Source organism: Varroa destructor, unplaced genomic scaffold, assembly GCF_002443255.2.
Source record: "Varroa destructor unplaced genomic scaffold, Vdes_3.0 BEIS01000001.1, whole genome shotgun sequence".
In the NCBI taxonomy this organism is placed as follows: Eukaryota; Metazoa; Arthropoda; class Arachnida; order Mesostigmata; family Varroidae; genus Varroa; species Varroa destructor.
The window spans coordinates 27,650,328-27,718,071 of record NW_019211454.1 but is presented as its reverse complement, the minus strand read 5'-3'; the positions used below and the strand labels follow the sequence as shown (position 1 = coordinate 27,718,071).

The 67,744-nt window shown below is 39.8% G+C and overlaps 4 protein-coding genes and 1 long non-coding RNA gene across 8 annotated transcripts; 1 reads left to right on the top strand and 4 right to left on the bottom strand.

Moving 5' to 3' along the window:
* Nucleotides 1-7,637: 7,637 nt before the first annotated feature.
* Nucleotides 7,638-14,555, bottom strand: Tip60 (Histone acetyltransferase Tip60). 2 transcript variants are annotated; one of them, XM_086991725.1, is made up of 7 exons: nucleotides 14,398-14,555; nucleotides 13,734-13,886; nucleotides 11,798-12,013; nucleotides 10,356-10,577; nucleotides 9,826-9,977; nucleotides 9,356-9,486; nucleotides 8,903-9,191 (listed from the first exon to the last, which is right to left on the bottom strand). In XM_086991725.1, the coding sequence occupies exons 2-7, from the start codon at nucleotides 13,821-13,823 to the stop codon at nucleotides 9,052-9,054; spliced, it is 951 nt and encodes a 316-aa protein (XP_086847851.1). In that variant the 5' UTR covers nucleotides 13,824-13,886; nucleotides 14,398-14,555; the 3' UTR covers nucleotides 8,903-9,051. The 2 variants fall into 2 exon arrangements, with proteins under 2 accessions (XP_022643603.1, XP_086847851.1); XM_022787868.2 differs by having other exon boundaries at nucleotides 7,638-9,486.
* Nucleotides 14,556-14,644: 89 nt separating this feature from the next.
* Nucleotides 14,645-18,103, top strand: LOC147758466 (uncharacterized). 2 transcript variants are annotated; one of them, XR_015329460.1, is made up of 2 exons: nucleotides 14,645-14,845; nucleotides 16,223-18,103. It is a non-coding gene; the product is annotated as an uncharacterized LOC147758466 (long non-coding RNA). The 2 variants fall into 2 exon arrangements; XR_015329459.1 differs by having other exon boundaries at nucleotides 14,784-15,010.
* Nucleotides 18,104-24,424: 6,321 nt separating this feature from the next.
* On the bottom strand, nucleotides 24,425-33,942 carry LOC111254496 (solute carrier family 4 member 11-like). 2 transcript variants are annotated; one of them, XM_022815401.2, is made up of 6 exons: nucleotides 32,560-33,941; nucleotides 28,173-28,524; nucleotides 26,464-26,611; nucleotides 26,148-26,308; nucleotides 25,627-25,827; nucleotides 24,425-25,283 (listed from the first exon to the last, which is right to left on the bottom strand). In XM_022815401.2, exons 1-6 carry the CDS (start codon nucleotides 33,792-33,794, stop codon nucleotides 25,050-25,052), a joined length of 2,331 nt encoding a protein of 776 aa, XP_022671136.1. In that variant the 5' UTR covers nucleotides 33,795-33,941; the 3' UTR covers nucleotides 24,425-25,049. The 2 variants fall into 2 exon arrangements, with proteins under 2 accessions (XP_022671136.1, XP_086844446.1); XM_086988320.1 differs by lacking the exon at nucleotides 26,464-26,611 and having other exon boundaries at nucleotides 26,148-26,363; nucleotides 32,560-33,942.
* Nucleotides 33,943-35,602: 1,660 nt separating this feature from the next.
* LOC111254508 (uncharacterized) lies at nucleotides 35,603-43,894 on the bottom strand. The gene is made up of 6 exons (XM_022815422.2): nucleotides 43,835-43,894; nucleotides 43,241-43,401; nucleotides 40,993-41,118; nucleotides 39,829-39,939; nucleotides 39,107-39,346; nucleotides 35,603-36,420 (listed from the first exon to the last, which is right to left on the bottom strand). Exons 2-6 carry the CDS (start codon nucleotides 43,397-43,399, stop codon nucleotides 36,187-36,189), a joined length of 870 nt encoding a protein of 289 aa, XP_022671157.2. The 5' UTR covers nucleotides 43,400-43,401; nucleotides 43,835-43,894; the 3' UTR covers nucleotides 35,603-36,186.
* Nucleotides 43,895-44,555: 661 nt separating this feature from the next.
* On the bottom strand, nucleotides 44,556-46,976 carry LOC147758465 (lipase member M-like). The gene is made up of 3 exons (XM_086977077.1): nucleotides 46,500-46,976; nucleotides 45,138-45,357; nucleotides 44,556-44,749 (listed from the first exon to the last, which is right to left on the bottom strand). The coding sequence occupies exons 1-3, from the start codon at nucleotides 46,734-46,736 to the stop codon at nucleotides 44,580-44,582; spliced, it is 627 nt and encodes a 208-aa protein (XP_086833203.1). The 5' UTR covers nucleotides 46,737-46,976; the 3' UTR covers nucleotides 44,556-44,579.
* Nucleotides 46,977-67,744: the final 20,768 nt, after the last annotated feature.

The following is a 67,744-nucleotide window of genomic DNA, read 5'->3' as shown; positions in this document are numbered from 1 at the left end:
AGACCACCGTTTAGTAAAATCGTTCTATACCGTCCTTAAGAATTTCTATGTGATAAAATTTGTACGTTTTCTCTAAGTACGACTGCCATGTGAATTTACGTACAAATACATAATGTCTCCCAGACACTGAGAACTATTAATCTAAAAAAGATCTAATCTACATCGTATCATAATTTAAAAAGACAAATCGAGTCATTGCACTTACACCTCGTCTTCACGATCACCCTGCCAAGGTGGCCAGCGGCCAGGTATACCCTACCAAGGTTCGGTACGATAATACTTCGTACTTAAAATAGCCTTGGAATCTGTTCAGACCTTCGATAACATACATATTTTTGCAAATATTTCTAAACAGGACGAATGTCCTACTTAAAGTAGGCTAAAATATTCTATACTCATAAGTAAATTAAAGAACACAAAAACTGGCTTACGAACTATAGTGTAGATGTGTGCGATCTTCTTTGGCAATATTAGTTTCATGGTCAAGTAAGTGTGAACGAGACGAGTTCAGAAGGGTTGCCTGGGCCTTTTTCATATTGTCTTCCTATTTTCGACATCGTAGGCTGACCTTAAAAACGGTACTTCGTGAGCGCTATGAAGACTATTTCCGTAATAAACTTTTCCTCTAAAACCGCTATTAAAAGCCACACTTTGTTAAAACAATGCAAGTAGATCGCATTTCGAAATGATGCGATACAAAATCACCCAAATCTATGGATACTCGAATGCGCTGTAGTATAGAGCACAGATTCCATTGAACTTTTACTTTCATGTTTTCCATTGCTGTTTCCTTTTTATATTTTCCTAATAGTGTATTATAACTAAAGCTTAGAATCTGATATGCCATATATCTTCGCCTGAATCTTCCAATCATTACTGAGATCGTATCGCTTCGGCTATAGTGTGTGATGATGTTCCTATAGTCGCATATACGACTGTATAATATTTATTGAGCATTGATTTCGTCAAATTACAATAGGGCTGGTTTCCTTGCATTGACTTTCTCATAACCAGTACCATACTCAAGAATATATTCCCGTACAATTGACAGAAGTCGATTATCGCAGAACCAGATGCAATTTTTATTTAAACTTGCTTTATCTAATAATGAGTACGATAAGTGGCTTTACTGTACTATATATATATATAGTTTAGTATATCGTAATGAACTTGAGGACATTAGCTTATTTCTTCGTAATAGTATGACATCAGGATGATTCTCATTCAGGCAAAATGTAGTCCATCGAAGGAGTAAAAAAGCCACGTCCGATTTATGAATCGTATAATACCAACGCCATTGTTTCAATAGAGGGCTAGTTGTCTGCTTCTACATGAAACCAGCTTTAGAACACACGCAAGGAACGTCATCGGCAATACAGGGCATATGACACTGTATCGTCCAGCAGAGTACAACTTCGTCGGGCTAAATTACTAACCGTAGACGGCAAATTTAGAAATTAAGATATCGTAGGATAAGCGTTTCAAATCTCTTCATATCGAAAAAGCTCAGTTTATGTTATTTGAACACTTTGACCCAACTCGCCTACCTTTAAAGCTTATAGTAGGTGCCTGAAACAAAATGTTCAAACTATTTAAAATAAGCTTTTCTAATGCCAATAATAAATACATCCATACTATTTTGCTTTTGTTAAAAACATCTTCAATTACATTTTTTTTAAGATTTGTCTTTTATGAAACGTGTACCGATGTGAGGCCTTCGATGTTAAAAGGGTCTGCGCATGAGAGCTAATGATCTGGCTGGCCAAATTGGCTAATTTCTAGGGTGTGCGTTGGGAGAGCTTACTCGGAAATAATGCTGCCATCAAAGCCGTTTCCCAGACTTCACCTGCACTCATTTGATCGTTTACGTTTTGATTTGTATGTGCCCCCGAGGTAGATGTGTATTATTATATGACAAACTGGTTTCCGCCTAGCGTGGTCATACGTTAAATATCTCGATGTGCAACCACACTTCCAGTATTACATCGTTCTTATATATAAAGAAATGATTAGTATATGTTAATCTGTGTCAATATCTGCTTTGTGGTTTCTACTTCTAGGAAACCTTAATTTTAAAGGTTTCCTATTGTGCAATACCTCAAAATATGATCTTTTAGGCTAAACACACCGTTAACGATAATACATTACTCAAGTACTTAACCCTCGAGCCTTGCGTCTGTAGGGTGATAATTTTTGTTCTCGTTTCATAAGTGCTCTCGAGCAAAACAAAACGACATAAAGCTATAGAAACGCTTTTTTGTCCGAAAGTGTTTCTAGAAAAGTATTAGATAAATAAGTAAATGAAGCCATACTTGTTATCCTGTAACAAAACAGAGAACTGATAGTGATTTTTCATATTTATTGTTGAATATTATTCCGCTAAAAGGCCCGCGGAAACCGTATGTGCCGTAATAATTATTCAATTAGTGACTATGTATATATAAATATAGGCATATTTCTGTCGAATATAAGGACCTTTGCATGCATGCAGATTCAATAACGATTCACTGGAATAAAATTGCCATGAAAAAAAACAGAGGGAATTACACACAACTAGACGTACAATATCAAGCAAATACTCATACAGTTTTTTTTTATACATTATAAAGAGTGTTCACAGCTGGAATCGGACTCTAAACAAAAAGTTAATAACAATGGTCAGATCTCGAAAAGTTTCTGATTTAGAGTTATGATTAGTATTCACAGTGTATAATACAAAATCATGTTGACAGTACGAAAATATTGCATACTTCAATGCAGACCCTATTATACGAGAAAGTCATCTATAAACACGAAAAGAAAACGCCAAATCGACCCCGTCATCTATTTAGTTCGATGATGGATGACTAGTGGAAAAAAACCAAATAGGATAAATTAGCATGTTATCGTCGTTGTGTTGTCCATGTGTGTCAAGCTCGACCACAGATAACCCACCATGAACCAGAAGATGCTTCCCCTTGTGACAATCACTGCGATCAATTTCACGCTGTTACTGCCCTGCTGTGACCTCGATTGCGGAACTTTCTTTCTAGGATTCATGCTGTTATATCCACAGTTTTATTTTATATTATATTATCGTCTGCTGTTCAACTTGTGTACGCGCCTGACAAAAGTGTGACTAAACGATTTTATATCCCTGTTTACAGTACATCGCGCCTGTGTTGCTTGCGGCCCCTAACCATATTACAGTAGAACGGATTACAGCCGTGGGAACTAACAAAGGCTAGAACGTGTTACAATTAAATTACACAAATCCATGCTAGCAAACAGCTGCCATTTTTATAATTCCGCTATCGACTATTGGTAAAAAAACTTTGTTGCCTAAACACCAAAAGAGTGTCCTTATGTTCGGTTTTGGAGAGAATTAATTTAATACTTTGACGGGGAACCTATAATTATATAAAAATATCACAAAATATTGAGTTAATGAAAAAGTGTTGACCCTTTTTAAGCCAAATTTAAAGCAATTTTTATATGATAAAATAATAAAACTAAACGAAATGCGCGCCATTTTAATCGATCACAGTCTGCGATTTTTTTGTAGCCCCATAGCCCCATCCCTGTAGAACTTCTATGACTTTAAAGTGAGAAATTGTGACAAACGATTTTTCATTCCTTCATTGAAATTAAATGAGTGTCACTGAGAGAGCTCTGCAATAGCCGAAATACTCTACTAGGGCAAAATCCGCGCTACGCAACAGAAGCCTTTAGTATTTTCCATCCAAGTTCTCTTAACTTTGCCGGCTAGCTGAGGGGTATGTGTGTGGCCTGGCAGTGTCATGCCGATAGGTGAGGCCTTTTTTGTTCACTAGTACGGATGAGTTTTTTCAATGGCTTGTTCTACTCTTGAGAGCTGTTTGTTGATAGTAGAAGTCAATCGTTTTTTCGGCTAGCAGCGAGTCATAGTGCACAATGTCAGTCTGAGCTTTGCCACACATTGTGGGGTGCCCCATTTTTTTTGCACATTACCGTCGCATATGGTCCACTTTTTCCCAAGTGTGATCAGTACTTTAAAAATGATTCAATTTCTTTGCGTTCCGGTAGAGTTCCGTAAAGTGAAATACAATCCAGTAAATTCTCTTGCGTAAAAAGAAATATATGATACATTCATCATCTTTCTCCGTAACTTATCGATCACTACGACGAACATCTTTCGTCTTGAAATCTCTAGAAGGAAAACGACAGAACCTACTTTGAGCTCTTTTTCTCCAATAATGCGTATCGACCATGAACGACACAACCTTTTTTTATGGGCCTGAACAGCATTTGTGCCATTTTCGTCGTGAAATTGTAAAATACACCAATTTTTTACTGTAATTTCACTCATTTTCGAAAAGCTCTATTTTACTCTGAATAAAGGCATTCCAAGAATTTTAGCGATACATCTATTACTGTCAAATCAAGTAAAATTAACGTCGGTCACGACCCAGATTATTAGAGATATATGACTTTAAAGCTACATAACAAGAATAAAAGCCAATAATTTTCCGTTGAGCCAATATTACCCTGAATCGAAAGGAAAATATCTTCTTTGTGCCACAACCATACTTCACGGCCTACGTACTTCAGACGCATACGATTATGCAAACCAGCACTGAAAGCCCCTGTTATCAACAACAAAAAGCGTTTATCCTTTGCTAAATATCTTTGCAATAAAACCAACCCATATGACAGAATATTTCGTTAAAAACAGTTACGTAGAAAATAATAATATGACGTATATATATTTATAAAAAAAGTATGTCTGTGTCTGTGCAAGTAATATCCTATCTAGTCAAGATTATTCTTGTTGGAAGTTTCGTCTTTTGTATGTATTGGCTTCTCATGTAAGTACTTATTAGCCAACCTTTAAACTCACATTAATAGTTTGTGGTAGTTTCACAAAATACAAATCTGTCTATGTTTTATAAGGCAACATTCAGCAAAAATGTTTCTGATGAAATAATGTATTCAGCAAACATGCGATATAGCTCAGTTACGACAGAAACCGGGTCGTAAGGTATCGTATGTGACAGATGCCTCATAAGTAACTGATTTGAGAAAGTACGATTGGTTTTATAAATATGCCTTCAAATGTTTTGAGTCTGAGATACTTAGCTTCTCTTCCTTGAATTTGACATAATATACTTCTTGTGTCATGCTTAGAAGGACTCAGTATCTACAGCCAAAGTCGCCACCACTGATGTTACGATGTTTACAGCAAGGAAGATGGAATCTGACTATGGGCAATTTCTACATTTAAGCAAGCGCAGGAGGACACTAGAGACTAGCACGCTACCACTCGCGATATTATCAAGACGAATTATATAGCACACAGACATCGTTCCCATCGCAATAGAAGATACAACAACGCCTATTTTACGAGCTTCAATTCGTGTTAAACTAACTGGATAACCTAAACAAATGCGGTACGCGGATAGACCTATTCTTTAGCCAACAAGGTGGCAGCGTAAACAGAACTTAGCTATAGACTAAGGAGAGAGGCGAAGCATGGGAAACCCAACGACTACACTTTTCTTCAACAATTGCTTTTACTAGCATGCTAAACTGCCCTATGTCGTCTTTTTTTTTTTTTATTTGTTTTAGGCAACACAGCATACGCGAAAAAGTGACGGAAGGGACTGAAGCAACGATAGCAAGCTTCTTATTGAGAGCGTTGCGGCCAGACAGTACATCGGCAGCCGGAAGAATATTGGCTCAACAAATTTTTTTATTTAAGGAGTGGAAAGCTGCCGAAAAGCATCCCTGTCTGTAGTCGTTGGCTTACAACAAATCTTTTGAACCCGAGGCTAACATGGACATTATTCTAGAGCCACATTCAAAATCTAAGCTTGCGAATAAAGCTCCGAAGCAGTTGAAATGCTCCTTTGGGCTGACTTGAATCCAGTCCGCGTTCTGTTGCACTAAATGACAAAGCTGCGAGGAAAGTTGTTGCAACGGTTCTTCGGCGCGTCTGAAGAACGTTAGGAGCAAGAACGATATTCGGAATACGCCAAAGCGATGAAAAAGTACATGATGAGAAGTTTATACATGAACCGGAGAACCCGCACTGCAGTGAAATGCGCCAATGAAACACCAGAAGTGTACAGATAAAAGAACTAGCTCAACCCACGCAATTAAATGAGACACATGTAGGTGAGATGTACTAACAACAAGGGACACGCGCCAGATTCTAACAGCATGCAAAACAGGGGCGGTATTGAATAAGTATCGAGATACCTTAAATCACATCAAGAACTATTTTTTATAATTAGTAATACCTAGCCATGGCCCGATCAGAGCGAGGCTCTATCACTTGTACCAAACCACCCTTAACATCTTTGGTGATTTTAAATGTTTAGTATCTGGTATGACGACACCGATCATCTGTGTCGTTAAAGCCCATAGGTAAACGATTTAGAAACGCGTAGTAAACTAGAGCGAGACAGATACAAGCTTGTGAGCACATTGACGCTCAAAACAGCAATGTAAAGCATAAAACCGCTTAAAAATGAAACAATACCATAACTGTTTGTTATTCTAATGGATCGTGTTAAATACCGCGAAAGGAATAACAAGCGTTAATTTTAGAGATGATAGTAATAAATGAAAGCTTGAATGAACTAAAGTTACTGGTTTGTGCAAACACAAACGAAGGTGAACTGAATAAATCGCAAAAATAGAAAATATTTATTTAAAAGTCCTGTGACAATCTGATATGGTGTATGTAGGGAAGAGGTTTGCATTTAAAAGCTTTTTTATATGAATCATGCTGAATATTGAAACCATCACTGAGCACCTTACTTAAGACGGCAAAGTTAAGTTAGGGCAAATAGATGTCTATCTGTTTGACGCCGAACGTATTAACTATATATATATATATATATATATATATATATATATATATATATATATATATGTGCTGATCTGGACGGCCCAACTCCACTTAAGCCGAAAAAAAAATTTTCTTTTTAGTAGTTGTTTATAACAGCCAAGCGCATCCCTCATCCTCAAAAGCATGGATGCATTATGGGAAGCATGCCGCCGATATAACCTCGATAGTCGAAATCAATGTTGCTGCGCAAATCACTTTCTTTTCATCTTTCTTTATGTTTTAAATTGTTTTCATATTTTTAACTAGTAATACCTTTATTGTACTGTATTGTAGTAATATTGTAAATAATATCTTTTGGGAATCTGTACACTTCCTAACTTAATATGGTCGGTTTAATGAAAATAAGCAGAAAAATAACTTCTCAGCTCATTTTATTTACATTAAATGTTTCGACCTTGACAAATGTAGTGGTAATAATGATCGCTCGGGAATTTCATTGGTATATAGAAGCAAAGGATTTAAAACTATTACTTATGTTCAACGCGCCCTTCTCTTTACATACTGACAAAATAGCTCAAAACAAACATCATTCTTGTGCCCAATTTCGAAAAATGAATTAAAATTATAAACCATTCGAATATGCATTGTGGACTAACATCGTAATTCACACTGTTTAAAAGCATACAGTATCATTCGGTTTTTATTTTAGAATTCACTGACAGTGCACAAAAGAATCTCTATTTTACTAAAGTTGACTTACGTTACTTGAGTCAGAATTTATCAGTAGCACTACTGAGCTCAAAAAAATCAGGACAAATACGAATCATCTGCGCATGAAAATTCACAATTTATTTACACTCAGGCTTACCATGCTTTTTTATACTTATTTGTACAAAGCTTAAAACCTATAACAAGCCACGACAGAACGTTTTGGGGAGGGCTATTGAAAAGCTGCTTGGTGGCTACCTGCATCTTTATCGAGAAGAAATATTACGCGTCTACCCGCGTCAACTACCAGATGACACCACTGCCCACTGGATGAACCAAAACTTCCTGACAGGATGAAAATACGCGATAATTATTAATATATTTTCCATTATAAAGTGTTAATCTAACCGTTTTTCATCTATACAGAAACCTTTGGTTCGCCTCGCACGTTTTTATATATATATATATATGAGCAGTACGGAGACCGTTGACAGCATACATAGTACGAGCTGTTTCTACTGCGTCACTTCGTCAAGCGCCCCTTTCCCAATTACGCTCTATCATTATCGTACTGTATATATGAATATATACTTCCCCTTCCTCTTTCGTTACTTGCTTCTTTCTACATGTATTTATTTATGATTACATACAAGCAGTATAGCCGGTCTCCAATCAGTGAAAACTGGACTTCCAAACTGATGATTAATTAATTCATACAGTGTGGTCGTGTAAAAACTGATTTTAAACATGAACTTTATCTTCTTACTTTATTTGGACTCTGTATGCATTTGCTTTGTGTTTGTGCATGTTGGTGTGTACATCTTTTTCCCCAAGAACCCTCTAAACGATACGGTGGGCGGAAAATAACAATTATACGAATCCATCGATAATTCATCTGTGACTTCGATAGTACTAATAATAACAATAGCATGCATACCGACTGCTCAGTACGATGCATGCAATGGCTGGGGCTGTCGGCAGAAACAGCGTGATGTAAGGTGCCCACGCCTACTCTGTCCGTTCGCCACGATCAGAGCTAAAAGAACGCTAACTTATAATAAGAATAATAATAATAATAATGGCATTAATAACAATAATCTTAATAGTAAAGCAGACGAAAGAATAATACAAAGCGCTGCCACGCATTGAAGCGCTGCTACCGACCACGTTTTGTCCAATCCTTCGGCACCCAATGTAAACACTTGTGGTCGATTCGAACTTTCCGTTTACTTGCAGCCCGCTCGTACGTGTCGAGTACATCTCGGCCTAGCGTGATGATATACTGGCCTTTATAGTAGTTGATAAGATTAAGATAAGTCAACGTGGAAATGACGTCCTCCTTTTTAATTGATGTCATTTCACAGATTTCGTTGATAGTGATCGATGGACGATCGTCACAGTTTTCGTTACTTTTCATATTTATAAGAATCTCAAGTATTGCCTCAGCCCAATAACTTCTGTATGACAGTAGTCCGAGATCAGAAAGTGGTTTTTCGGGTGAGCCCGTCTTACCCTCGAATTTACTGAGTTCATAGGAGAACTCGATCAACAACTTGCCATAGCCCCTTCTCTGGTAGGAGGGCAGCGTTAGTATACAAGCGACGTTGTAGTCTTCCGCTGACTCCTTCTCCTTCGAGAAGTAGCCGACAATATGGAATCCTTTTGCGTCCTGTTCAGTCATTACATAAAACAAAAATGGCTCCGTGTCGTAATAGAGCGTCTTATGATCGAGAAAGCACTTAGCAAGTAGACAGAGATTCTGAGCGTATGTCTTATTCTTGCGGCCGTCAATCTCGAAAAAAGATAATGACCCTTTGCGGTAAATTTCATTACCAGGTGGATGGCGCAATGTGCACTTCTGCAAATGTCGTTGAAGGCACTTCCGTGATTTGAGAAACTTCAGACAAAATTCACATAGGTAGATGCAGCCATTCACCAGCTCTTGTGGATAAGGGCTGAAATACCTGGAAACAACAAGAAATCAATAAAAGAGCAATTTGCGATTAATTCAGTCGACAAAATGACTAATAGACCGCTGCCTTTATGCTCAGACTTTGCATGTCCCGTTAGTCTAACGATTCATTTATAGTAAGCCTAACATAACAATATTTTAGGTTTTACTATAGCGATTGAGTAAATTCCGAAAATCGAGCGTGTTATCCAAAAAGTCATAATAGCATGTAGCTTTTGTTTGTCTTAATGAAGAAAAACGTTGACACAAAAACCGAAATCCTCGAATCCTAAGATTTTAAACCCTAGTGTCATGGTCTCTGCGATGCTTAAATCAATTGTGTGAATCTTACCAAGGTCGTATTCGATATTTTCCGAGCTCGATCATATCGATATTCTTCATTCTTGTGATAATATCACTATCGTTGTGAGCTACCAACGATCCGGATCCGGACGGTCGAGCCGGTGCTGTGCCTGCCGTTTGTTGTTTGGAAGCAGGACCATCCTACACAAAAAAGAGGGAAACAAATATCATAAATTACACAAATAAATAATAATAATTATAGATTATCCGCACAGATATCGAAGTTAGCATTGGCCCCACGGAAGGCAGCAACTGAAGACACAGTCTAGAGAGTAATCACCATCTAAACAAAATTATCAATCGACTACTATCAATCAACTATTGTCATGATCGAGTTTTGAGGACAATAATAAAGCTTAAATTAATTTAAAGAATCAAAAGTTAAGCCGAATTATAATAATTTATTAATCTCGTTTGCATCAGCACATTAATGTCGCCATGCTGGCACACAAGTAAATAACTGTTCAAATAAAAAGCGTTAATTGTTTTAGACTACCGGCGTACAAGTTTACTACAGACCTGTGAATCTTCGTCCATTTTAATGGGTCTTTTACGGTTACTGCCTTTTTGCGCAATAAGACCATTTTCCTTGGTCGTCGGTGTACTCGCTGCATTGCCTGGCGTGCCTCCCGGCCAGCTTTCTGGAGTTGCTGGCGCACTGAGCGCTGAGAGGTCGGGACTTGAAGGTCGAGAGATGGCCGCAGTGCCCAATGTATTACCTCCGGATGATAACAAGGAACCCTAAAATAAAGAATAATAAAAAAAACGACAGTAACAACTTAGGTTCGAAGGAATTCGTAGCGGTTTAAGTTAAGGTGTGAAAAAGACTTTGTAAGCACTCTAAAAACGTATGAGATTGTTGACTAAGTAGTACTTTACGCTGACTGCTATTGTAGTGCTTTATGTTTATTAATATCAAGCCTTATAAACTGATCGATGCATGTGATATGAAACCCAGAGAGTTAGCAATTTTATATGAGGTATGAATATAATAAATCAATTAAACTAAATTTCCATAGACACTGACATACAGTCCGTATTTTATGTAAGGATTTTCAACATCACAGTGAAACCGCTCACTTAAATCTAAATACAAGGAACTCACGATCATTTTTTTTTGGTTAAATGATTTGATTGGTCGAAAATTATCACACTTATTATTAACCATAATAAGCGAGAGATATTGTTCGTAGCGGATCTTATATATTCTAATGTGCGTAACGTTGGTATATATATAGGGTTGTCAAAAAATGATTAATTGTTTTTCTAGCTATGTAACTTTTATGCCATATGCCTCAAGTAAGATGAGTCGGCATTGGTGTTATTTGGAAGCTAAGATTTGGCGTTAGCAGATTTGTTGCTAAAATTGTTGGAATATTTTTATTCGTATTTAGGACAGAGCGCCTTGAAAACGAGTGGACGTTCCGCAAAAACTTGCCATATTTCATAATTTAAAGCACAAATGCTGCTTAGATCCGAAATGCATTATCAGAAGCGATGACCCAAAGATGAATCTGTCACTTTCGTTTTGAAAATATTGATGTGAAACATGCTCTCATAGTAATCCATCGATTACGGAAAATCTATGTTGAATCTATTGCGAGAGACAACAAGACAAACAGGTAAGTAGTCATAATGTCGACAAGGAACTAAGCAGTTTTAAACCATTTGAAAGCCTAAGGTTTGGGTGTCACATGGATTTATGCAAAAAAAAATCTGCTCAATTATATCACCCTCTACGAAACTCTATAGAAACCAACTAAAGCTAATTACGGTTAATAAACAGTGGACCACACCCGACAAATAACGTGCAAATAAAAAAATGTCTGGCAAAGTCTAGATTGACTCCAAGGAACGTGACGTTACGTATTAAGGTCTAAGGCAAAATAAAACGCTTTACATAAGTTCTTTAAGTACACCTTCACTCGTCACTTCGTTGATATACACGCATATAGACTTACCGAAGAATCATGGTGGTGGTGATGATGCGATTTACTAGCGTTATTATTACTGCTGGCTCCCCCGCCACTTGCACTTTTCGCCTTCGGTAAGGAGATGCGTGAGAAATCTATCCGATCCGTGGTTACCCATTCATCAAGCCGTTTGTTATACCCTACAAAGTGAACATAATATAAAGTTGAGCCTCCGTTTGATTCATCCCGTCGGGTCGATAGCACCTGGAAATGATAACAGCATTAAACGGTGTTTGCTGGTTAGATACAACGTACGGAATAATAATTTTTGTTAAGACAAATAGATTTAATTCACCAGATAGCGATCCCTAGGCCAAGCACAGCGATCCTTCTAAACTAAAAAACAGACCAAATGGAAAACAATTAAGTGAGTGTCTGCTGAGGACTATGATTGCTGTCGAAAAAATCTAGAATGGAAATTTATGGCTATAAAATTAATTCTTGTAAAATATTTTATTATGAATATTTAGTTAATTTCAATAATTAGTCATAATATGCGAAGGTTATTGTCTATATTATGACTGATAGTCGAAGGATTACTCTAAAAAGTCCTCTTTTTTTGTATTTACTTCTCTTTATACAGCCGTTCAGAGTTACCTTAGCGTATTTTGGCACCGGGTTAATAACATGCTTAGTAATGAACAAGCGAAGTTCAGAGCATAGTGCTATAAACAGCTTTGAAATTGTGGTGGAAGCCTATATTCGCACTGCTTAATTTTGAAGAGATAACCTAAGAACGAAACTACAACGCAAAAGATTGTATATAGATGCGACACTTTGAAATATTTACGCCGTCACCGACACATTCATTAACATTGCAGAGCAGAGTGGAAACCTTGAGAAAATAATTAAAGCAATTGTAAATGCCGATAAGAAATTCTTAAATGAAACTAACCCTTAAAATGGCTTTACAATCAAAATTCGTCATGGAAAAAAAAGAACAGCGTATAGCAAAGCAACAAAGCATCTCTTTAAGAAGGAAATGCAGACGTATAACAAATATCAGTGGTATAGTAAAAATAATATGCGAATACATATTTTTATTATATAGCAGTATTATTAATTTAGGATTATCAATAAAGCAGTATTCATTACTCAATTTTGGTGTTGGACCGTTTGTTTAAATAGCAATTCTAATTCCCGTTCTAATTTGTTGCCGTTTTTCAGTAAATTTTAAAAAAGGTATTCATAAAGCTAAAGTAACCATATAGTAGTGGACAGTACAGATCATCTTGCTGTTTTTTTTTTATTCAACTGCTATCGCTATCCTTGCAGAAACATATTGACAGGTTTTCTGAAGCCGAAACCTAATAAGTTCGATCTCAACAATTTGGAATTCCCACGAGATGGTGCCACTTGTCATATCTCATTCGAAACCTTGACTGTATTGAAGAAGTTTGATACTCATACAATTGTATACATGCTGTGAATCCTTGGGAAGTTGTACAACTTTAAGCCGCTAAACTTTCTACAAAGTTTCTTGAAAAAAAAACTGCTGCAAACTTGGGAGCTACATTAGTAGGTCCGATCTGGAATCTTAGCAGTTTTGCCTGTTTTGTGTAAAATGGTTATTGAAAGCTTTGTGGTTTGCAAGTTGATGCATGAACCCTGAAACGGCTGCTTAAGTAAAATAATACTTAACACTTACATATAGTTATACACCTTTGTTTTTATTATGATGTAAATATTGTGTATATTTGACACACATTCGGCGCCATTTAATACAGTACAAAATTGATATACCAAGATTAAATAACGCTAAATAATATGCGGATCGATTCCTAGTGAGATTGTCGTTTAGGTTGCTTTGCTGAAAGTTTGGGAAGTAACAGGAAGAGGTGCGCCTCTTTCATTGTTCGCTAGTAAAGATTCAATAACATTAAAGATAAATACAAATTTTGAAATTCACGAAAGGTTCACATACCTCTGCAATAGGCCACTCTGCGCCGACCATATTTACTGGCACACGACATCCTTCCGTTAGATCTGTCGCCGCTGGTGAGCTTGTCGGCATTTTAATTAGCTAGTTGTTTTCAATTTCAATAATCTACGTACACAGTTATAATATCACAATAGGCTGAAATAAAAAATGTACACATTTCCGCACCATATCATCTCATTAATAATTGAAATTAAAGTATGGTAAACAATCTGACAGTAAACTAGGAAACAACAATATCGAACAAGCAATAGTTTAATTTGCATCTTTTTAACAATACTGTCCAGAAATTTGCTATATATTGAAGCTTGTAAAGTTCTTGTACTAACGTAAGTAGATTTTGTCGATTTGGATAGGTAATACTTAAATACAACTTTATAAAATTTAGAACACCACAACTGCGATTGCTTTACATATTTTGCACTAAAAATGACAACTAAAAAACAAGAAACGGAAAACCAAATTTATTAAGTACGTTAAGGGATGTAAGCAATTCTTAGCGGTAATACTTCTTACATAATTGGATTTTTATATATTTTTAACAAAGAAAATTGTGCAGTTTTGCAACTAGTAGCTGACCACTTTTTCTATAATGGCGGTATGGTAAACTATCTATGAAACCCGTTTCAACCCTATTAGATATTTATACCTGGAGTTAGGAGGGAGCATAGGAAGTCTCCTTATTAGCATAGAATCGTGAAAGAACTTTTAAATAATTACTAAAAATTCACAATTTTTTCTCGACGGCGCTCCGAATTCGGCTTGCAAAGTTTGTAAACACATACCTAGTCAAGTTCCGCTATATTTAGCGGACACCGGTTTCGTGCGTGTTTCTATTTAATGCCTTCTGTATGGTGTGTACGATGATGAATTTCTTTATAGTGAGTTTTGATATAACATTTGATTTGTCTTAAATGTATGATTCATCGCGTTTTAAGTGCGGCGTTTTTTTCGAATAGAGTTGAAGCGCGTCAATATTGCTTTAAAAAACTTCAATCGACGTGGTTCGATTTGTGATACTATGGTACGGGCGCGAAAACTTTTGGAGAAGCACGTTATTTACGGCTCCACTAGTGTACATGCGGCAGGTGAAAATGGTATATAGCTATCTCAAAATGTTGAAGCTAGTGATAATGACAACTACTTTTGACACGAAAGTTGAGTCTAAATCGCTTGCCGCTTATTTATAGTGGAGCGAAGATGATAAACTGGTAGATAAATTAAATTTGTTGTTGCAAACTTCACTCCCTCTACAGTCTCAAGTATGTTTGTTTATACTCGCATACTAAAAGTGGTTGGCATTACAATTGTCAGGTAGCTACGTCCCAATACTTTTTGGACAATACACTACTGTGCTATTGGTTATTGTTTCGTAGTAATTATTTATCGTTTTGAGCAATCTTATCGCTTTGTCTTTCATAGACGTTTAGCCAATTTCATGTTTGAATCCATAACTTTCTAGTATATTTATTTGCGTTACTGGGTACGTCATGTGCATTTCTATTTAAGATAATCTGCATAAACGAAACAATTGGTACATACCACGAAAAGTTCATTCTTACTATCTGCATGATTAGATACCTAATAAAAAGACGTTGACTGAAAGTACACAATTTTTACCTGTTTTTGAACTGTTAATGACTGAATGACTGCTTATGGACGTATTAACATTTTTCATCGTACGGACTGTTTTTGCGTTTGCGAGTCAAGTGCAAATCAGAAGCGGTTCAGTGAATTTATGGAAACCGGGATAATTTTAAAATCCAATAATGTCTGAATAAAAGTTGTAACGTTTTGCTACAAAGTTTTGCATGCCATAATAGCTTCAGCGAATATATAAGTACATTGTTACTTAAATATACGTCTTTACCTCAACTAATTACAAAACTACACATCTTTCGTTAGCGGTTTCACTTCACAGTTTTCCAATTCATGTTGAGAATAGTGCCGTACTTGAAAATAGGTGGAGTCGACCACAGGGATATTCAGCTGTATGTAACTGGTTATAGAATTTGAAATAATAAACATATTTTCAAATGATTATAAAACCTAAAAAGTAAAAAAATAAAAAATGAATAAAAACAAATAAAACCTTGACTTGAGATCTTATAAAGTTCGATGGGATCCGATCCGAAAGCTTTGCGTTACTACAAGCTACGAAAAGAAATTAGATCGCCCACATTGTTCAATGCTTAATATGGCTTTTGTTGAAAACGTATGATAGAAGTATAGATCAAAATCAATAAATATGTGTCTGCTTCTATGTGTTAAAGCGGAGACCATTTTCGATGGCTTCCGAAAGTATTTTATAGAAAAATTAGCTTGGTCAAAGAATAATGGCGTTTTTTCAGATGTTTGCTTTCTTATTTGCATTAACAATGCGTGTTCGTTCATAACATTTGAAAATATTTTCTTTCTTTTTGAGCCCGCTGCATTTTCATCCTGAGTGTAAATTCTAGAGTTTGATATTTCAGGTTCAGGAAGTGCATTCTCAACGTTTATGCTACTGACAAAGTCAAAAGTTACTGATGCAGCTTCGTGTGCCGTGTGCGCTGCGGATCTTACGCCTGAAAAACCGCTCAAAGCTACTTTGTTCATTTCGAAAATGATATCTTGGTTAGGGAATGCATCTCATCCCGGTTAGTCGTCTGCTATCGAAAAAGGTCATCCAAAGGTGCCATTGAAAGAAAACAATGGGCAAGCAATTCGCGAAGTTACCGAGCTGATGAACTATATGGCTATTAGCATCCTTCTTCATTCAACAGGGTTTACTGCAGAATTGACAGTTTGGGTAGCCTAAAAATGAAGTAAAGAGCTATCGAAGATGCGGCTTCTCATTGTCCCCTACTGGAAAGGTTTTCTAGACCAAGAAATGCTTAAGAAAAAAGATAGTTGACAAGAGCCTGTGTATGGCCCATATGAAGAGACTGAATAAGGAAACATTAAGAACTCGATGGATAAGGCAAAGTCATACTTCTTCGCTACGATGCCAGATCATGAATGGCAAAGGCCATTATACCCGCTTCATTCTAAGAACTTGATACACCCATGATATTCCGGAGACTTCAGGTTTCCGCTGACGGTTCCCGTCTCGGTCTCTGACAAATGATATTCGTAGCGGTTACACTTGATAGCTGAGAGGATTCCAAACACTCTTTGGATGAGTTACTAAACATCAAACTCGAAAGCTCCTAGCGACACGGAATAATTAAATCAGTTGAGAGCCGGCAGAAGATCGTAGGGAAAGAGAGGCAGCTTATACATAATACATAGATTTGTGTGATAGAATTCGAGTGAACGCGTCTCGCTTGATAACAGAAAAGAACGTTGTGACTTTTTGACCAACGTGCAGTGATATAATGGTAGTACGCACCCACAGAATAAGCTATAATAAATTCTATTTTATGTTGTGCGAACGGTGTGAATGTTTGCTATCTAAATAGAAAACTGAAAGCGACTTCTATTTGGGACCTACTCATCACTCAACAACGTCGAAATATCATTAGTGTTTGTTTGTGTATATATTTTATAACTACCCGATCGTTGATTACAAATGAGTCGCGTAGTTGATAGACGCTGTTCAGTAAGACAAAGTGTGGTTCTCTAAAAGAGAAACACTATAATGGCCTTACGCACTATAGTCATCTGGGCTAAAAGAGAATTCGGCATATTTATATAACGCAATTAAAACTTTATGTTATGATGCAAATAATTATTTCTGATTAAACATAGCTGCACTGTTGTTTTGAATATGCACAAACTATATAGTGAATATATAAAGAATAACTGGATATTAACCAAGTAACCAAGTAAATTTTAAGCACTTGATGCTATTTGAAAATGTCAATAAGCGCACATGCCTCCTATTAGTGAGATGCTTATGTAAATTTTTGGTAATGATGACTTGCAGCTTTCATGGAGTTCGTTATAAAACATTATAAAATAGAACTCTATATTTGGTTGTATGTACATTTAATAGTGAATAGTACTTTTGGTTTTCTTTTGCGGCCTATGAGAAAAGGTTCTGATTTCTGTCTCATTCAAAGATTATTCAATGCGAGGTTGCTTGCGCTCCATAAAAAAATCAATATGACAGATCGTATGGCCTAGAAATTAATACAGTGCCTTTTCGGTTTTTATAAAGCGAATTTTTGGCCTGGGTCTGTTGTATTTAAGTGGTAGGCTGTCACTGAATGCTGTGCGAGAACAATTGTCCTTGATAGCACAATATATTATGTTACACCGGTTCCTTGCTGTAAGATGCGAGTCTATTAACTGTGCATAACAAATGTTATCATGTTTATGAAAATAAATAGAATAAAACTGCCAGGCTCACTGGTTTTGTAAACTCTTAACTGATTATTAATAACTATAAGCAATTTTGGAGCTTTGGAGAAGACGAATGCTTATATTAGACTGGTTATCATATTTAATCCGCAACACCCTTCTGTATTCCTAAGGCTTCAACTGATCTGCTGCAGAACATTATGTGTTTGTCGTGGCGCTGAGGAGTTCACTCGTGAACTCGAATGAAACAACCAGTGTGCTACAAGCAACGACGCTTTGCAGCGATGCTACGAGAGATCGTATCCGTAGTGGTAGACATGCCTATTTCTGTCGGCTCACTAAACGTTCATTTATCCGCTATGTTTTTACTCCAAACAGACTACTGAAGGTTTTCCCTTAGTCGATTTCCGGCAACGAGCGCAGCTCTTAAAGCTTTTAGAACACCGTTACGAGAACCAGAGTGCATGCGTTTTGCCGCGTAGCCACATGAGTCGAAACAGACTATTGCATTAATGTAAGTGAATACCTCAAGTGCTGCTCAGGTGAATGGAGCACGATTTGATGTTTGTTGATGTTTTAGTTGTTGGTAATAAACATAAATAGGTGTGTTTCTTAATATTCATTTCATTTGATGTGCCTTACGAAATGCCCTACATTGCCTTACTTCGTTGCGAACACCGTGAACGCAAAAAAATTAACTAAGGCTTCAGGTCATTTTTACAATTGCTGTTTTTTTTTTTGTCAGAGCTTTAATATAAACTTTCTGGAGTTACAAATTCGCTACATCAGTCTACAAGGGTGCCGTCGATTATTGCTTCGTTATTGCACTTAGTTGCGGCTGTTATATTGTGCTTTCGAGTAGCCTTCAGAGATAATTTAACTTCTTTCTCCACGTAGCTGAACTCTTTTGCAAAAATGATCTAGTTAAAAAATATTGCGAAAATTATATTTAAGTAAATGTCGGCGATGGGAAAGACGCCAAAGAGAACAAAAGTGACAGAAAGTAAAGTGAAAACAAGCGTAACGTCCTTCGCCCCTCCAATTGGACCATTCCCATTCTCAGCAACAGCGTTGGGACGAGTCACGCCTCCGACGTGCGTGATGTAGCAGTCCAGAGCTAAGGAAAAAGAAAAGGTTGCTTGAAGAGACGGAAAAAGAACGAACGAAAAAGAGGCGTCGCAATCGCAGCACTCGTTCTAGTAGCGGCGAAGGCAACTAGCGGCTTGTTCAGCCGTCTGTTCTATTACTCGCCAGTCCGCCACTTTTTTGCTCGCCCAAATGTTCCTGGAATGCCGAAAAATTCCAGTTGCTGGCGGGCCGACGGGCAGGCCGGCAGCGACGACCGACACCCAAGCTCGTAACGAAGGCTGGCAGGAGAAAGCAGATGAAGATAAAATAAAACTGGCGAAGGTGGTAGCAGGCATGGGACACCTCTCCACGATCGCCTTTCTTATCGTTACTCTTTACCACTCATGTGGTAAGGACATCGGCGAAGGCCGTATAAGGTTAGAAGGTTGGAGTAAGGCAATCGTGGACTCTCCGGTAATAATAACCGGGTGAGCAGGATGGAGTAGGGGCAGTTCCTCCAAAAGCTTGAACTGAGCGATTGAACAGGACTTACCCCGATATCAGGAAAGGCAGCAAAGAAACCAGCCGGATCTAGGAGCCCAAAAAGGTGATAAAAGGGAACAAGGGGAGGGCGCAGGCAAAGGTTGAAGGGGTCCTGGGTGGAGCTAGAACGGCCGTGTAGCGAGTTTGCGATAGCTTTCAGAGTTGAGTGAAGGGAGAAAAACGCTAAACGAGAGAAAGACGGATGTGCCCAATATCTCTCCCTTGTCCCCCGCTTACACGCCTTCTTCCTGTTTCGCCGGATCCTGCTTTAGGTAGGATACCAGCAGATCTCACTCCTTAGTCTGCTTTTTTCTATACTCTGACCGGCTTCGTTCGGCCTTTTGCCACTCTAACCTCCAAAGTGGCCGTCCATTCGAGTCCTAGCAATAGCCTTTGCGACACCGAGCAGATTACAAGGTGGCAAAACTCGGCGGCTGCTCTTTCAGTTGCTCTACCGTAGCTTTCTACCCTGACTGGCTGGCCCGGAAGTGAGTCTCCTGAAGGGGCACAAGGACCGACACAGCGACAGCTGCCCGGTCCTGCTGGGTGTCAAGCCGGCTCGTTTTCGTCGGCGTTTCTTCTTTTTTTCACATGTTCCACACGAAGATCCACCTACTGTGCGTATACGTGGTGTATTGCAAAGTGATGCCCAGATTGCTGGGACGCTGAAATTGTTGTCGACGTGTCGTGTGTCGCCGATGCTGCTGGATCTATGTCGTCCGAAACGAAAACGACGACAACGACAAAAACAACAGTAACGGCGCCAGCTTTAACAGCAACTATAGCAGCAGTAAGAACACCAGCCAGTGCGTCAACGCTGCCACTATCTGAAAGTTGCGACGGTTCGGAAGTCTCTACGAGCAGACGTTCTCGGCAGAGCAGACGTAGAGGGGGGCAATTTCAGCTGAAGCGTTTTGTTTGGATGGTGGATGGGAAGCTGGGGTCAGGTTTTCGGTGGAGTAAAAGTGTAGAAGTTCAAGGTGCCGAGAAAGGATGGGCGGATGTTAATTGCGAGACAAACGAGAACGGCAAAGCAAGTTGAACGGGAGAACAGCGACGTGGTGGAACGGCACAAGATTGAAAGTGAGAAATTCCGTGGAACACGGCGCAGCGCGGCCCTGAAAATAGCGAGCAAAACTATTGTGTGATGCAGAGGTTCTGCTGGAGAGCGGAAAAAGTTTAGAGTAAGTGGCCTGAAAAAAAATTGTGTTACATCAGGAACGCTGTTTAATGAAATAACATAGATAAATGAAAGCATTTCACCACTTTCATAGAACCAGGTATTGGCTCCGATAGTGAGGCATCGGAAAGATTGATTTAGAACTTTGTTCGGTAATTTTTTTCAATACTCTCTGGGTAATTTTAATAATTCTAGGGTTATGAAATAAGCGATTTCCGCTTGCGAGTTTAAGCTTTGTTGTTAGAATTTACAAAATAGATAACGGCACTTTTTATGTAGATTTGCAGATCTGAGAAAAACGCCTACACATAGTCAGTCAGTTTATTTTTTTCATCATTATTTTCTCAACTAGAACTATTTTAAGTTACTTGTACATTTAGTACATAACAAATGAAATATTAAAATACGAGACGCATGAAGGTTGTATATGTGGTTAGATAATTCGATTAAGTTCAGTTTCTAGACTAATAGCACATATGTATTTAACGGTCGCCATGTTCTGAGACCGCAGTCTTGTTTAGCTGTAATGTCCAAATTTGACTCATTTCAAATTCGATATGAATTCGGTGTGAACTTGATTTTGTTGAAGTTTCTTTGTATCTCTATAATCTCGAAGTGATTAATATCATGAAGGTTTCCGAAGAAAACCCGTCTGATGGCCGATCAGATGTCAGACAATGAAATGTCTTTTTTTCACAATAGAACAAAGCTCCATATCAGTATACAGGTATGCAGATACGTGTACAAAATGGTTATTGCAACGATATGCGGTAGTTCGAATAAAACCATTTCGATTTATCCGACTGCCCACTTTGTCCTTTTTAGCTATATCAGTTTCCAAGGGTCCTTTTTCGGCCAACAGCGGGCGTCCTGTCTTTTTATTTTCATCCTGTCTTTCCCTACCTACATTTGGAAGATGAGTCGCGAACTAGATCCCCTTCCGGTTCTACCAGAATACCTTCTTCCAGTCCCATTTTCCCTGCCGCTTGGCCATCATTTCCTTTCCGAAACGATTTGCTATTCGCTTTTCGTTCTCGGCACTTTTTCTTTACCAGTCGCCGTCGTCGTTTGCTAGTAGTCTCGTTCGATAGACATCTAGAGTCTGAACCCGGAGACTCGGAACTTGGGTTCTGAGCCAGCTAGCACTTCGCTAAGCGACTTACCAGCTACCCACAGTTGCTTTGAGATTTTCTCTCTATCACTGCCATTCCCTCTGTAATTTTTTTATCGGTGTGCAAATCAATCCCATCGCCAGAATAAGTGACAGCGTGCTCTCAAGCGATTTCCTCCGATTGTCTCCTGCTTCTCCGTCCGAATTGTTTTGATTGTTCTAAATAGGGCCGGCAGCGAGTGAGACAGTGCTAGCCCAATTTGTGATCCGTGAAAGAAAATAGGTCAAATAATAGCTTTTTCCCCAATTTTATTTTAGGTATAGTGTCTCTATAAAATGCGAAAAAAAATCTCTTTATTCTTTTACATCCATGTCGTTTTCAGCTCTGACGATGAGTAGCGATAGCGACGTTAAAAAAGCTAGAACGTACGGCGAGTACAAATAAATTTATAGCTGGTAATCAGAAAAATTATCTATAATAAATTAGGTTGTGTATGTATGTACGACCAAGAAATAGGATCGGTACGTGTTGTGCATGGGCGCCTATGTGGGCGGACTATCAATTATTTCTCGGTAGACATATAAAATTCAGTATGATCGACAACAACAATTGATTATATCGTTATTCGAAAAGTATCCTTCTGGATGAGGTTCGTGCTCGCCAGCTGGGCCTTCATAGTAACATTGGATAAAACCTAAGACAGTTTTCCTAGTATTAGGTACTACCTGTTTATTGGCACATCTGCTTAAGGAAAGTTTGTAATTTGGATCAAACAGGCTTACATATAGTTATGAGTTCGAAACAACGAACAATATTTCACTATAAAAAAATCTATTTTTTATAAACTGAAATATCGCTTAGTGCGAGCTATATGAATACGTGCACTTAAACCTAATTTGCAATTTAAAATATTGAGGAGATCAATCAGAGGAATACATTTGTGCGCTCAAGTGGTCATTTCAAGCGGTTTTCTATGAACAGAAATGGAAAAGTAAATAAATGTACATATTCTTAGCAGATCATGTGGAATTTTCAGGGGAAGTTCTTTCTAGTCGAAGCGAATAGCTTTTTTAGTGAATAGGGCTCGCTTGATTAAAGGAGAGCATAAAAAAAAAAAGGAATTAAGTTATCTCATACATAAAGATTACCACCAGTTTGACTATGCTGTAGGATGACGAACATCATGAAATTTACGAACAGTTGATACTTCCAGGGTATACTCAATTCTTTTATCTTGTCGAGATATATCAAAAGGTGCGTACCCTGATCTACTGCGTGTGACGCGGCCACGGAACGTGTGGGCATCTTACGCTGATAGAAGCTGAAGGAGATAGCGAAAAATAGAAAACTATCAAAATATTCTCTCGCCTCGCATCATTTAATTTGAAAACCATTATATCCATAAATTCTCTCACTGGCTTCTCAGTGACGAGATGGGTCCTTTTACGCCTATTTCGGTTAGTCACACGATAGGGAACTCATGCTCTCCAAAAATAGGCTCCTTGACGCCGTTGTTTCAATTTCCGTAAACATGATCAGGGAAAAGCCCTGCCAGGAGCGTCAAGGGGCTACGAAACGTGAAAAAAACATTCTTTCACCCGATAGTGGTCCTTGCTTGCGCTTATCGACCTCACATCGGATACGTCGACGCGTGCACGTAACGTCAAAGCGATGCTAAAGCTTTTTTCTTGAATTTCGTTTTCTTTCGCGCAACTCAAACGTTTTCATCTTTTATATCTGCCTTTTGTATTGATGCCTATCATTCTCTTCCGTGTAAGTTTCCCTCACTGCCAATCTTTTAAGTGATAGCTCGCCTCCTTAAACGAACGAATAGCAGACGAGTCGCCACCTTTCGAGCAGCGTGCCTCATGAAGAACTGCTTTCCTTGGCTTTAGAACCCTATGGTGACGTCCATTTTCTCTGATCTTCGTCCCTTTTCCTTAAACTAGTAATACCTTGGATCAGAAGCACTGGTCAACGGGGGACGGTGGGTGGCAGCAAAACATAGATGATGGAAATCATTTATCATCGATGTATTTCTGTAGGTTGAAGAATAAGTGGAACAGGAAGAGGGCCGAAGGTCGGAAACTTGGCTGTCTTTGTTACAGGAATATACTTCAATGTTCAGAATACAAAGGATAAGAACGAGATTACGGGTTCCTCATGGAAAATTTTGGGCATACATAAGAAGTGCAAGTGAGTGGAAGAATAGAGGATTTTTGAATACAGTATACTAACATAGCTTTTATCAGCCATTGTCGCGATTTCAGTCTTTCCCGCAAGTTCATTAGATTGAGTGTATGCCTGGATTAGTTAATCATACGTTACAATGAGCCGTAGATATATGGCGTATACTTTCCTTGCCACGTTAAAACTATTTGTGGCAAGTTAAGCCAACGATTTTGCCGATAAACGTGCGGTTGTTAAGCAAATGGGAAACACACTCTGATTTTACAATTAAGCACACGTTTAAATACAAACAAATGTATCATCATCCAGTTGTGTAGAGACCGTCTTTAAAATTCGTTTTATTCTATAACTTCCATTTACGAGCTACGCATGCAGAGAATTTAAGATTATGTTACTAATCGATCGCTTATACATATTTTATATAATATATGTATATATACGTTTATCATACACAGCACTTGCTGCTTCAGGAAAACAGAATACTTAGGTGAAGAAGCATAGTTCTGAAGCACAAGAGCCATGTTTTAATAGATAGTCAACATTATGTTTCGAATCTCACAGCCGGTATCGCCGTTACGCATCCTATCAGGCGTCCAACAGAAACCTGACCAAAACAACGTTGGTAAGTAATTGAACCTACTGATTTCTGTCTGTAGACTCGTGGTGTGATATGTGACGTTTATATCATATATTTATATCAATGTGTGTCCGTTCTTTTTGTTAAGGTTCTTTCAATACACACCGAAAAATGTCACATATAGATAAGGATTTGTATTATTGTAGCCCTTAAAATATATAAAATTATAATATTATTGGTAACTCTAATAGATTCGTGAATGTGTAGGATAACGCAAACTGGAAGCTTCGTATACAGAAGAGCTAAACGTGTAAACCAGAAACACCGCTAGAAAATTTGCTAAGTTAGTCTTCTTTGCTGTCTAAATATTTCAGGTAGCGTCGGTCCACTATGAGCGGTATGAGGAGCTGGCGAACTGCCAACATTGCCACGATGATTGCTGGGAATGCCATCGTTAGATACGGCCAGGGAGAAAAGCCGATGACACAAAAAATAAAAAGTTGTACTAACTGACAGCACGTAAATACGTGAAGTGACCTTTGAGTACAACGGCGCACGTAATGACAAGGCGGATACGACTGAAATGTTGAAACACGAGCCGAAAAATGAGTATGTTAGAATGCTGCACATACACATAGATATCATATACCAAGTATAATAATAAGGTGATTATTACACTATTACTGAACCAAGTATTATACCATCCCCTTTTCACAACTGAGTTGACGACACGTACTGCACGTAATAATTATCCAACTGGCATGCTGCGATTCGGTCAACTAATGTAATTATCTTAATAAAACACAAATCATAAATAATCACAACAGTGGCATAGCCAAATCAACACAGTTAAAAATAGACGTCTATACCTATCTGTAATAGGAAAATAACAGTTAGAGCAGCGATTGGGTAAGATCCTACCCTTTGTTCGGTTACGAAAAGAAGGAGTCGTTTGAAAAACTGGTTTGACCGAAGTGAAGAGATAGCCATGAAGAGAAAAAGTCCATCGAGAACCGCCGTTGGAATATATCCCAATGGATGCGGCAAGAGCAGGATCGAGAAGCCCAGTAGGATGTGGGCCACCAATGAAGTTACCCGGGTCTCGCGAGACTTCATCACGATCTGCGTCGTAGGTGAGCATTTGAAACATAACAACTATGATTACGTACTATCTCTTTCAGCCAACTGACACAAGTGAACTGCATGAGTTACCCGCATGAATTCTGTTCGTCTATATCGAGAAGAATTTTTTTCCTCACCCTTTTGAAGCTGACAGCAAAAAATTTTTGCTCTATTTTCGCTATTTATTATAAAATGATTAGTAGTCTAAAGCTAAAAATCAAACAAGCAATGGTAAATTAACCGATTAGATCATCTTAATGATTATATTGATATGATGATTATTCTTTGTACTGCACGTGCAAATCTAGACTGTTACGCACGTGCTGCACATAGCCTTCGACGACGCGTTCCTCCGAATCAGATAATGCTCGAGCATGGAGCGGCGAATGCGGCAGTACCCCGTGCATCCATGGAAGGCCAACAATTGAGAGAAACGCGTTTAAGACTGCAACTACCAGTATGTCCCAGTCGTATGCTGTACCTGTATAGCCATCAGTAACACACAGCGTCGCTTTGGATAGCATTCGCTTTTTGCACTAAAATAGGCCCAGTTATTATATATTTTTTTATGCTATGCAATAGTAATAGACAAACTACAGCCTATTATTGCTAGTCTAACATGTGGTAGCTGTGAACCTTTCTTTAGCTTGTGAACTGCTGTCTCGACCATTGCTGCGGAGATGTTTTGGTCCATAACGAACAGGAGGGAAAGTGCAAAACCAAGCCCGATTGAGATAAGCAGTGGTAAAGTATCTATCGATTCAATGCGGGCAACTGTGAAAATCTGGAATAATCGTAAAGCCGTTAGAAAATGATTTAATTGTATCACTAACTTTGAAAAATTTGAATTCACTATAATCGAAAGCAACGTGGCAGGCAAAATGTGAAGCTTTTGATTGAAGGGGAGAGGTAAAATACATGGAATAGGCACATACGTATGCTCGGCAAATGTCACGATCCAAGTTAATATATCTTTTAATAGCTAATAACATATTTTTGTGTACGTTGAGCTTTTATAAATTTGTTTATATGTGTCGTAGGGTAATATCGAACAAGAGACTGAATTTTGCAATCTATCAAAGTGAAGAAACGAGCAAATTCTACATACACCCACTTCATATTTAATACATATATAAGTCAATAAAGTATATAAGTCAATCGTAATTGGTATTAATTGTCCGTGTCAACCAGACAGCTAATAACAAATACGACTGGCTAGCTTAAATTTGGGACTTCCTTTAACTTATTCTGTCTTGAAGGTGTTCATAGTGACATAAATTAGTCTGAACTAGCACAATTTTGTTAATTCAACCCTGAGCGTTTTTCGCGCATTTTTTGAGCTGTCCTTCAATACCGGAAGTAGATAAAGAGAAAACAAAAAGAACACTAAAAGTACGTCAACCAAAGCACAGTAGATGTTGCTTTAAATGAATAGAATAAATAAATAAATAAGATGTAAATACTAAATAAGCTTTAAATAACGATGACTAAATTAGACTTGTGATTCACACGAATGACGCGTGCCATGTTCCAATAGGGAAGTGAAGTTCCAGATGAGAAGCATCGATGTATTTTTCCATAGAATTTAGATCTTTATTCCCGGCTCGATAATTGTGCTCGTTATATCCTTTAGGCATACTTAGGCGTAATTATATCCTTTATATATCTCTGGTAAGTGATGCGCTACCCTCAAAGAGCTATGTTTCTTATTACCTCGGATGATAAATATATCCTTAAATATTAGGTGGTTCTTTTCTGTGGAGCTTTTGTTTCGAATGCTTACGTTGTCATTACTGGCCATCTACTCGTTCGCGGAGACTGTCAACGTACCGACAAAGCGCTTAGATGTATACTAATGAGGATTAGAATTACCATCTGAAACGTCGCGTGTAGCAGTGTAGCGCGACATTTTGCCAGCAGTATTGGTGTGTTCCATTTCGAACTCCATCTCCTCTGTGAGTGCCGTGCAGTAATAGTACTACGGTACTTCACTGATTTATTCATCTGAGCTACCAGCTTGCCAGTAACCGCTCATATAACCTTAGATTTGTGACTATTAATAAAACGAACCTTATCATTGAAACGAAATACTTTGGAGATGCAGGTTACTCAATGTTTTCACTCCAGGTGTTGAATCTATATTAGGTTGAGATTTTTTTGGCAACCTACGGAAACGTGCAGATCTGATAGCTCTCGGTATATAGCGCATCCTAAGAACGGAGGATGATTTCATAGTGAAAATTAGGCCGAAACTACTCGCTCGCTACCCAACGTTTTGTGCCTCGTTTGGAGTGTTTGCATCTAGTATTACCGTTAGGGATACTTCGAAACAGGGTTGAACTTACCCAACCATCGTTGTCGTCTCTAAAGTCGTTAGTGGGTAGTTCCGGAAAGATGAAAACCCCAACTAGTGAAACAGCAATCACAGCTAACGGAAGTGCATAATCCGAGAGCAGTTCACGTAGTTTCGGCGAGAGGTACGGCGTTCGGGTGAGATTGGACAAGGTGAGACCTAACCAGAGCGTTGCCAGCATGAGGATAATAAACAGAAGTGATACTTCGCGACGGCACGGACCTACGCTATCAGCGAAACCACCCACTCCGGCTTGTTCAACCAGAACGCCCAATGATGATCTTCCAAGTCCGCTTACCTCATACGCGGATGAAGAGCGATTGAGTTGGCACGGACTGTAGTATCTAGATACGCGACCCACCACCGTCAGTTGGTTGAACGTCAGGCCATGGGGGTGACGATGATGATGATGGTAGTTGTAGGGTTGCATGGACAAGAGAGTGACAAAGAAAAGGCACAAGAGAGGAAAGGCTTCTTATTGTTAGTATCGACACTAACACAGAGTCACTGGGGCCTACAGGATAGAGCCCCTACGCAGCAATCTCTAATAGAAGAGCTTGATCGCCTGACCCACCCGACTCGTCAGCCAGTAAATAGCGCGTTGCCTCATTGCCTAGTCACAGGATTGCCGCCTCATAGCCCACTGCAGATACTGTCTATAACGAAAGAGGGCTGATGACGAAAGATTAATATAATCTTCTAAAAATAAGGTGATTGCAAGGCCTGAAATACAAAAGCCCCAGACAATGGTAAAGCGGCATCAGAGCTACGGAGGCGCCGTGCATCGCGGATTAGTTTCTAACTCTATCTGCCCTTGATATAGTAAAAATGAGAAACTAATTTTCACGTTTCACGCTCATATGATCCTACTTTTGTGTAGCGGGTTGCAGAACCCACTGAGTGACATCGATACCAAAACTGAGATTACGGATCCAACATGTAGCTGAAATTATCCTCTAACACGATGCAAAGTCTTTCTAAGGAAAAAATCCCATCGATTTTAGTTTTGTAGACACCGTTTGATACCGGCCGCGGCATTATCGCTTGAACTTGTTCTTCAAGCCAACAAACTGACTTCAGTTTTTACTTCTCCCATTACAGCTGTCAAATTTCCCTCAAATCCCTCCACAGCATGAACGTCGTGATATATACTGCCCATAGCAAAGCAATTCCGCGGTATAGCAGAACACGTGTTATAAAACCAGTCTAATGCGAATAAGTAAATAAATAACGTGCATCTTGTAGCATACTATGGTGACGATAAGCTTTGTGGGAAAGTGTGCCTGTTTACTCATTCGTAAAGGCAAAGAGCTGGTGGTAGATTAGGGCCATGTACAGTTCAAAAAATAGGATGAAAACAGCTCAATCAAAATGAAACATGGAAAAGAGAAGACCAAAAGTGGGAAAGTCAACTAGCAGTCATAGTAGAGGAGCAGTCATCTTTTTATTACATATTGCTGATACTCGAGCCTTTGAACATTCTTCAGTCTACATAAGTCAATAGAAGTGCCCATGACCGCATTAGCCGATGCGTGTCGTATTTGCAAATGATATTCATATTAGAAACACTCAGTAATTATTGATTATATGAAACATATTTACTCCCCTTTTGTAATCTAGGCACTTGTCCATACCAGGACATGTGCCAAACTGCCGCCAACATGGTCGAATATGGGGTCGTTTATCATAGAATGCTGCGGAGAAAGAAAACGTCGGTTTCTACGGCATATTTTTCAAAATCGAACGTGAGTGGGAAATTCCTGCCATATGCTCGTTATTGAATCCGCAGAGGCCACGCGTAACTCCCAAGTGCGGTAAATCACGATAAGTACCACCCCTCGTAAAAAGCAACGAAATAACTCACGTATACGCGCCAATTGTTCTAAAAGTTTTGGACGTCTCGAAGGACCAAAAATGACAAGTGAAAAGAAGGTTTAATTGGAAAGGATCTTGCTCAAAGGGGATGGACGTGGCGACTGACGATCCAACTCAATGCGTGCCAAGCATAATTCAGTTCATTACTCTTTCGGATATTCCCGGTTTTAGTCATAGAAAATCAATAAAAGACAGGCAGGTAGCCACAGCTAAGCATAGCGCAAGTTTGAGAGGTGTAGAACGATCATCGAGTACCCGGATGTCCACTAACGGTTTTTCCAAAAGCATGCCAATATGTTTTACAACATCGATTTTGATGCTTCGGCAAAAAACGCTTGCCTTCAGTTTTTTAGGCTCAAGAAGAAAATTAGATACGTAATTTGCGAGACGCTCGTGTTACGACTGAGATCATAACTGTATGATTATAAGAACTGTGATACCGCTTTTTAGGAAAGATTCAGAGAGGCTTGAGGGGCGTGAAAGTCGCCATTTTCGATTGTCAAACGGGCATATTTTTGCTGAAGCTGCCTATTTAGTAGAGCCGGCAGCTGTACTGTTACAACATGGGAACTATTGAAGAAAACTTAAAAGCATCTCTGGCCAAAAACAATGTACTTTTCTGCATATGGAACGAGTATGAGTTTCTAAAAAATTCAAATATTGTTGCACCAGCTGTGTCACAGATCTTATAAAGGTTACTGTTGTATGCCTTGCATGTGACGGATATCCTGGTCAAAATGAGAACTCAACAATATCTTTCATGGTCTTATTTTAGTTAAAGAATCACCCGTCTGAGTAAACACAGAAAGTGCAGCTGGTCTTCCCGACTGTTGGCCATTCTTTCTTAATGATAAATCAAGTGATCGGATACACTTAGAGGACCGTTAAAAGCTACACGATTATCATCGTTAACGAAGAATACCATAATACTTTTGAAAACCATTTGATAACGGTGAAATTTGGTGACACTATAGATGATCTTAGAGAGACGGCGATGCAGCGTTTTTTAAGCTATTTTATTTTATTATTTAACCTATTTTAAGCTAATAGAATAAAAAAAAGTAATCTTTGTAGGCAGCGGCGCCAGCTTTGTGGGTTAGGAAGGTGACAGTTATACTGTAGGGTCTGATGCCTTCAAGTCGTCTTTGAAGCGGGTAAGAGGTCTTTTCCTTCTCCACCTTTAGAAAACTTCTGATCTTTCGCCAACAAATCAACGAGAATGAGACGATGTTAAGCTCTTTTCGAGGTAAGGTACGAGTCGATAAAGACCCTTAGCTACGATGGCAGGCCTTTGCACGAATTGGCAACGAACAGCGTTCAAAATGGCAGTAGCTCTGATAACACATGCATGTAGGCCAATTACGCGTAGTTTACCAGTATCCTGAAATCTGTAATAGGGGCCATTATATACGCATTTTTGCGTCTCAAAGTTGTCCAACTGAAAAAAGCATACTTTTTACAAGACGCACCACGAAATCCGGATTTCTTAAGTGTGGAACATAACTGATGATGGCCTTTTATATTAGAGTGTAATGGAGCAATTGCTATATATCAGGCAAATAAACTTGTTCTCTCAAAATCTTCTAAATATAAATATAAAATATATAAAAATAAATAATGAGTTTTGCTATATATATATATATATATATATATATATGTGCGCACTCATATATAAACACACGAAATTACATTTCGAAATGGAAAATCATTGAAATAAATCGAAGTTATTATCTATCGTTTTTAAAAGTAACAGCCCCAATGCATTTTATGATAGCAGATGCAGAGTACAGTCAATTAGCGCGCAACTGGTTACAAATAGGAAAATTTGATTAATATTTAAGGACGTTATAGCAAGCACACTTCGCTAACATTTGTTTTCTGTTTTACAATCTTCGAATCAAGTTAACGACGTCCTTATTAAGTCACAGGATCTAATGGAACACCCTACGCGATAGTAAATAATTAATATCGAGAGCTGTGGCGGGAGCCTACCCATCTTAAAGTCCATCAGTGTTAACCCTTGTCGACTTTGATGTATTTCAATAAAGTATAAAGATCTAATACTAAATGTTGCATGATAGCATATACCACAGTCCAACACGAAGACGTAGCAATGGTTGCTCTTTTCGGTCCGCCTGTGACCTATTCTCTTGCCGAGTTGTGACTCGTGATAAACGACGGATCTTCTACAATAATCGCAGACAGTCTTATTAATGGAAGGATGAAATTCTATTGACGAAACATCGCCCTAAAACAAATGTACAGCCGCAATGGCTTATAATTCTTGTTTTCCGGACTAGTGCAGGTGTTCCTGGTCAGAATTACGTGCTGCGACCTTGGGGATGAGAGAGATTGTTGCCAGCAATGACGCAGGACTTCCATCGAGACAAGTTGACCCTCTGTGAGCTCTATGAAACACAGCAGTCCACGGCACGTGAGCGCTATTTCAGAAAAAAAATCACACAGAATATGTAATACAAGGAAGTTTCGGACACGAAACAAACCTTTGAAAGTTGTGGTAAACGTCTTTTCCCGCATCTACAAACAACGCAATGGTGATAAACAACGAAAATATCTCTTCAGTCGAACGTGTATACCACTGCGTTATCCGGGAGACGTCGAAAACCGCATAGAGTGCAAGGAAGGCGCAACAGAAGAATCCCACACAGGCGTACATCACTCCGAAATCAGTTTTCCATTCTTGGCTTATACTGTGCACGATTTTTACGAACAGTGAAAGCGGCGCCGTAGTCATCAAAATGACAAGCGGTTGGCCACTGATCAAAGAAAAATATAAACCTCCGATCACCTGACTGATAAGCGTTTTCCGGACGTTCAGTCGACCATCGGTATTGGTGTTATTCAGTGTTCCGAACGCGATCACCGGCAGTAGAATGCTGAAGTAGAGAAACAGCGTAGTGGATATCGTCTTATAGATCGAGCGTTGGTCTCTAACGCTATCAGTGAAATCTGACAGATAGTGGGGAAGTCGCCGTCGAAGATCCTGAATAATTCCTCGAAATGGGTAAAATTTAGACTTCGCTGGTGGTTCGAAATCGCCATCTGTTGTCGAGGTTTGAAAGAGGACAAAATTATCTAAATCAGTTAGAATTCTTTTAAAGTCGGCCTCTGTTTTAGCTTCGTCGATGAGTCGATGACGTATTGATGGGTTAGACAGTAGCGTCGCGAATGTTCGTAATACCTCAAGTGGAGTCTTCGTAGCCTTGGTATTAAGTGGTGTTACTGCCGCAACGATGAAATAAACCCGCTCTGCGGTTGAACCAAAATTGACTGGAGTAGCTAAGCGACACACGCCAATGTGGCGGCTGTTGATCGGTACAACGCAAGGGACGCACAAAAAGCTGCTGTTAAACACCATAAAGTGGTTGTCGCGTTGATCGCATGACACTGACACAAGTGAATCGGAAATAACATTACCGCTATTAGCGAAACAGACACCCTGTAACGCAAAATTAACCAGCTTCGAATTCCCGCTTAACATTTTGTTAAGTAGTAATTCCATGATAATGACTAAACTGTTCTCATGGATGTCCATGATAACCGAGATTTCGGACGCGAGGTCCCGGGCAGCGCGCACTTCCGAATCGAAGTCCCGTAAAGGCACCTTTCTAAGAGACTTGTGTACAAGAAGCTGAGTCTTACCAACCAAGGTTTGAATACCTGCTGTTCTATCTGGATCATTACTTTCATCGGTACTACAATTTTGGTCGGGAAACATAATAACTGTTATAGCTGTGGTACAGCAGGTCACGATTGGCCAAGAAAAATGTTCAGCCGGCTACCAAAATGTTGCCCCTGCTACTCGCTAGAGGTCGATGCGTAGGAGCTTTTATGTTTCGAGTTTTACGTCCGGCGTCGCCATTAGCCATTCCATCAGACATGTAAGAACTGGCAGGAAGTAAATTTAATCTCTGTCGTTATTCTTTTATGACACGGTTGCTCACTTAGATTACGACTTTAATCTTGGTAGGCCATATCATGGCATGATACATCAGTCATGATGTTTCCATGCAGTTTGCTGTAGCATTACTCCTCGATTGGATTGTCTATTATAGACACTACTATACGTGATATAAATACCCGATTAGCTGCGTTCAGATCTGATGTAGAGTATGTTGCAAGAACGATACAACCTAAAACTGTGTAAATGTGTTGTGTTCACATAATTAACTATAAATCTTAAGTTCAAGTTTTGCTCTAATATACACATAACTAAAAAAAATCGGTGGTCTTCCGAGTCAGTCAAAGCTGAAATTTCGAACGATGGAAGTATCAACCCGTGGAAGCCGTTGCACGTAAGAGCCATTTCAATGTATATGGAAGCTTTAATAAAACATAGACAAAAAAATAAGAGAAATTAAATTCTATCAAGTTGGATGGTTCTGATTATAATGTTTAAATATGGCTCAAGATGGATACAGGCACCGTACATTTAGATAATAGAAGTAATTTCAACAACCATAATTTTGAAAGAAATATGCCTTTCAACACATATAGTCGTAAAAATTGCTATTAATATAATACCATGGTTGATAAATATCGTCCCCCCATAATTGATTACGATTGATATCACTGACCTATCAGCTAATGGTGACCACCTCTCGTCACGGTACCGGTCGTTACTAGCAATAGTTTACCATTTACTCGGTCACACGCTACTACGGCTAAAACTGTTACCTTACGAAAAAAAACCGACACATAATATAGTATATCGAAGGTTAGAAAGCTGGTTTCTAGCAACAGCGTAGCTTCTTATGTTCCACGAAATGCTTCGCCATTAATGCTTCGTGCTGCTTAATAATGATCTCTAACTTCCTAACTTCATATTGACACAATTGAAAGTTGTACTTTATGTTGAAATCATTGTTAATGATTTTCAGTTTAAAAAAAAAAACGCTTGCGATGACTGTTTTGACTACGTTTCGTTTACGACTCTCGTCGGTCTATTAGGTAGCAGTGATCGTAGATGGTTGCTAGGACTCTAGTCGTAAGAAAATCCTAGTCCAGGAGGGATATGCTGCTAAGGTACAAAGTTTATGAAGAGAGAATTCAAAGGTCTAGATTACACCCTCCGGTCTTCTTCATTCTTGACATTATACAAGACGCCTTGTTTAGCTCTTTTTCAAGCCGATAGGATACCCATTCTTGGTATTACTCAGAGAGTGGTCTTAATCGCTGAGTATGATACTGTATGTGATATGCAACTTTTACCTTTGAGATATATAATTTCTCAGTCTCAATCAAAACGCAATTGTATTTTATTTCTTTAGGAATCCTTTAAGGGCTTTCTGTACTATGACATAGAATTGAAGATAACAAGGATCCATTGTAGTTTCCGAAGGATAGGGATTCTATTGAGCTGTAAAGGAGCTACTGTTGAACTTTTTCTATTGGGCAATGATTCATGCGTTGTATCTTCGCGCTGACTCTGCAGAGATGGCTTGCGCCAACCATGAAGGATTTACTGCTGATTCCGTTTTCGACTTTACAAACTATAATTATAATAATAAAAAGAATAGGCCCATATAAGGAATATTAATTCTTTTAATACGCGTACAAAATGAACGCATACTGGCATATTAGATATCTAAACTGGCGAATGTTTACATAGGAGCAAGTAGTATAGGTCTTTTACTTGTGAACGATCATGACCGTGAATAGATATGTGTGCGTAAGGCAGCTGCATAGGCTGTACATGTACCCCATTAAATTTTTCAATTATCTGAGAAAGAATATAAGAAAATCTGAACGAATAGTACATCTTCGTTATTTAATAAAGAATACTAGTGGATAACATAGTCTACTGGCACTGGTAACTACTAGCTTGAATTAGTAATGACTGAAGTAAGGCGCTGATCTTAGTGGAAGCAGGAGTCTCTTGGACTGATGAATTCTAGTTAAAGGAAATGATTTAAATTTAATTTTAACTACGGCTTTAGTTGCATACCAGAAACGGGTTCATCGAGGGCAATGTTTCACATTAGTGTGATGAGGCGAAAAACGTCTGAAGATATCTGCCAAAAAAAAATGAAATAACTACAAACAGTAAATTTCTAATGAGTGGCCTTGTGCTCTAACTAATTTATGCTGCCATTCGTTACGTGAGTGTTTTAGAATGGTCGAAACGTACAATACTCTGCCCCACGACTACAGTCATCGAAAAAATCTGCTACGTCAATAAACACGGATGCATTGTACGGCGAGCTACTAAATGAATAATGGCCCCACGCTGGATCGGTGATGCGGTACTCGGCTACGATGCTTCTGAGCTCTCGTTTGAGCAGCGTCTGTTCTGCAGGCGGGGCATATCGATCACCTTCACTCCAGTAGAGTTTGATCGGCACCTGTTTCGATGTAACAATGCAACATTAACATTACACATTATTATCGAACACGCAGCTAACAAAATAAGTCTTGTGTGTTATAAGAAATATCTCAAAAGGGCGACAACACGTATTTGTTATACTCTCACGTATGTGTCTACCTGTACGATCACATCAAACGGGATCTGGTTGTTGAAAATGTCACGGGCGACAAGGGAGGCTTGCTCGATTGTCAGAAGTCGAAAACGCAGGCCAATTCCATGTTCGTCTGTGTGCATCTTTGATTAGGTGAGTCAGTCGCTGATATAGATTGCCACAGGTATATTAAGGCAAGGTACCTTCAGCCATTTAATTAGATACAAGTAAAGTAGTTTATCGTCTGCAACATGGGCGCGTATGTGCGGGCAGTACATATAACTACTATTCCTTATATAACTCATTGAAATATTCTGTTGTCTTTGACAAGTTAATAACATGTAATCTTAGCTCTGTCAACCGAACAGCAGTAGAAAGTATATTTTTATATATTAAATATAATTCGAGCTTTCTTCACTTAATTACATATATCTCCTAAAACAAGCGACCCCTAATTTTTTTCAAGCGCAGGTTGCGTACAATATTTGCACAGGTAACGTATCAGAGTACTCCGCGTGACTAGGTAGAGCGGTATCTGCCCATAATTGCACACGATAAAACAAAAAGCCACGTCGAGTTACAGCATAAGAGGTCGTAATAAGCGGAACCACGACCCGTGGGCGGTTTGGCAACTATACGATGTCGTAGACAGCTACGGTAAGTCGACAACAACAAGGCGTCATACGAATAAAAAAATATTACACACAGTTGTAGTCGTTACGTTTTATGTAGCGAAACGACAAAGCTACTGTTATACAATGGGTGCAGTGCTTCTCGAGGAAACACGCATATATGAGGTTCGTATAGTCTGGTTTATATAGGCCCCACTAGTCTGTGTCGATATGATGCATAAGTATTTCTGAATAAATGGTACTCCAATAGCTATTCCACTCTCCCTATCTTTCTCACTTTCCTTTACATCAACCGCAGCGGCGGGGGTAACGGCGGTCGTTCCCCACCGCCATCAGTCTCTTCGAGGTTAGATGTGATTTATGGAGGTTCTTACGTGCGTCACCGTGCGTCATATTAGGTCGGGCAGGTCGGGCAAACGTGGTCCATACGAGGAAGCCCACCCGCTCACCCATAATACATCTCGCTAGTACATCTCCCATAAACCGCCACACCACGACGCAGGGACGTAAAGAAACCGAGCCATATCCTGTTGTGTTGTGTAGGCATAATGGCCGTATTAGTCAGAAACGGTGTTCATTCTGAAAAGCTACAGAATGTATACCTTCTTGAACCATGTATGGATGCGACTTCTATTTTTCAATTTGCATTTAACGTTTGGACGTTCTATTCGGGAAAACAGCAAAAAACGTCCAATTACCGACGAACTCATTCGCGGTCATCCCAGTTGACCAGTAAATACAAAATAGTCATTATCAAATTTAACTCGTTAGCTGTTAAGTGGCCCGGAAGGGGTTACTAAGTTATAATCAACAGCCAGCGCATTTTCGATGCTGCTATATGTGTTTAATCAATAATTATATGCACAATTGATTTGAAGCTGAGTTCGTTTTTTAAAGACGCGCTCTCGAACTAGCTAGCAACGTCACAGCTGAATTCATCATAATTTCAACCGTTTATCGTGAAGTCACTGCGTATCGCGACTCAGTCTTCGGAGCTTAGTCAATCATTGGACAGCTCATTCTTGTCTAAGCAAGAGCTTTTGAATGAGGTCACTGCATTGCCGTCCGTTAGCGCTTACGATAGGTGCTAGGCCAGTACGACTTAGAGCGTCGCAAAAAATTCTGTGGATGGACTTCTCCGGCTGAAGACGTCCACCAGCCACATATTTTAAATTTAGCGCCTAAATGCTATGCGTGGCAAAGCTATCCATTTACGCATTTATACATAATTACTCCAATTGGTTTAGCACGCAGCGACCCTAACTAAAGGGTCGAACCAGCCGGTGTAACTACATGATAACATAGCCAGTTGGGAATTTTGTATTCGTCTATCATATTTGATACGCGTGTCTATAAGTTTCTGAAACAAAGTATCAAACTACCTATCCACTCATAACTCTGCCCTTCTCTAATGCTTTAACATTGTTTACTCAAGCGGAAAACTGTTTGAACGCCGCCGACATTTCACGGGAAACCTACCGAGGCAAGTTTGCGTATAATCCCAAGACTTTTCTTTGCTAAGCGGATGAATCGATAAGTACGGCACATAGCTGCATTCCCAGATAGATTAAATTGCACTTACGTGAAGTTCCACTTGATATGCGTAGTTTATATTTAGTTGATATAATACTACTTTTTTCATTTCGCTAGCCCTGATCCATAATGCTGCTATATATTATAGCCATTTGTAAGAACTTGATATGCACTTGAAAAAATCTTATGTAATGAAAAGCTTTATAGAAAACATATGACACAACTGGGAGTAACCTTTGCATAGGCTTGCAGGTAGGAACACTTTCATTTGTGGGAGTGTTGATACAGGAATGAAACAACTTCGGTAATTAACACTAAAAGTACGAATAATAGTGATAAAAAAAAAAAAAAATTGGAGGTATACAAATAGTAGAATAGAAATGAAAATGCCTGTTAGGTTATCTTACATGGATATTTTGTGGATCCAGGATTGGAGGTTCTGTTTGGCCATTGTACATCTCGGGGTTGAGTTTTTTCGCGTCGCCAAATACCCCCCACAAGAAGCGTCCACTTCCTCGACCGCGAGGTTTAACAACACTGCTAATCGTATCAGGCACCGTCGTTGGTGGCCTATGGACTACGCTGTTGTAACGAGCGCGTGTCCATCTACCGGTAACTGTCGCTCGATCAAAGTCATACTCTCGAACCTGTTTACATTGTAGGATGGATTAGCAAATTCATATCGTTACTTCTCTAGAGCAACTTATATCTTGTCCCAGCCGTCAAGTCGCGCACACATCTTATTTGCTGGAGTTGTTTATCTGTATCAGTTGGATCAATTATATCGCTGTCTATATAGTTGTCAGGTGATATTGGAATGCTTGAAGGATAGCTTACTCAGTTTCGTAAATTAGCCCTCATCATATTTATATATATATATATATATATAAAATAGCATCAGATTCGCGGGGATTTTCGAAATTCTTCGCCTTTGTTTGTGGGACATTTTTCGACAGAAATGGGTGTGTTACGATCGAAACTTTGTACAGCTATGAAGAACAAAGTACAGATTTCTACTTCATACCATCAAACTAGCATAAGCATTTTTGCCCCCTTCGCTTACAATTGTTCAGACTAAATTCATTTTTACAATGTCCAGAATGGGCAAGGCAGCTGAAAAAGCGCATACCTCATTCCAATGCGTTGTACACTGGTCTTCCTGCATAATCTGTGAATAGTAGAGAAGATTCATTTTCGACGTACCAGATGGAAAGTGATTCATGTACACAGGGAAGCGTGTCTGTAATCCAATTAGCGCAAAAGCAAATAAATCGTACGCTATTCTATCTAATTTTTTGAAGGAATGTGCTAAGGCAGGACATTTCATGATGAGGCTGCATGCACAGAGGTGCTACACTGAAATAGAAAGTGTCCTGATTATGAAGACACGATCTGGCTACGAAGAAGATTTCACTTGGCTTGGCTCATAAAGCAGTTGACAGTATTGAAAGAGAACAACGCGTTTCCCTTTCTTCTTGCTACTGGCCTAGATAATAGTGGAACCTGTCATTGTTTTGATTGACGATTTGACAAAAACGCTGGCAGTGTCCTCGGAAGACGTTTTATACAGCCCGACTATGATTTAACAGTAGTTGTAGTGCGCTAATTTTCGAGTGATTTGAATAAAATCAGAATGCAGACTTAGCAGACTTTGCGTCTAGTTGATTGGCCCAATTATGCACATCGGCGCAATAAAATATTATATCTTGATGGGGGCGCGAAAGAAGCGAACGTCAGACCAGTTTTGTGCTACAAAATGCGCCCGAGTGTGCCTTTTAACAACAACTCGACCAATGCTGGGCTACCCACCTGGAAGCCCCAAGGAGAAATCACCTATTCATTGGATCTACTACTAAAATTGAGACTAACCTAAATGATTGACGCATAGTTTCTTTCTGTTTGCAGGTTAACTAAGGAATACTCAAAATATTACTAACGAATGACTTAAGTCCCAAATGATTACGGTGAACGTATCCGCAACGCTCATATTGAGTGTACATGACCATCAGGAAAGACACCCTTAGCGCATGCAAACAGTTCGTTAAAATGTGTATTTTTCTTTAATGTGTAAAGGAAAAACTGTAAAGATTTCTTTATTGCATTTCCTTAACCTTTATTCAAGGGCCGTTATTAAAGTATATGCCGGAAACTCAAACGCTGTCATAAGTGCATTACCCACAAGTTAGGAAGAACCGTTCTACCGGTACTTTCTAACGAAATAATGGTTTTATGTGTACACTGTATTGTATAACGTTGTGGTCCTTGTGTCGAATGATCTCCTTTGTTAACTTACCGTATTGAGATATTTGATATCGGTGTACAGGAAGGTCCTTGTGTACCATAGGCACAGCTTGTCTGCTATGTCACAGGCCCGATCGAGCATAGATATCTTCGGCATGACTTCGATTATTGACAGGCGCTGCGTAAATGCATGCAATATACTACTGGTATTACTACTTGTATGAATTAAATATTCTGTTTAACTATGTTAATTACTTTGCTATTACTAGTAGCCTTTACAAATATTATTATTGCCTCCTAACAGTTATCTTGATACCTTATCTTAACATCTATTGGCCGCGTCCCAATGAAGTGGCGAGAAGCCCTCGGCGACAGCCAAAGAAAAAGGCCATCCCAAAGGACCATCCGATTGGCAAGGCATCCCAAAGAAGAGTTGTTGTTATAAGTTACTATCCCAACTGCTCTTTCATCGGTTATCGCAGTACTTCGAGCTCGTCGGTATGATCCCTGAGGAACGGTACGCTTTTAGTTGTAACACCCCACATATACAGCATGTGCCATTCCTTTGAAAAACCTCGGGCAAGCCCTACCCAGCCGCTGTCAATGCCTATTTGTGGTCTTCGTGGGCCTTTAGCCAGCATTTGACATCGCTTTAACAAATACTGCCCTCCACAGTATAGCTTGTCCTGCAGTGCTTGACAGTGTTGTGCAGCTGCTGAGGGCAATACTGCAAGAAAACGAAATTATTGAAAATGAAAATGTCATCCAGTTGAATTCTGCCAAGCAAACCGCAAGGTGACAATCTTCGTCCGCTTTTGTTCTTCGTAACGATCAGTGATTTATCGGGAGAAATTGAAAAGCACTATTCGCAAGTAAAGCTTCTTTCAGATAGATGAAGCTGACACCATCTGTAGCAAGCATTAGCTACCCTCGAGAAACTTGTTGAAGAACCAGGTCTAAGAGTCAAATTGCACAACATGGAAGCAATGAAGGCCTGTCGCGGAGGCACATTTGCTGAAAGGGACATGCTTTGGCATAGCGGGTAGGTGGTTTACGATATCAATTCCTTTACATACTTAGGAATAATGTTGAAACACCGTAGGCGGTCATTCGGAAAACGAGCATTCATTTAAAACAGCGCTGACCCCTTTCGGCGTCAAAGTACTCTGTACATCGCGCCGAATATTATCAAGGTGGAAACACCTCGAGGCCAATCGCGTAAAACCAGCTTTTCTAAAACACATCCCTGGATTCCGCACTTCAGCAAAGAATAGGCTTATCTATCTGCTCGCTGACGCGCCACCATTGGTTAAACAGCTCAGGAGACGGTTCCAAATATTTAAGAGTACGAGTAAAATGCACCCAAACTTCTACCGAAAGGGGTTTGTGACGAATTTTTCCTAAAACGACGACAGGACACGCCGGCAGGTTGTAGCTAGCCACGGGGTCCACGAGTCTCATAGTTGTCATCTGTCTGACTTGTGGCTACCACGACCTGAAAAAGGCTTGCCGATGCCGGCGATACGAGGGTTCATTCTGCCGATACCAGTGACATACGAATCTGTCCAAAAATGAGCTGACACGTAAATTCCGCATTATCGAACAGATAGCAATCATGAAATGTTTACGGAACAATGCCTACATCTTTTAGGCTATCGCTCCTTTGATTTGCCGCGTAGATAAGTCAAATCATTCTACTATCATGGTTATGTTATATCATATTTATCTAGCAACATACTAATTAACTTTGATTAAACATTAACAAATGAGGTCGTTCAAATTGAAGAACTCTGATATGCTTGGTTTCGAATTTTTCCATTTTGAATTTCCAAGAAATCGCGAGTAATACCCCAGGAAGAACGCAACGTTTGGAGGTCACCTTTCGAATTATTCCAGATAAATCAGTGTATTCTTATCTTTATCGTGGTTTCTACCGCCAGCCAAAAGCCTTTGATCATCCATGTATTGCCCCCTTTTCCAAGCAGGCAGGCAAATAACTGTTAGAACGTGTAATAAGTGAAATTTTCGAATTGCAATGTTATACGTACGCCCAAAACGGGCTATATATATGCTATACGAATAAAGCTACTGGTTTTGCTTCAGCCAGTTAGTGTCGTTTCGGAGATCGAACACGGCTCGATAAAAAAATCTGCCTTTGTATTACGCTGCGCTGGAAATTTTTCATTTTCATTGATGAGTAGTCACTGGATCTTATGCGCTTACTCGTGCGACTATATTATATGGTGTCCTTTCGAATATTCTCTATATTTATCTAGAATAGAATTCGTTTACGTACGTACCCCCAAATAGTTTTCCAGCGTTGAGGCAGAATTTAGCCACCAAATGTTTATGTGACACGAGCGTCTGAACGTTCCAAGCCCGGCCATTGCGCGAAGCTTTCTGTTATATTCAGGTCTTTTAGCGAGCAGAGCATACAACGAAGCGCCGCCTTGTGACATGCCTGAAATAACAAATATCATATATATATATATATATATATATTTATGGTCTTCCAGAATATATGGGTGCATGATACGCTTGGTGCATTATTTTTTCTTTGGTAACAATTTTTTGGTAACGATGCAAACGAATGTTGCCTCGACAGTGCTAAAAATAATATAAATACCAATATTATGTGAGTTATAATAGTAACTTAATAATAATCTAGTAGATCTTAAGAGTTAATGTTAGCTTGTGCTTCTAATCAACTGTTTTCTAACAAGCTGTTATCATGAATTTTTCCGAAAATTAAATCCTGCTTGTTGGGACAGCTAAGCCCCAAAGCCACTGGCCCCAACAGATATGTTTGTACGGTATCAAGCTAGAAAATCGGCTTTAATGCCCGCAACTACAGCTGCAAATAGAGGAAAATTGTGAAGTTTAAGTTTTCTTACCAGCGTAGTACACCTGTTCACGTCCAGTGACTTTTAGGGCATAATCAATTTGCGCAGATAAATCCTGTAATAGAATGATATTTTTCCTGACAATGTTATACTAAATAACATTAATAGAAAGTATAGTATCGTTTTCGCATAACAGGCAGTGCAAAAAGCTATAGCCTAATTGCAGACCTCTGTTGCCTCGACCACTCGTCCGCCCTCAGCGTACACCCATATGAAGTCCTCCATTCATACAGGAACATAGGAGCGCTTACGGTACAGGGGTCATTTTTGTGTAACATAAAGCATATCGAGGGTGCCGAACTTCAATTTAGCTGGTCGCTCTTCTACAATACAATAGACATCTCTCGAACAATTGCATTGAAAGCCTTTATTTACAGGAACCACCGGAAACGGTGTCAACCAGGTATACTTATGATGTTCAATTACTGCTATTTCTGTATAAAGTTTTGACAATATCCTACCTATTTAGGGTCCACTTATATTCCTATAACTGAAGTAGTTCACCATATATATATATATATATAAACTTTATTTAATTTTTTATATTATTATTTCTTATTTATGTATATAAATTTTTGGTTGGACTAATTGTCGTTCTATGTAATGTTTTCCATTTTTTTTTTCATCACTACCTAATATTTACTATGAGATTTTGTGCGAGCGTGTGCCTAGATCACTAAAACACTGTGAATTAATTAATTTACGAAAAAAATGATATCTAAGCATGCTTTTAGTATTAGAAGTATTTCAGATTATCGAGTGTACTTGCCTTGGCTCCTATGTCAATGAAAGTATATTGCCAAAATTTGATATCGTAAACACTGAGGTTCGTGTGATGTTTTCCAAAAGAAGATCCCCTTACGTTTGTCAGCCAAACATCGTAACCACGATCCGCCAAGATGAAGCCTGAAAGTGTTACGACAGTGTCAACACTGACGAATAATATCTCACATAGATATAATACAGTTCATTACGCTGTTGTTTCAGACTACGAGAGTTAACGCAATCCATTGTGAAGAATTGCCTAGCAGGCCAAATGAAACGGTCTCCGTTTGGTTTCAAAGGCTTCCTAGGAACAACATCCTACTCTTTTAAATATATTTTTATATTTATAGATATTTGTTTTAAATGAATTCCTTATTCTAAAACATTGTGTCATACTTAGTAAGCTTTAGGTGGGTAACAGTAAAACGCTGCATAGCATTAATTAATAGGCAATAAATTATATGTCAAGGATAAGTAGTGTTGAATTGAGAGATACTGGTCCGTAAGGTCCGTAAGCTATATTATATACCGAAGGAGTTGTTGGGGAAGTCCATGACCCAGATAGTACTTTCAGTTAACAGCGGCGCGCCCAATAATGCAACTCTTCGGTTGGGTTTTGGAGGAAGCGACCCTTTCTTCTGTTCGGTAAGCCTCCCGTGAGGAATGCGATGCATTGTAATGATGTATCCATCTTCGGTGGTGACATAGTGTTTTTCAAAGGGATAGCCTTTTGACGTAACAAGGTACTCCTACAGAATAGGCAGCAAAGCAAGTTATTTTGAAAAGGAAAGCTCATCCGACCTTGGCGCCAATTTTTACAAAACTTAAACACATATATTTTAAAACAGTACGTATGCATAGACATTATAAGAGCTTCCATTACAGGAAGTGAGCTGAAATGTGACAATTTCGGCTGTATTGACATTAAACATAGAGCAATTATGAGAAAGAGGTAAATAAGATAGCGTATTACTGTGATAACAACCCTGCTTATTAGGCAGAGCATATTTGCTGGCCACGAGGGTTCTTTGAAAATGTCTTTTAGCCGAGCATCCAGAAAATATCCATAACTTTATCATAAACAGTTATACATATCATATGAATATTATCAAGCTTAGGTTTTCTTTTGCCTATTCCTTATCCATTGAAAAATTGTCAAATAGCGCAAACTTGTTTAACGGATATGTGATGTTGCAATTACCAAGTAGTTATATATTTCTTACTTAATACGCAATTAACTGGTTTTTTTTATCACCTATACCACGTATATGGTATAAGTGATAAGATAATGCCAAAAACGTGTGTTGATAATTACCAGCGATAATTAATCTGTAAATGCAGAAAAATTTGAATTGTACGCTTACCTTGTAATTTATTATAAAAGCAATACCCTTTCGATGTCGTATATTATAAGTGCAAACAATAGAGATATTATAATGAACGTCCCTATTGGCACATATGGTACCGTAGCTCGAACTTACTACCCTCACAGGCACTATAAACTGATTCATCCTTTTTTTTTTTTATTTGTTTCATTAAATTTTCTATTCAAACAATTTGATCAGTTTGAGCGCTCAATTTCAAACCAGTTCAATAACAAATAACAGATACTGGAAGAAAGTTGAACCTTTTAACATAAAACTAACATATTTTCGAATATAAAATTTTACGAAAAATAAGCTAAACAACAACTATTGCTATAATTTAGTTAAGTTGGCGAAGCTAAGTTAGCGAAGCATATTCCTGAATGCATATTTATTTGACTTTTAACAGCTGTGAGGTTTCTTCAGGTACTACGACTGCATAACTTTTCGAAGTACGATAGTATGCGTTCTCTAGAGTACCAGTTATCACATCAAGCATAGATAATAACAAGTGACTCAAAACTTACTATAGACTTATGGAAGTCAGGGTCAAGATTGCGAAGATTATGTCCTGACGAAAATATACTCGTCAATGGTTTTCCATTAAATCGCTTCTCGGGATCAACACCATCAGTTTCAGTTTGTAGCAAATTATTGCTTGAAATCTTCATTGTCTCATTAGTCACGAAAGACGACGTTAACGCCAATGAATATGCCGTTTTATAACACACAATCACGAACGCTAGCTTTAGTCTGGAACACATAGTTATACTTGGACTAACAATGAAAACTTGGCACGACTCAATATTACTAAGGGAGTTCTATCTGCTTTTGCTTCGAGATGCCGGTCACTGAATTTGGATTGTCAATAAGGCTTGGTGCAGAGCTAGGTCGTAGGCCAAATGAGTTCAAATCAGACCAATGACTATACTAATGGGTCCTAACTTGTTTCATCCGAGAAGCGGCCAGTTCACCACGAACCGGTATGCGAACGTGAGTTTCACGCCGCAGTCCGGATTTATATCCGGGGTCGTCACCGCGTGAGGTGTGTGCGGCTTGCGGAGCTTTTCTACAGGCCATTCAGATCATGTGCAGAAAGCCAGGGCGAAGTGGGGAGTCTGATAGACAGATATAGATAGCTCATCCTAAAGTCCATTAATTTAAAGGTCAGCAAGGTCGCGTATCTGCGATGTCAGATATGCGGAACTGAGCCTCTGTCTGTACCTGTTTTGCCATTAGTGGACACAATAATGTGGCATATTTTGGGAATGTTTTCCGTTTCTGTGGGTCTGGGTCGATGATTGCAATAGACAGATGCCAACACGAAATTCTATGGTAGCGTGGTTCAGGTTCCTATCGTAGCGCAATTAGCACATGGTAACTAGAACCAATTATGTCGTTGTTGGCATTCTTACCGAAGTAAAGCAAGTTTCAGATCAATGTAGTGATGGGGCTTTAGAACATGCTTATCTAAAGTGACTAAAACACAATACATTAGTTTGCACGCACACGTATTTATATATAGGGATTTACTAATAATATAAAGCAAAACAATTATAGATTGTGGAATAAGGATTACATTGCATTGATTGAAGGAAGTATGGAAGGGCATTTACTAAAGGCAAACGCTAGCCTAGTTAGTTAAAACAACAACTGAAGTGATATTAATTAACATAACTATATAGAAGAGCTGAATAACCAAGATAATAATTCTATCTGAATACTGCTAAAGAATGAACCACTTTCGGTAGATATTCGAGCGGCGGTTTTTTTCAGTTTTAGCATTTTTCAGCGAAAGATTACGGACTGAGATGTCTCTTCTGATTTATGTATGTGTACGGTTAATATAATAACAATTATTATTATAAATATAATAATTAATGCGGTGCACAATGTCTTTAACCAGACCTATAAATATACATATAAAACTGAACCGGACTCACAACTTGGGGTCGTGGTCATGAGAAAGGGAAGTGTTTTTAGATTTTATTTTATTTTAGTGTACTGTTCTCTGGCGATTTTATGAGGCCCATGCAACCTTCGAGTGGTTCGCTCTTACCCTCTTGCTGGCCTCATGATTTTAACTGAGGGCTGTGCGATGACTGAATGAGAGACACGAAGCCGGGTATCGAGTTCCACTAAGAAAATGGTTAGTTTGCGAACAACACTGACTAGCTGGGCAGATATCGCAGGCCGAACGCTGTAACACGAGAAGATTGCTGGGAACTTTTTGCACGATTGCCCTAGCGGCATCCACTACGATGGCAAAACAAGTAGGAAACGGGCTTTCCGCCATTCATTGCGCTATCTGCTCACTGTTCGAGGAGAATACGATTGTGTCGTAGCGGAAGCGGTCATCTGAAAATCAGACGAACACAAAATAGTAGTGGAATTTAGGTATAATTGTCATAATAAAGCGTTTACTGCTCAATAGTTGACCAGGGCAAAAGATATCACAAGATTGTATGAGTGTAGTTGTTAATGAAGCAATTTTTCACTGCGAAATCTACGTGATCAATCTTTCACTGTGAACAAGTAGTATATGAGTAAATGATTTGTTACGTTGCCGCTTCCCTAAAATGCAACATCTCTATGTAGCTACGATAGATGATGAATACCGTACCTTGCCTGTGCCGCGTTTGAACTTTTTGTTTTTTTATTTAATGCCGTTTTGTGTCAACGATAACAAGGGCGTTATTAAAATGACTGCCATTACAAGGTATCGACTGGAGTCGGTGAAGGTTATTTTATGTTCTCAAATGCGCAAAATATATTAAGATTATTCGAGGAGATAGACCTCTTGGTACCCAGTTCAATGACCGGGTGCAGGTCTTTTGTTCTATATGTAAGACAGTGGGTGTTTTTGAAATTTCGTCCAGTAAAAGCTCATAACTCTAGAAAACAGGAGCATTTTGTTTCCTAGAGATATCACAGGCACAAGTTGAATAATAGGTGTTTATTGGATTTAGTAACATCTATCCACTTGAATAATGATTGGAATAGTATTGGTGAATTTCAAAACCTATTAATTAACTCGTCAAACTGGTTTTAACGGGCAGAATCATGTGAGATTAGGTCTCCTGAAGAAAGCATCTGAAAGACCAGAAAGCTACTGGCCTCTGTCTGACGGATTAGTAATACCACTGATACAGGGATCAGAAGATCACCTTCATTTTAATCAATCGCACACGGGACAAACCCTTCCGAGTTGGTAGCCACGTGAAGTACCTTGCTCTCTCCGTCGTTTGTAGCGAAACAAAATGAACAAGAGGGAAAAACCTGTCCATGCAGGAGCGAAGGATGGCGGAGGCGCACGGGCGTGCTTTACTCCGAAAACGCTGCGTCGACTCGACGCAACGAAGGAGTGACTGATGCCTGAGGCTACAGCACACTACTGACATAGAGGATATACATGCACCTCTTAGGGAAGACAGTCGCTCACAAACGTGAATGTATAGACCACCTTCCCTATGAAAGTGGCCGTCGCTTCTCCTTATAAGAGATAGTGAAAACCTAGCGAAGAGATCGCTAGAAGATGGGTGAGAGTGAGACGGAGAAAATAGCGCCCACACACACATACGCCTTCAGCCAAAGATAGTGACGGTGAAACCCCAACCTAGCTTGACCCCTTTCATCCCCTTGGCTTGTGAAACTTTATAGACGCTGCTGCAGAACGCTCTGCATTGCCTCGGGCTGAGCTTGCAGGGGAACACTCTAAGTCTCGCACGAGTGAGACAGATTGTGGAGGCTAACGGCGCTATGCCATGCTTGGATGTAGGATGTACTTGGCTAGACCTGGTGCGGAGACACTAGCCCGTGCAACACAATGCGTCCTGGTATGCCAGTTGCCGAGGTACACAACGGACCTGCGTGGACTTAGAAGCTGCTGTGCCTACGTCATGTATGGCGGCAAAACTCGTTTCTTGTTCCTTCTTCTTTGTCAGGCCTTCCCGTTGCCTTGAGACGGCTGGGCGACGTCAGTTTATCTCCGGCAGCTTCTTTCGCGTACACGAAAGCACCCATGGGCAGAAAGCATTAACACGAGAGAAACAGAGTGTTGCTGGCAGCGGTGGGGTGTCAAGAAACTTTGCTTCAATATTTGTGTCAACTCCAATTGTTCATCTGAATAGAGTAACATAAACTAGCTAGCGGTAGTACCAGGTTGTACGACTTATTTTCAACTAGCCCATTTCGTTATGTCGGCTTCTCTTTTTTCTTTTCAGTCATTGCAGCATTGAGATGCCGCGTTACAAATGAACCGACAGGTCTTCCGTAATCGAGGAAATTTCTCTGCTACCTTCTTTCTATAGAAGACAGTGAAATTGCGCTATTCTTCCGCGGATTAGGGACTAGATACCGCATCCAAACGTGTTGCAAATTTTCCATTCTGCAAACGTACTAACGTTTTCTCGATAAAGACACGAGTGGGCGTTGGCAACGTTTTCAGGTCGAAAATTCTTGGCCTTGCTTTACCTATTCTCTAGACAGCGACCTAGGCTAAAATGATAACCTTGTAGTTCAAGAAATACAACTACAACGAAGCTCTGGATATGTACCTATCGGAACTCTCGCTTGATTAGACTTCATATAATAGTAGTACGAATTCGCGTTGTACAATGGCAAACGAATATTTTTAAATAACGTAAAAGTATTCTCTAGATACATTGGCTGTATAGAGTCGCACGACGGTTTGTAGCAAATAAACTTTTTTTTTTTTAATAATGCGTCTGCTTTTTTGGAAGAAGTGTAATAATACATGACGTCTCTCATTTACTGAACATCACACTAAAAACCTTATCACTGGCCTGGAAATTCGCAATGGGTCTTTCTTTTGTATCGTGAGCAAGGTACAATCATTTCTGCGGTTGATTTTCTTATCGATAATAACTGCGATAAGGTCTGTATTGTTTTTTTTCACTACTCTTTTCTGAACGGTACTGGAAGCTACTTCTGCTTTTTGTGCAAACGCATACGCATTTGATAGTATGTTGATTTAAATAAACCCAAGAGATTTAGCATGCCGTTGGCGTTTCTTTCAGGGCAAAAATATTGATTTTTGGTCAAACGACGTACGGGTTTTCTTCCATATTGAGTTTCTAGTTTTGCTTTAAAAAGAATTAGCTTTTTTAGTAACAAAAATAGCGGATCAGCTGATGTACGAAATTAGAACACCCTGTAGACACCTACCGACAACGGCTCGCTTTACTGTTAAACAAGCTTACTCTGAAGCTGGTTGGAACATTCCAACTGATTCGAAACGCGAAATATTACCTTTCCACTTCTTCCAGGATTGATGCTCGTCAGCAGCCTGCTTTAACATATACATAACCTCAAGATATATAAGAGGTTCGCCCGGTTTTTGGGAATTATTTTTATCTAGGGCAATGATAGCATGTCAGTGCATATGGTGTCGACCAGACTTGGAGCGCATCGAATGGGTTTCAACAGGGCCAACCCAGGATTAAGCGGTCGCGAAATTTAGCTTTGAGGGGCTGAACGGATACTGGAAAGAAGGACCCACGGGCGAAACTCTTCTATCTTTGCATGACCGTAAGAACCAACTAAGGGCTTATATATATATATATATATATATATATAATAGAGGCTGCGCACATTTATGGAACATAAAAGAATGCGAAAGAAAGAGGGACAATGAAGATAAGGCAGACGACGCGCAACGACAATATGTAACAATAATAACAGTCGCAACAACAGCGCTAGGATAGGAAGGCAGGGCATATTGACGTTGAAGTAGCAGCGGCGGAACGGTGAATTGTATGCTAGCTGAATGCACATTGAGCGCAAATCGTGTGGAAACAAACCGAATTTGTTGCCTGCATTTGCTTTTGTGTACAGCTTCGTCTAAGGCTCAGCCCGAGCCTAAGTTTGGCCGTGCTTCTAAGTTTGTTGGATCGTAGACAGCTCCGCGACAGAATCGCCAAAGGAATAAGCGCATCTAAAAGCTTTGCTTTGCTTTGCTTTGCCATGCTGCCTACCCGCTTCCCGTTCTACAATCTCCGTGAACAATCCTTCACCTCCGCTACTCCTTTCTGCTTTTCTTCTTTGCATATATGTACACACAAAATAGATAGATTGCAGATATGGAGCCAATGGGGTAACCAACTCCCACCTTATTGTTGTTAGACCTCGTGGGTTCTGTCAATGATCCAGAGGCACGAGGAGGATGGGAAAAAAAAACTCGGTAAAGTAGTGTCGGTGATATAGACGCGTGTACGCTGCTGGGCATAGGGTGGCTGCAAGCAGGTTAAGTTCATATACAACCAAATACCCTGAGCAGACATAGAAAATATTGACATGCAACATACAAAGTCTTCCCTGTAAAGATGCTTTTTGGACGTCTATGGAACGGACGCGACCCTGAGTGGAATTTACGTTTGTCGTACATTTACTGCCGCACTGCATACTGTCTGCTGATTTTGTGAAAGGCGGCAACAAATTACGAACAGTGCATTATAGTTATTATTAATATTATTATAGTATTATCGCCACGTCCGGCCAATAAAAATCGTCTAGTCCGGCTAAACCACTTAAACTAAAAATGTTTATCGACTAAGCCCAAGATTGGCGCAAAGATAATGATTAACTTGGTCGTATCAAGTACTATTATCATTTATGGGTATAACAATATAAAAATCTCGTTATTTTTTATGCTGTCGATACGAGTTTTTTTTTAAGAACGTGGGTGAACTCTAGACCATAAAATCTGTGTTCGTCTAGTGTTTCCGCAACGATCAAGGTTATACTTCAACCCAAATAGGATCGGTAAACATTGTCGAGAGTTGGCAGCTCGCGTGATGGGAAATATTTTTCCCAACAATCATTTCTAGTCCCAGTAGGAGGTCAGACCCCTGACCTTTGGTTGGTCTATGGAAATGTGCCTCTTGAGTAGCTCAGTTGCGCTACGACACCGACTTTATTTAATGCTTACATGCAGCTTAACTTGTCACCACTGGCCAGACTTTCCTTCTAAACGAAGAATAAACAGCTGATGTTTAAACTCGCATCGTGTCAATTGTAGACATCGACAGTCGAAGGTTTTCAGGTACCGCCATTTCTTTACTATCTATGTTACTGTTATCTTATTAATTAGATGTTGTTTGACGTTTTAGCGGCCCCATTGCTGCAGGCATATAATTACTTGGTTAAGATCTTGGCGCGCCGTACAGTGGCTTTAAAGGCTTTTAAAAAAGGTTTAGGGTAGTGTGTCTGAACACCTAAAGGGTTACAAGCAGCTAAAATCTTTAGGTGTTCTTTAACGGATTTTTTTTTTTAGTTAAATCGCCATTGCACACTAAATATTAAAGTGCGTGGTAATAAAGAAACCTACGGGAAGCGTTTTATCTTTTCGCCATTTTTGTTTTGTCAACAATAATCCCAACTATTATATGGCTCTTTCTTCTAAGCACTTAGAAATATAGCAATAATTATTTTAATTCCAATTTACGAATTGGAGTAGCTAATCGAATCAGCTAAAATTATTAATTGGGAAGATAATCGAAACACGATACGCTGTCATAGATGATTTTTATGACCGTTAAATTTCAAGAACAGATCTAAGAAAAAGTCGTTTTTCGTAACTTCATGTAACATTTCGTGGACCTCATAAGTGCGAAATTACCAGGTAGGCAACTCAGGATTTCTAATAATAAACAATACACAACCAAAATATGGAACACCTGGACCTCATAGAAAGCTGTGAGATTAATAGAGCATTATCCAATTCTGTGTTATAAAAAAATAAGAGCAACTTTCAACAGCAGATTACTTCTTATATCCGTTTAGTGGACATTAGTAAAACGGTGAAACTATTAATTAAAAGCAAGCAAAAGGAGTCAAGAGTAATTTTTAACCATATCAATTTTCTCAGTGCCAGAAGATAAGGCACATCAAAGAATAGCCGGTCGATAGACGCAACAGGATGACGTTAGAGGCAGGATTAATGTGGTAGGTGCTCGTATATTTGGGGAAAATCGACTCGGCAATAGGAAGCACCAGCTCATAGTCACTCATCTATTTCGTAATGCTAATGGCTAGTTAGCCTTGGTCAACAAACCCATGTCTGCGGTCTACGGCCCGATGTTCCCATCTGCCTTTATTGCTACCACTACAGCTTCTGATTCGCGCACACAGGAACGGCGACAACGGCGGCCAGCTAAGAGAGGCAGGATAACGTTGACTTGACGGAATTGACCAAGATGGATTGAGGCGCTGTGCAAATGTACATACACAAGCTCAAGAGAGAAGCAGCGGAGGTGGAAAAGGTGGCCCGACAGCAGAGCGGTAGTTCCCTTTGTTGGACACCTCGACATAACAGGTGTACAAGCAGGTACACAAGAACGGTCCTTTCTAAGCGCCATAGCAGTAATTTCCAGCCAGTTAGCATGTCGTTTCCCCAGAGACTATGAGATCCTAGCGGATGGTTACAAGCTCTGGGCTTAAGTCGTCGATACAACAGATACTTGTTCAGCCATGCACTACACGCGAGACCACTATTTTGTAACAGCTAGGGTACGGTTCAAGTGAACATGCTTAGGGTGTCTGGCGACTATAATCTACATCAACCGCAGTATCCGCGTTGTCTATGACAGTCATATATATACGCAATACAATGTATTCATTGCTGACTGCAGGAAAAAAAGGAAATCTAGCTCAAAAAGTCCATTGACCGCTGCTTCTTCCGTTGGCTAACGAGTAGGATGTTCTTGTTGCTGGTTGTCTGGATAGATTATAGAAGCTGTCCTAACCATGGGGACTTCGTGTGCTATAATAGGACGCCTCCGACTTCTCACTAATGGCCTCCAATTTGGTGGGGTGAGGCTTGAGCAGGGTCACACGGATGCATCCTGGAACATCGGGATTTATCTGGCAGCAGGAGTAGCGGTCGAGTAATCTGCGCACCGAATGCAAAGGCGCAGCTTTTAGAATGCCGTAGACGCCATACAGCGATAGCTCGACGCTTTGAACGATGTGTCATGATCGTTATTGGTTCTTGTACAGTCTTCAATCCCCAAAAACCGAAGATGTACCTCATCGTTCCTCGATGTGGCTTATGCGAACGCACGGCAACATCGGGGATATTTTATAAACCAAATCCTAGATAGAGTCCCGCTGAGAGTTAGTATATAGTGCAGGGAGGAAAGAAAGAACATCTTTAGCTCTCATCTAGGAAGATCTATCCCGAACATTTACGAGCAAGACAGCAGGAAGAAACGAGCGCGTTCGAAGCTTAAGGTGCATTTGACATAGGGACTTCGTTGGATCGCAACTTGTTCGCATTTGTAATTGCTCTCCGATTCTGACATAGAAATCCCTATACCGCCTTCGTTGTGCTTAGGCGCGTTGTCTTGCCCCCTTCTGATAGTAACTGGCGGGAAGCTATCTGTATGTGACAGCTTTGTTCCACAATCGTTGTCAGCCATAAAGATAAACGAGGTTTCAAAATTATTTCGGGGTACGATGCAGCTGGAGAGTAACTACAATATCTTTAATAAAGTCCAAGAAAAGCTGCGGTCTATTATAACAAAATAGAGTAAATACATTAAAATAGAGTTGATACGATTCAGAAACAATAGGTATAGACACCAAAAGTGATTGAAATACGTTTAAGCTCTGGCCTGTTTTCACATAAGCATATTCATATACGCGCTTGCATGACGCTGCCGCAATCTGACGATAGCTCAAGGACATATTATTTTATTACTCTTAATGGGGCATAATATGGTTTCGGATGTAGAATTATTTTAAAATCCAGTGACAAACTAAAATATATAAGACCAAATAAAGGGTACTCGTGCTTGGTCGTACAAAAATCTAGCATGCTGATTAAGGCGATTGGCGGTCACAGCTTCGTCCTCAACGTCAAGTATCTATGCTGGATACTTTGACAAATTATATTACAGGTGTTTATACGTGTTAGTTAGTACCGACGTTACTATTGAAAAGGGTTTTTTAAGAATTGCACGGTTTGTATAACTGTTTAATATAACAGAAGGACATACATCACTTGCATACCCGCCCCATAGTAGATGTATGTATTATGTTACATAGTCACGTTTCTTTTTTAATAACAAATGTTTGTACCTTGGAGCACATGTTTTTGCTCGAAGCATCTAAGTAGTTTTCTTTAATGTATTTCTTAATAAGTTTCGGACGTCTTTTTTTTTTCGTTCAACCATATTTGATGCTTCAAAGTTAGTGAAGGATTTTGATAAAACTCTTCTATTAGGTTGGTCGATCGGCGCTTGCGAAGAGGCTAAAGCTTCTGCTGACACTCTGACTGCATTAGGTAGCAATAGTAGCTGTTACTGGCTATTAGACGATGCCATAGCTATCATTGGTAAAGCCGTCCATGATGAGTCAAGCTCTTAACAAGCGTTGCGTTGTTGACGGAACAGCTCGGCTGCTGTAGAACCCCTGATCGCGTTTCTGTCAATAGGAGCGGCGTGTCAACGGCTAACTCTTGGCAGGCGGAGCATCACCGACGGGGATAAATCACCACGCGGCAGAAACGGTACCATAAAGGTACAGGCTTAGCTATTCCATCAAACCAACGAACCAACATGGCGAGCAGCGGAGGGACAAATCACCAGGAATCCAAGACGAGCGAAAGAGAGGAACACCCAGACCAAGACACGTAAACGAACACGGACAACAATTAGCTTTTTTTTTCGCCTCTCCTACGTCCATTGCCATGACTGTTATCTTGATGTTGTTATCATTAGGCGCATCCGAAATGGGCCGGAGGGCTGGTTCCTTCCTCTCCGTCCTAAGCTTTCTTTTCCTTCTGTTAGCTCTATCAGAATTGCCTGTTTGTTCACTTGCGTAGTAGGGCTCCTCTTTTTTCCCGTTCCCGCCAACGAAGCCGCTGGCAACGGCCAATGGCCGTTCTGCCATTCCTCTTAACCATCAGTCTGCTTTGAGCCAATGGAGGGAGGAAAGCTGCGTGGCTGAACGAAGATAACGCAGAAGGTGAGATGCAGACGCCGGAACTACTGCCTGCTCCATAGCGTTCGCGGAGTGCATTGGTCTGTATGATAGGGTGGCCCTTGAAAGGGCAAGAGGATGGAATAAGGTGGAACCAGACGCGATGACGATAGTAATTGGCAGCGTGAAAGAAGTGGAAGGGATCTTCCTAGACGAAACGGATAGCTATTCGATGGAGATAGGCAACCCGAGATCTGCGGTGATCTGATTTGCAGCTAAGTTGTCACATTCGGTTGAAAAAAACAAGAAGAAAGGAAAGAGACCTAGATTAAGATTAGCTGTTACTTGAGACCCACTGAAACAGTAACAGAACAGGAAAAAACGAGCGCTGGTCTTTATTCGCCAAAACAAACGTCGAATATAGTACATTAATCGTATAGAATAAAACATAAATTGTACTGTGCCAGGGGCATTAGCCCTGGTGCTCTCTAAAATAGGAACATAATTGCCATCTATATAATATTTAGGTTTAGTCACCGGCCTGTCTACCAGAAATATACCACAGAAATGCTAAAGATTACGATGTTAATGTTCAAAAGTCTGGTTTTTTTTTGTGAAAATACAATAAGAGCCGTGGATACATGGCGTCTACAGGTACCTATCAGCTACATTAATCTGCGGTATTTTTATAAATATAACAGTAGCGTATTCCGAACGTCTACCAGATAAAAGATGTTGAATAATTGTTTAATTACGCGGCATTAGCAGATGTACGAAACGCGAAGTTACTGGTACGATCGTTTTGAATACGAAAATTGAGGGTTTGAAGATCACAGAGGTCTAAATCTGAGAACCTCAAACAGGAGAAGTATTTGCTTCGTTCTTAGAAGCTTTCGAGTAGCGGAAAGCATGGCAAAGCGCTCTCTGTCGGCTCAATATGAGACTCCTTGCCATTACAAAATTGTAGGAAAAACATTGACGTTCAGAAACGAAGAATGAGTTCTCCACAGACTGGATCCAAAATAGATGGGAGCACGTGTAGCATATTCTGAAGACGATTTATGCAACCATTCCCAACTAAAAGCCCATCTGCAGCACACAGCCTCCTTTACAAGGCATACTTCGGCCAGTGCAGTCTACTAGAGAAGGATCAGTCCAGAGAACAGCGACAAATAAAATAGAAATCCCATACATACTTTAGATTTATGCCTGTGAGGTTTTGATTGCTTCCTTGCCTTAAAAGAAGCGCAGCTTATCCTGTCGTCGATTCTCTCAAACTAGTCATCGACATTAGAGTTAAGTATGACGATGCGAGCCACAGAAGAATGCAGCTGTTGGGAAGCGAAGTAGGTAAACAACAAATGGTTGCTAGTGACTTCGTTTCCTCATAAGACGGCAGACTGAAGCGACTTATTTAACAATTAATGTAATACAATTGGATTCAGTTTTCCATGACTCCGTACGGAAATCCGTAACAGATTTGTATGTAATATTATATATATATATATAAAATAAGATGTAATAGATGAGACGCTCCGGTAATTCGTCTCAAGAGAAAAAAAAACTGTTGCACAAATAATAAAACCAATGCTTTGCTACTTTGTAAAACATTTGTTTCAATTGGTTCTGCCGTTCTACTAGAAACTCTAGCTCCCAGTGATTTTGTCGTAGGCGGTCGGCGTGCATGTGTTAGTATGTTTATGTGAACACCTGTTTACCTATTATTCTTATTTATAAATGGGTTTGTTCCGTTGACCTGATCGTAAGCGAGATATATATTCAGAATCTGCTATCTCTGAACCCACTCAAAATGTATTTATAAATAATAGCACAGACCTCGTAGTCAGCCAGATATTTACACAAGTACATTTCGCTATGGGTGAAATCTATTGTGCGATTTGTGGACAATTCAGTATAACCTTGCGATCAGAAACCTACAATCGATGGCTGCCTACTAGACAAATCAGGCCTCTGGGTAAGCCATGCGTTTAGTTTAGCAGCTAATATAATTTAGGCCTTGGTTAGGAAATTAATATGATCAACGGCCAACGATAACGGCTACACTGCTTAGGTTTGCACTGCAATCCATCAAAACCAACAAAGGTTCGCACATGGAATGCCGAACATCAGAAGTTTTATATGGATCAGATTCGCGTATTGTCCCTTGTTTTCAATGCCTCTAGATAAACATTGAACAAGGACGATCTTTTTAATCCGAATTTGGGGGCATGCTGTTTTCGTGTCAGTCAGAGATTCTAGCTGCTTAGAAATGAATGAATATATATATATATATATATATATATATTCGTTTGTCTCTTTCATATATGTTGACCCTTTTGACTAAAACAGCGACGACATAATTCAGCCTTTTGATTAGCAAATATTGATTTGTCACGGGCATATCTGATCAACGACAGCATTAGTGAACAGAAAAGGACAAACTATATTGATCGGTCATAGATTATAATGGTTGTGTGACTACATTATCTGACGTGAAATTCGCAGGAGCCCGCCAAATACGAAAAGGATATTAGAATTGGACAAAATCGAGGATAGCAGAGCGTCGTAGTGCCATGACGAAGAAGGATAAAATCGAATCGGACTGGGTTGTTGTAGCTGAATAAGAAAACCAATGAGAGAGCTTTACCCGCCTCGGCAGGAGGGACGACAAACTTAGTAATTTAAATTAAACAAACCTCTGTTCCTTCGGTTAAGCCGGTGTTGGTATTTAGCTATGCACCCCCCCCGCAACACAAGCACCCACCATGTTCAACGGCTTCGACGGAGACGTCCGTAAGTGCTACAGTCGCAAACCGTCAGATTCAAAAGACAGGAAGCAAATGACATGAGGCAGTGACTAAATACAACAATGAGGAGCATCTCTTCAGCGGGCAGAAAACTATGCATCGAATGAAACACCATGCTCTATCGCATTTCCCATATTAACGCTAGTACAATGGCAAACTTTTTTTTTGACTTGAGTCACTCATAAGCTGTCATGCTCAAACTATGCCCCTATGTGGAGCACGTAATTGCGCTCCAGTTCTGCGGTCAGCAATTTGACTATAAATCGAGGTTTTCCGTCCATTTTCTTAGGCAATGCATACAACGTAAATACGTATACTATTTGTGCAGGTTAGTGAAGCCATAACAAAAAAACCATAAAATATACAGAAGTAGTTTTAGGCAAATTTTTAGTGATATTTATTTAGGTGAATGTGCTATCTTAAACTAATTTTTTTTTTTCAATACCTTGTTAAATATTAGGTTGAATTCGAAGTAATTAAATTATTTGAGACAAGCTTGGCAAGCTAATTAAGTTGACAAACAGGCAAGACCACACTAACTAATATAATTCTGGTTGATGAGCGACCACCCCCAAACGTAAATATAACTCCAACTTACAATGAAACATAGGCGAACGCATAGTAAGTTGTACGGCCAAAGCGCGTTCAATAAACAAACGGAGGCATAATGGAATTAATACATGCGTATCTAAGGCCTTGAGCGAAAAAACAAGTCCGTATTGGTGAAGGTTGCAAGAAACTGAACGACATAAAAGGAGCACAACAATAATCAGCTACCGGCGTGGCAAATCAGACTTGTGATCAATTTTTTGGAAGCTTGTTGCAAGTATGTTGTGTTCTCGTAGTTTGCTGGTTCTCATATGGCTGAACGACATTGCCATGGAAATGATACGCTGAGAGCTTTACAGACATTTTTTATACGTCTTGCGAATTCACGTCTTCTTGCGAATCTTTTTTGCGTGGAGCTATATTATGCTTGAACGCAAGCGGTATTGTTTGGCGATACGTCAACGTTTCGTCTCGCTTTCTAGCGCGCGGTGCTTTTCCTTCGGGGAGCAAGTATTCTATGGATGTAGCTTCCAACCCGGGGCTCTACTGTCCAGCCAACTCCACTTCATTTTTTTATTCCTGAGTTGTCCCCACCTTTCCACTTTCCTTTTATGTACAAGAGCTCTTGTGGACTAAAAAAGCCCGTTTGCTATATCTTTTCTTCAAGGTTCCCTTTATCGCTGTGTAGATCCCACTGGCTGCCGTCCGACATTGACGCGTGCGAGGCTAAAACGAGAACCTCGACAGAGTATGCCTGCCTCAGTGACGGCAGCGACGATAGCCTGAAAGGGCGCACCAGTAGGCGACGCAGCGGTGTCGGTAAGATGATAACGCTTTCTTGGAATGAGATCTCGCCGCTCGTCGGCGGTGATGGTGCAGACGAGCGGCGAGACCCGAGTTATCCGACAGAAGACCAAAAACCACACACCCGGCTCAAACCCAAGGCGGCCCCGGGGATACAAGGCGGTAGGGACAGCATCGTGGGGAACCCTCTGTCTACACCCAACGAACGTAGTCTAACGTCTTGGAGAGAAGTGTCCCAGAGACAGGAATGGAGAAGGACGCGATCTTCACTGGGAGGCCTGCGAGAATGGCGTGAAGGAGAGCGGCGCCTATACAGGAGGAAACAATTCCGTACGAGCGTGCGCTTTTCCCGTCGGCGTACATCTGCCAGTATTTGGCCGTTTCCCTATATGTGCATAGTGTGATACGGCTTATTTCTTGTTCTTAACTGTCCTCCTTGCCGTTTGCAGTGGCAATTGATACAAGTATTTTCTCGCTATTTTTCGAAGAAACCATTCGATTGTGTGTGGTAAAACATCAGATGACTGAAGCAGCGGCAAGAATCTTTAATATGCTGAAATTGCACTGTCCCACCTGCAAAGCTAGTAAAATCATGTGTTGCGTATTATTGACACGTCGGACTCATGTATACAGGTAGGCTTAGATTCTTAATCTTTCTGACTTCGGACTTTCGGTGGACTTTTTTTTTATCATCTACGGCCATTCCTCATAATTTATTTGCCTTAGTATTAACGTTTTTTTGTATTGATGTGTATTACCATGTATTTGTTTGTTCCTGAACTATAGTTTCAAGCTTGGATAGTGCAGCTGCCAAACGTTTGGCTCGAAAATTTAACGCACGAAAGAACTGTCACCGAAGTAAGCCGAAGTAAACCACCATTGTGAATATCGGATCGATTTTATAATTACTGGCGTTGCTACCAAAGTGTATTACAAATAGTTGCGGCAATATATTCAATATTCTTCTCGTTCAGCTAGCTGAATTGATATGAATTTGGAAAAACGCAAAAAAAAAAAATAAAACAATGGCCATAAGCAAAAATCATAATTTCTTATACTAACCAGGTTCCTTAATCGCCACGTTTCTGACACGCTAGATAATGAACGCAATTAACCTAGCGCGCGTCAAATTCGCTGGGCCGCTGTAAATTTGGCACTTATTTTTCGAAAGCCAACTTAACGATCGCCTTCCATTATTGCAGGTCGTGTAACGCGCTCCGGACAAACACGTGTTGCGCGCGTGCACGGTCAGGCAGAAAGGACCGTGCGGGTTTTTCACCTTTCGGGCTCGTATGTTTCTATGTCAGCTTTAGTTCGCATCTCTGCCTAGCAAAAGATGAGCTTTTCTACCTAGCTAGGAGGCGAGCAGAGGGTTGGGCAACTAGGGGCAAAATATGCAGTGAAGTTGATGGAAACGAATCCACGGTAAGGCAACTTGGACCGTATTGAGAAGAGACGAAATGCTCGTGAGACGGGAACAAGGAATGGGTGATATCTAATCGCTCGCCGCATCACTCTAGACCACCCTGTGTGTCTAACGCCACTTGCGATCTCCCTTGGCAACGTGCCTCCTCTCGAGGAACCTCACAATGCTTCTTTGACTTTTTCCTTGTCCTCCTTTTCTTCTCCTACGGCCGCTCTCCCGTCTCTCCATAACTGTTCCACAACTTCAAGTCTAAGAAGGCAAGACAAACTGAGAGGAAGCTGAGAAAGAGCCATAGAGTAAGAGTACATGATGTTGTCGGTGTATCGCTCGTTCGTGCCCGTCAACGTTGGTTGATTGAGGTGGAGCCCGATTGCCCGATAATAATGAGTGACAGTTAGTCTTTCATAGGAAGTCCTGGCCCAGTAGGGTGCATGTACGGCACACATCGTATCTTTAGGTGCATGAGGCATATGCATCTATTTAAGCGCTATGAGTGGTTGGCGTATTTATATACGATGATCATCGTTTGAGGCTACTGTTGATACTGCTGCCGCCGCCGCCGCCGATGATGATATAGAGTGGCTAGCCAACACTATAGTCGTTCGTAGTTTTCTGTAGTCGCTATAGTAGACGAGCGATTGTGTCCGCGCCAAGGGGAAGGCAGGATATCTGGTGCGTATACGATAAATTTTGATGGTAGGATGCTCCTTCTTCCCCCTGGAGAAAGAGCATTCTATCTTCGTCACCGTCACTGTGCGGACCGGCAGCATGCTTCTCGTCCATTTGACTGGGCGGGAAACGTAGCGACGACCAACTAAACAGGGAAGCAGATAGACAGGTCACGACTGCGACGCAATGAAGACTCACTCAGTGAAAATCAGAGGCCGCCAATGGTGTAGCACACATGCGAATCAGGACCGCTTATAGTACGACCAACTGGCAAAGAAGACAATAGACAACGCTGAGCAGTCACAACGACGAGGTGCTGGTGCCATGATAGCTGCGGCTGTTTCTACTGTAAACTTTAGCCCTTGTCGCCGCACGAAATCCATCCCGTACAAAGCGTGATTAACATCAATAACAACCTGCATATCGAAGCAACCCACTACGAGTCAAATCATATTAGGTGAGTTTGCCGTTTCTAACCAAGCGATGCCCCTCCCTCTCTAGCAGCGTTCCTCCTGCTTAGGACGTCTCCTGACTTCTGACATAATAATCGCGGGAAACATAGCGAGGCGTAGTCGACTAGTATAGATGTGCACAGCAGCTCATTCTTTCACTTATACACATACACTCATGGCATGTACATATCTATAATGGCATTCTTATCATATTGACGCCTACGCATTGTTACTACACATAGAATGTTTGGTCGCATTTTTAAAATCTAGAAATGTATTTATTGCGTTGTCGATCTGTCAAATCGTCGAAAATGTATTGACGGTTTTCCTAGTTAGATGACGTTGACCGGCGTCAATGTCGTTTCAAAGCTGAGGTTTGACAGCGGTAGATTGTTAGGCTGTTTCTATTCAGACTTACTTAGGGTAGATCGCCTCGAAGATCACTGAAGCTCCTGGAAACGTCTGTTATATTCTTCAATGATTTTACGATAAAGACACAAATACTGCCCAGACGAATGCAAAAAATGTGTGCTATTTATTTTACGGGTGCTTTATCGGCAGAAGATGGTTCCGTCGCTTTCATTTTGCGCGAAAGACGCTTCTTGCAGGGGTGAACCAAATTACGAACAGGTTGACAAAATTACTGTATCAATTGAACAGGACTGTCAAAGTATTAAGTATCCACCCCCCAAACAGTCTTCAAGCGCTTGAAGAAAGCTGATTACAAACAAAAGCTCGATTTGTTTGAATTCCGTGCGAAGCGACGCGAAATAACGCGAAGACAGGCAACTAGAGCTATTGATAACGGGTGATGAATAGGCGATTACATATGGCAGTAATGTGCAAATTTACAAAGAAAATGTTTTACATACTGTGGAAAAACCCAGCCCGACGTCAAGCATCATGATACCATGTGTTTGGTGGGACTGGAAACGAATCATGCATGATCAGTTACCGCTACCCCCTAGCAAATGATTAACTCGCAGCCCTACCAACAAGGCAACAACTAGCCACTGACCAGAACAGACAACCGGAAAAACTGTCTGTCACCATGAGAATGCTATCCGATAAAAAATGACCCAGGTGCGAAATTTTAGTGCATCGGCCGTATCGTGCGAATCTCGCACCATCAGACTATCATCACCTGTGTAGGTTTCTGCAGAACCCTTCATTTAGCGTTCATTTAGTTTCAACGAAGAGATCCAAGAATCATCTATAGTCATTTTTCGCCCAGAAACGCTTTGTCGTCACGGGATTATAGTGTAGTAAAGAGCACCAGGAGATTTCTAAACAAAACAATATTTATCTAGTTTAGTGATATTATTTAGCGATATAGAAAATGTTTGCTTCGAATTCGGCCTCAAAATGGTCAATATTCTTGCTGAAATCTAGTATACCTCTACCGATTTGTGTGTTTTGTAGTTGTCATCAGAATACGCTTTGTAAGACGAACAAATTGAAACCTTTCCACATTTAGTTAGTCTCTAGACAGGTGTTTATCTTGCTTACTCAGATCCTACAGACTTTACCTGTGATTTTAGGTGTAGATAAATTGGATTTGAAGAGGAGTGAAATATAATATCGCGTAATTGAACACGTTGTTTTTAATAAGGCAGTCTAATCATTGCCCGAAGGTACAACGGCCAGCCTAGAGGTACCTTGCAGTACAAGGTAAATCAAGTGTATTTTATGTTCCGTAAGGGTGCAATTAATTTTGTTAGCAGTGCTTGAAATACGTCGTACACAGGCAGTTATGATCCATGAGCCAACGCGGGATACTTGTAGACCAGAAGGTTCCTTTAGAGAGAGGTCCTTCCCAGTTCGTGAAAATTTGCTAATCTCCACAGTGGGCGTTGTTTAATTTTCGCCAGTTCGGTTGAATAGTAAAATACACTCATAATAAAGAAGACAAGAACAACAAAAGCTGTTCGAAATGTATTTGAATGCGCCTTTTGTTTGTCTGGAAGCAACGCTGCCTGAAAAATCAATATCTCAATGTTTCCTAAGTAATTGACAGCAAACAATTTGACTACGGACGTGAAGTCGCAAGGACAGAATGATCGCTCTGCAATGAGCTTCGTCGAAACAAATTTTTATCACACAGGATGCCATTGTCATTTGTTTGTTAAGGGAACTATATAAAAAGTTCTGCACTGCAGATACTTGCGTTTATCACTACAGTTAGTAGTAGTAGTATAGTACTAGCTTTGACTATTTTGAGTTTGATATACGATTTTCTTCTTAAAGAAGATAATTCACAGCTACCTATCTACATAGGGTCAAGTTATTAAGCAAAAGGAGCTTGATACAACAGAAGTTTACAGTGAACACGATAACGACGATGAGAAATAGATGGCTTTTAAGTTTGACCCAAGAAAAAGCTTAAGAACCACTTCAACAGGCGGATAATTTAAATTTCTTCAAAAATATATGGATATATTTGGTTAGTCGACCCGTACGTCGAGACCCTGCGAGACCCCTGTTTGTGGACTAAGCGAGAAAAAATCCTTTCATCGTCTTCTCGGTCGTTTTTCCTTTTATATGATTATTAACGTCTAGTGAAACCTGGAAATTTTATATATATGTATCCACTGCGTTCAGCCGAGTAGGTTAGAGTAACACGTACAAAATTTATTAGCATTATACTTCGCGCTGAAGTTGAACAGTTCTGAAGCAGAAAAGTTAAAAAGACAATAGGTTATCCGCGGATCTCTTGCAGCCTACGTAAATATCTGCTTTAACCTAAATGAGAATAGTAACGGTAGGGAGAGGAAAGGGGAACTAAACAGCAGATGATAGTAGTAACTGTAGTGTAAACAAGAAGAACAGATTAAAATATGGGGACTCAGAAAATGTATTACTGCAACTTTGAGGTGCAGCTTTCGTGACAATGTCATTTGAAAACAGTGCGGAATAACAAAATACGAACAAAACTTAGACGTTTTAAAAGCTCTACATGTCCTCAAAGGATTACTCCGCAAAAAACGTTATTTGCCACATTAACTATTGCAGAAATAGCCATCTAGGAGGAGATAAAAGCTAGGAAGGTCGAAAATAAATTTTTTGACGCTGATACGGTAAAGGTAATGGTGTTTTGATGCACAGGTTCAGGGAATTTATTTCCGACCCAGATGAGCACGTCGAACACAAACAATTTCGATCATTATTTTAGACAGTTAAAAATTTTTCTTGCGCCCTAATTCGATGCATAATTGGAACATGTGCGTTATTGCGTCTGAACAAAGTCACCTACGATAAATTGTCTTTTGGCACTATTCGATTGAAATCTATCTTACAGGTCGTCTCTATTAATGTTGAAAACGATTTCTAAATAATACTTATGGTTTATTACCACGCTTATAAGCGAAACCAAACAAAACATTTCGTGTAGAAAAACCAGGTCATATAGGCGCCTTTCATACATGATTATAACTTAAGATATTGTATTCCACGTTACATTGTAGATAAGTTATACGTACTCTGTTCCTTGAATTTTAGGTTGTTCAACCATAAATATATTGTTACCTGATACATTCGGATCACTCTCTGTCGGAATATGTACAGTTAAAGAAGTTGTTAGTGTAACTGTCAAACTTAAATTATAACTCTGTTCTTATTATCTACTTCTGGTTTGCTAGGTAAAGACGGCTTCAGTTTGGCATCGTCATTTACTGTGTTCTCTTAGATTATTATTTATTCAGCTTATTATTAGGTTTTATATTAGTCAAATGATGGGGTAACTGTGCAGGCCCAGATAACTTGGCAGTACGCAGCTGCTTGTGCACAAATACGAGAACGGATCCGTCAGGTTAGCTAGTATCGTTCAGCAACGTACTTCATGAGAAGGGACTACGCAACTGGGAAATCTCCATTCACCTTCCTAAGTGACACGCGCGGTGGAAAAAAGGAAGTGTTTCAAACAATCTAGAAAAATCAAAAGTGGTCTTTCGTTTCTAAGTTGAACAACAATATCATCAAGTACGAGAGAATGCGCGAAAAGGTCAAAGAATAGAAGGGGCACACGATATAGGGAGCAGGCGCAAACGCTTGCATTATTTCTAGCGGCTGCTGCTGTGATTGTTTCTATCTCTGCAGGTCCATCTGTCCGTTCGTTCGTTCGA

What these genes read in the sequence shown, in the direction of transcription:
- Tip60 (XM_022787868.2), bottom strand. Translation starts at nt 13,823, where the DNA reads ATGCCGACAAGCTCACCAGCGGCGACAGATCTAACGGAAGGATGTCGT. An exon ending in CAGAGTGGCCTATTGCAGAG is followed by an intron (nt 12,014 to 13,733) that starts GTATGTGAACCT and finishes TATCATTTCCAG; the next exon opens with GTGCTATCGACCCGACGGGA. An exon ending in AAATATCGAATACGACCTTG is followed by an intron (nt 9,487 to 9,825) that starts GTAAGATTCACA and finishes TGTTGTTTCCAG; the next exon opens with GTATTTCAGCCCTTATCCAC.
- LOC111254496 (XM_022815401.2), bottom strand. Translation starts at nt 33,794, where the DNA reads ATGTTTCCCGACCAAAATTGTAGTACCGATGAAAGTAATGATCCAGAT. An exon ending in GAGACGACAACGATGGTTGG is followed by an intron (nt 26,612 to 28,172) that starts GTAAGTTCAACC and finishes CGATTATTCCAG; the next exon opens with ATTTTCACAGTTGCCCGCAT. An exon ending in TTTTCGTAACCGAACAAAGG is followed by an intron (nt 25,284 to 25,626) that starts GTAGGATCTTAC and finishes TCAACATTTCAG; the next exon opens with TCGTATCCGCCTTGTCATTA.
- LOC111254508 (XM_022815422.2), bottom strand. Translation starts at nt 43,399, where the DNA reads ATGTCACAAGGCGGCGCTTCGTTGTATGCTCTGCTCGCTAAAAGACCT. An exon ending in CGCTGGAAAACTATTTGGGG is followed by an intron (nt 41,119 to 43,240) that starts GTACGTACGTAA and finishes GCATTTACGCAG; the next exon opens with CGCCTGTCAATAATCGAAGT. An exon ending in ATATCAAATATCTCAATACG is followed by an intron (nt 39,940 to 40,992) that starts GTAAGTTAACAA and finishes ATTGGATTACAG; the next exon opens with ACACGCTTCCCTGTGTACAT.
- LOC147758465 (XM_086977077.1), bottom strand. Translation starts at nt 46,736, where the DNA reads ATGTGTTCCAGACTAAAGCTAGCGTTCGTGATTGTGTGTTATAAAACG. An exon ending in CTGACTTCCATAAGTCTATA is followed by an intron (nt 45,358 to 46,499) that starts GTAAGTTTTGAG and finishes CCTATTCTGTAG; the next exon opens with GAGTACCTTGTTACGTCAAA. An exon ending in CTTCCCCAACAACTCCTTCG is followed by an intron (nt 44,750 to 45,137) that starts GTATATAATATA and finishes TAACACTTTCAG; the next exon opens with GCTTCATCTTGGCGGATCGT.